A 72,089-nucleotide genomic window follows, 5' to 3' on the forward strand; every position below is an offset into this window, starting at 1 on the left:
AGACGCTCATCTGGTTTGGCATCTGTAAGCGATCTACACACACATTCCCCACTATGACCCATCCTAGGTCGTACTTCTGGGCATGTGGGGTGCCAGGAAGTCCAACAATCACCTCGTGGCAAACTAGCAGATCGGTAGCATCTATCCCTAGCAGAAGCAAGATCTGTGCATCTGGATCCAGGACAGGAAGGTGATCTGCTATTGATTGTAGGTGAGGATGGTGGAGCCCTATGTCAAGTGTTGGAATCTGGTCGCGATCATCTGGTATGGTGTTGCATTCCAACACTGGAGGTAGAGAGAACTGGATACTGCCGTCAAGAGATTCAATTTGGAACCCGGTGGCTCTCCTCCCCGCTGTGCGCTGGACCCCAGCGCACGTTCTGAGGGTGTATGGCAGTTCATCCCCTGATATGTTGAAGAGCTCAAAGAATATTGGGTCGACCAGGGACTGGGTACTGTGGCTATCTAGGATGATGTACATCTTGATGGCTTGTTCAGGTTGGCCAGCAGGAAAGACTTTGGCGAGACATATCTGATGGCAGGACCGGTTGTTGCTCCCAACGCCACACACTTGAGTGCAGTGGGCCAAAACAGGCTTCTCCCCTTGGGAGGCAGGGTTGTCAGGCACAACTGGTTGTGTTGGCGTGGCATCCGTGTGCATGGCAGTCGAATGTGTGTCACTGCTGAACTCGTGGCATTTTATATGGGTCTTGCAATCAGTTGATGCATGTTCTCGAGATTGGCAACAACGGGAACACATCTTGAGCTCTGAAATCATAAACTTCCTCACTGTCAGTGGCAGCTTTCTGAAAAGTGAGCACCTATTCACAGAGTGTCAATCCAGGTGGAGTGGACAGAAATACGTAGGTCATGCTGTCAACTTCTGTGCTGATGGCTGCGCTGGCAACTTTGATGTTGAAGGTTTACTTACGGTGGCTTCAGCTGGAGTCATGGAGACCCCTGTCTTTAGCACTGAAGCAGTTGTCTTGGCTCTGGAGTCCCGTGAAGGCTTGTGCCTGGTATCCCGTGAAGACACAGTCCTGATGTCCCGAAAATGAGTCTTCTCATCACGAAGCTCATTGGGATGCGCGTAATATCCGCATTGGGAATCATTACGTGTCTCCGTCAGCAAGGCGATGAAACTCACGAGGTACGAGAAAGGAGGGTATGCTCCATGATGTGCACATTTGTAGGAGCTCACCATGTCACCCCACTTATCTTGAAGTGGGCGTGACAGTTTCTCTGTGATGCTCCTCTGTGTGTAGTACTGATCGAGGCAAGCCAACCCTGGTATTGCTGGGTTCTTCTTAGAAGCTTGCAACTCAGTAAGAAGATCGGCTAAGTCCCAAAGTTTACAGGGTTCATTGTAGGGTATCCTGGGAAACTTATTCAGGTGCCTCATGAGTGAGGTCTCAAGCTCCGATGAGTCACCATAACATTTGTTGAGCCGGTCCCACGCTTGCGGCAAGGCTGTTTTGGGGTCCGAAACATTAGCTGCATGAATGCGGTCCACCTGGGCTGCAGGCTCAGGTCCCAGCCACGCAGCTAGAAGTGTGAGTTCCTCATTTGCACGTAGTCCCATGTCTTTAGTAGCATTACAGAACTTCGATTTCCAAAGTAAGTAGTCCTCTGGGTGGTCTAAAAACTTCTGCATGCCTCTTTCAGTGAGGTCCCGCTTTGTCCACCGAGGTGCATACACAGGCATAAGAACAGGAGCAGTGGGCTGCAAGGCTGGGCTGCCAGGAGCAGATGGCTGAGGCAACGGGGGCTCAGCAATAGCGGCTGGAGCCTGGGGCGGAACGCCTGAATCCAGGGTTTGCAGAGGCTCCACAAGCACAGGCAAGGTCTGGGCCGGCATGGAAGGCATAGGCTGGGTAGGCTCAGCTGGTTTGAACTCTGGAGCTGTAGGGTCAAGCACTAGTGTGGCGAGGCCTTTTGTGAAGGCTCTTTGTTCTTCTACATAGGTCAGTACCCGTAGGGTTGGATCCAGCTCCTCCAGCTGTGGTAGGCTGTGATCTGAATCCGAATCCCGGAGGCCATCCTCTAGGGCCTTCGCATTGGTGCGTAACTCTGCTGCTTCTGCTTCCTTTCGGAGTGTCCGTAGCTGAACATCCCTGTCGGCAGCTTCCTTCCGTAGCTGAACTTCCCTGTTGGCAGCTTCCTTCATCAGTTCTTCTTCCTTCTTGGCAAATTCAGCCCCCTTGGTTGCCGCAGCAGCTTCTGCCTTTGCTTTGGCCACCTCCAAGGCAAGCAAGGAGGTGTTAGACCGATGAGAACCGCTACTGCGTTCCGAGGCTGATTTACTGTGCTTGAACGATGAAGTTGGGGAGGACGGATGGCTGGACTTGCATGAAGAACCGGCTTTCGAACGTGGTTCACCACTGGTGGAATCAAGAAGTTTCGCAGTCTCTTCCTCGATGCGCCTATCCAAATTGCACATGGCGTCATCAATGAGATTTTCCTGAGCGTCATTCACCTCTTGAAGGTGTCGCTGTTCAGCCAATGCTTGATCTGTGTCCTGCTGATCCAAGATGCTACGCAGACGTTCCATATGAGCCTTCCAGTGCACAAACTCGCTAGCCAGAAGTCTTCTAAAATCGTGCAGATCGTCCGCATCAGCCGCCTTATCCAGTTTGTCCAGATACTCTTGTATCTGTATCCAATGTTTTTCAGACTCCTTTAGCCTTTCTTCTTTCTTGGCGGATAACAAATCTCGCATCTTGAGTGTCAGTGTTCTTTTCTGTGGTGGACGTGTGGACTCAGCTTCATCATTGCCATTGGAGGGCATAGTGGGTGCGTTGGCAGGATCAGTGATATCCCTTTCACCTGCCGGATTTCCCACAGGAGTTTCCATTGCGGAAAAAAAAAGTTTGAAGCTGCAGTACTACTTCAGACCACTAGGATGGCACTGTTGCAGTTGCACTGTTGTGGTGGTGCAAGCATAGAATGTTTTGTTAGCCTGGTGTTTTTCAGAACTGGAAACCATGCTCTGTTCATTCTTAAGGTTTCTTCTTTCCTGTTGAAGTTTTGCTTATGCTTGTGAATTTCAATGGCTTCCCTGTGCAGTCTGACAAAGTAGTTGGAAGTGTTGTCCAGTATTTTGGTGTCCTGGAATAAGATACTGTGCCCTGTTTGCGTTAGGCTATGTTCAGCCACTGCTGATTTTTCAGGCTAACAAAACATTCTATCCCCGACAATAGCCCTGCAGAGAAGATTAGCACATCAAGTACCAATCCATATGCAAAAGAACCTCCTCAGGATACAGTGAAGCCTCCCGCCATTAGCATTCCACACCCTGGGAAACTCTTACAGGATGACTCAGCTCAACCCCACCCCTCCTGAGTAGATACAAATGACCTACATCTTTTCCACACTGTGACACTGAGAGATCTCTGTCTTTTGGTGCTACACCTCTGAAGATGCCAGCCACAGCTGCTGGCGAAACGTCAGGAACTACAATGCCAAGACCACGGCAATACAGCCCGGAAAACCCACAACAGCCATCGTTCTCCGGCCGTGAAAGCCTTCGACAATACATCAAAGGAGAAGCCTTATGCAGCCAGGAGGAGAGAGAGCTAAGATTTTGCTCTTTCCCATCTTCATGCAGACATGCACACGTGTAACTTTTGATCTTTGAAGGAGCAAAACATGCTGTAGCTATGAATTCACTATTGTGATCTTTGAAGGAGCAAGACATGCCATGAATTTACTATTCTGGAAGCAGCTGGGAAAGATGCTGGCTTCCAGAAATCTCTAACGCACTGCCCCTTTCAACCCAGATCTTAAAGGAATCCTTACTTACAGTTAGAGCCAGTGAACGACACATGGTTCAATCAGAAGCAACATACATCTTTATTAGTCCAGATTTATTTGTAGACTAGCAATAAATTCATGATAGCTGTTGTATCCTTGCTTGAGGAGGTAAGATCCGAACAAAGGGAGGAAGAGGACCATCAACTTTTAACACCTTCACAGGAAGCCCACAATAAACTTCTATATTGGAGGGGGGGGACTACAATTCCCATGAGTGCCAATTGTTAAAGGGACAGCACATAGTTCTGACTACACAGATACTGAGGCTTTCTAAGCTGTGGTTTACAGTACAGTTTCCTATACAGAGATTGAATGCTGTCATTCACAGTCAGATAAAGTACTGGACCCTGCTACATATCAAAAAGTGTTTAGTCAGTATTTAAAGAAACAGCACTTCCACAACCCATTCAATATAAATTAAATTTAAATATTATACAGTAAATATTGATGAATTAAAATAGTAAAGCCAGCTTGTACTACTAGTCTATTGAGCAAAATGATATGCAACCTTGGTTCAAATGCTCCTATGGTGTAGTTGAATCAACAGTAACTTACACCGTTCTTGCGAAGTAGGCGCACAATTCCGTGCCTGTTGCCAGTAACTCAAGTTCCTTCCTTATTTGATGATTATTGTTTTTGTTCCAGGTGTTTTACATGTCTGCATCTATAGTGGAGACAGTGGATATTCCAAAGCAACTCATAAGTGAGATACCTCTTTGGTAATCACAACTAGATTTTTGCTGAACATGGAGGTTTAATTTCCAATTGTCTTCACTCTTCACTAAATTATATAATCTTTTAAAACAAAATAATGGCAGTGCCCATTACAAAGTTAATAACATTGCATGTGAAGAAGCACCTCCTTAGTTTCTCTGAACTTGTGGCCTGCTGGTATCATTAGCTTTACAGTGCATGAAATCCTATGCAGTTACTCCAGTCTAAGCCCACTGAAATCAATGGCCTTAGACTAGAATAACTCTTCATAGGATTGCGCTGCTAGTGCTTAAGAGAGTAAGTTCTATTCATTTACTTGCAGTATATCGTAATGATATTAAGTCTCTATCAGGGTGGCCCTCTGTTGCCTCCCCTCACAATAAAAAGTCCTTATGTTAAATCAAGTCATCTAACAACTGATCCCTTTCTTTGCTTATTTCGGTTGCTCATCTTTGCACTTACTAAGAATGGCAGAAGGTTATGAATTCATAAGCACAATGTTGTCCAAGATAAAAGAACTCCTTTAAATCCAGATAACCAATCTATTGACAAAAATGCTCCTTTATCTGTGGGATGAGAAGGAAATGGTAGCATGCATCTTGGTTGCGATTACACAAACTGATAGAAGGGCTAGAAGAAGCAACTACTGTGTTTAGTGTTAGATTTGATGGTCTCTGTGATATTTCTAGGATACCATCTAATTCAATACTGCAGTCTTTTATTATATATTCATCAGCCATGATGGTTCAGAAGAAAAAGCACAAATAAGGTTATGTCCAGTCAGCATGTGATAGGATCAGTTGCTCCTTTGAGCCAGAGATGACAGAACCAAGTTCATTGTATATTCACCGGCTTCCTAGAATGCTCAGAACGGATGTATTTTGTCTCGCAATGAGGCCACCAAGCGTCTGATTTCTGACGGAAAGTGAAGTCGATGATAGAGACAGCAGCCACACCGGGAACTTCTGAGCATGCTCTGTCCTTCTAGGTTCATAATTTGTTGATTTCCCCCCACCCCTGGAATTACTGTTTTTCCTATGTGTTCTCACTATCTAATGTTTGATCACGTACAATCCTTAGTTCCCTTTTTTAAAAGAGGATGCTTCTTTTTCATAGAAAGGGAAAATCCATTCTAAATGAACGCCAAGTAAGGGCAAAGAAGGGCTTCAGTTGTTCCTACTGAGCATGCTCAAGGAAGAAGCGAGCACGCTCAGTAAAGGAAAACCGGGTGCTGAGAGGATCCAGACGTTGGCTTCTGGTATTGCCAGGCAGGGCATTTTCGCGTTAGAAAGGCGCTTTCCCGCCCGTTGTCGCGGGAGCTGACAGAAGGGCGGAAATGGAGGAAAGCGGGGTAACGTTGCTAATTGTCTCTTTGGAAAGGTGGCTGGAAGTGGTTTTCTGAGGGGAGAGAAACTAGTCGCTGGATGGGAGCGAGCGTGGAGGTGGGGTGGGGGAGTCGGGCAGTGCTCAATTTCTGGAACCAGCGATGGTGTTGTTCCTCAGACCTGCCTACAACCACTTTTATTTCGTTTTGGAAAACAAGCCCCCGAAGTCCCAGAACTGTTTGGGAGTGCTCAGTACTCCCTGCACAACACGCACGTATGGGTTCAATCACAGAATTTGTTTTCAACATCCGGCTGCGATGCTGGAGTCTGAAGAATAATGAATGGGGTGGCTTTAAGCATGTGCAAAGTTCTTTTGTAGTAAGCAGCCATAAAGACATTTCCTCTCTCTTCTCGAGATCTGATATTAGAATAAAAGGGCTTCTGGGGATGTGTGAGCTCCAGGAGTTCTTATTTTAGAAACAGCTCACTGCATGTGCCCAAGGTATTCGTTTTAGTACATCCCATTTTCTGACGGGGGTTGGGGAGACCTGCTTTCCATTCTTTTATTATGCTCACTGGTGACCTTGAACCATTCACTTTCTTCTAAGTTAACATACCTAATAAAGATAAACAGTGAGGGGAGAATTGTCCTGAGCTCGTTTACAGATGGAGGGGATAAAAATACTTTTAAACCTTAGCCCTGTCCTTGACACTACAAATGGGGCTAAGCCTCTTTGCTCCAATTAAATAGGAATGAACCATCCAGTGTCTTGAGAGATGATCAGAGAATCCAAGCATCATACCAGTGGAATGAGAGAGGCAGTAACAACTAGCTGCTCTGCAGCACTCTTACCTGTTAAAGGTGCTTGGATCTGACTCCAGATGTTCACTAGAGCCAGTTGCAATATTATGCTGAAACATTTTTTTTTTGCATAGTGGGCTGTCATTCTTCAGGATTTGATCTGAAACAGGATTCAATTATCAACCTTATTTTCAGTGCAAAGCCCCCTCAGCCCTTTCAGAGGTAAAAGTGCTGTGAGTTTCTGCAGTGTGCTTTCCCCCTTACAAACAAGTAAATGGCAGCCGCCACGTGAATCTTGAAGGTAGAAAGTCTAGGTTAGAGGTTTCAGAAGCTTAGCCTTCCAACATATATGCTTAGTAATTAATAGATGATTCTTAGTGTAGTTTCCTCTGTACTACACCATTCTTCTTAAAGCCATTTTGGAAGCCAGTGTTTGGCTGACACCAACCCCCCCCCCAATGCAATTTCTATTTATTCAAAATAATTAAAGGCATATTATTAGGGATGTATGACAATAGAGTTCTGGCAATTGTTTTTTTCAGCTGGGGTGTTCTAAAATGAGATACAATAAGGTAATATCCTGTAATTTGTATGCTGTGATGATTCAAAATAAAATATCTTAAACAAAAGCCAAGTGATGCTCACACACTGGTGGCTGATGGCAGACTTCTCCCCTTGCATCTTGCTGATTTTCAAATTGTTTATAACGATTGTGTTTCACTGGACCAGATAGCTGCCTTAGAAATGAAACCTTGATTGGAGTTTAGTTTAAAATATAGCTTGGGGTGATAGCTGAGGTACTGTTGCTAGTGACTGATGGTGCAAATTTTGCTCGGGATAATTGTGCATTATGAAGTTTGTAATGTATGATCTAACTCTTGTATTATTGAACCAAGACATACAACTTTAATCATTTATATAAATCAGGAGGAGTCCAGTGGCACTTTAAGGACTAATGAAGTTTATTCCAGCTTTAGCTTTTGTGAGTCAGAGCTTCTTTAATCAGATGCATTGGAGTAAAAATCTATCAAGCTGTGCATCTGATTAAGTGAGCTCTGACTCATGAAAGCTTATATTTGAATAAATTATTTAGTCTTTAAGGAGCTATTGGACACCTATTTTATTCTGTTGCTACAGACAGGGAGGTTACCCATCTGAGATTAACTATTGAGTTATAAATTATATGTAGTAAACAAATACATTAACTTTTCATTTATTTACAGTATTCTCAATGCTTTTCACCATATTTGTAAATCAAAGAACAGCATTTTAGTAGAGTAGTAATGTATTAATTCAACAACAGTACATTAAGAAAGTAATTGTGTTCATGTTATTAAACAATTTGATTCATTGAATTAAAATTTACTGTTTAATGATAAAGCAGCTATTTGGCATATAGTGAGTTTTTATGACAAAAATGTAGGGAGGTGACCTTCCACATGTCTGTCTGTCATTCAGAAGAGGAAAAGGTTTTGTCAGATTTTGTATGGAAATAATAATCTGCTCATTGTCATACTTTCTTGTATAATTTGTGAGGTAAGCTTTTTTAGTTTTGTTACCAAAATATCTCACTTTGTTGGTCCCCCTCCTTCCAAAGTATTCTATGCAAATGGTGATTTGGATCTGCTTAGTTTTTTATGTTTGAGTAATATTATGTCATATTACGTACGTAAAAAATTTCTAGTTGAAAAATTGAAAAATATTACATACGTAAAAAATTTCTAGTTGAAAAATTGAAGGGAAACATTGGGGGGAACAAATCCTGTGAAATATTTTCTCTTTTGGAATACATAAAATGCTTTTTAAAACATACTCAGAAAGATTTTTTGTAAGACAATGTACAGCATTAGAAGATAATTCCTATCTATACTGTCATAGATCCAGAGGAGTTAGCCATGTTAGTCTGTAGTAGCAAAATAGAAAAGAGTCCAGTAGCACCTTTAAGACTAATCAACTTTATTGTATCATAAGCTTTCGAGAACCACAGTTCTCGTCGTCAGATGCATGGAGGGTATGAAGAAACTGGTCAGATATATAGGTGGAGAGGGGAGGGGGGAGTAGATGCAATCAGTAGCTTCTGATAATGGGATCAGTTTGTTTCTGATAATGGAACAAGTTACTTCTGATAATGAGATAACCATTTATAGTCCCTATTCAATCCAAACCTGATTGAGTCAAATTTACATATGAATTCCAAATCAGCAGCTTCCCCTTGGATTCTGTTTTTGAAAGGTTTCTGTTGAACTACAGTGACCTTTAAGTCCTTGATGGAATGTCCTGATAGATTGAAGTGTTCTCCCACTGGTTTCTGGATATTGCCATTTTTAATGTCAGATTTGTGTCCGGGTTGGCTGGTTTGTCCAAAGTACAGAGTGATTCTCAAAACCTTATGCTACAGTAAAGTTGGTTAGTCTTAAAGGTGCTACTGGACTCTTTTCTATTTTATCTATACTGTGGATGTATACAACATATTGTCAATATGTTGTTTAAAGGGAATAATGTTGGCAACAATTAGTATCCTATAATGTGTTTGATAATACATGATTAACTGTTCAGTGTTTTCATGTTTGATATTTAAATATGCTGATAGTACTATTGTGACAGCAGTGGGGGCGGGACTGAGGCTAGCATCAACTATCTATTGTATTTATGGCCTTGGGTGGCAGTAGAAGGATTTGAAATCCAATTTTCTAGATCAAGTAAGCTAGTGTAGTTTGGTGGTCAGTGAGACCTCAACCCTTACTGAGCTGTGAAATTCATCAGATGACCTTGGGCCAGCCAGTCTCTCTCAACCCAAAGTTCTTCACAGTATTGTTGTGAGAATAAAATAGGAGAACCATGTATGTCGTCCTGATCTGCTTGCAAGCAAGCTTCCATGACCGAATGGGGATTTGAACTTAAGTCTCCCATATCCTAACCCAACACACTGACTACTCATCATACTGTCTGTCTGCTGACTAAACATTAAGTGATACAAGCAACAAGCTCACAGAGCACCGTGATCGACTAACTAGGACCTACAGAAAATCAAACAAGTGAATCTAGTCTCAAAATATACGTACTGAGATACAATTCAAAGGTCCAAATAAACACCGGTAATGTACAAGGCAAAATGCTCAAAAACAACAGTAGCTGCCAATTAGCGCTTCCATAATATACAAGAGGCAGTCCCTGAATCAACAAAAGCACCAAGAGCTGACACCAGCAAGGAACTGTGACAACTAAATAATTCAATAAATATAAATTTAAGAATCATGGAATGTGTAGTTTAGTCCATTTTCATAAGCAATGAAAGTAATAACAGTCAACAAATAAATGAATCAATTCATACAACAAGGTAATACAACAATATGTACATGCGAAACCGTATTTCTTCAACCAAGTCTCTCAGTGGTGCTGGCAGTCTCTGATATAAAGTCAATACGTAAAATATTTATCAATCATGCTACGTTCCTGTCTGTGCACTGAAATGTATGCATGAAATTTTTTTTGCTTCTATGAGAGTCAGAGAAAAACATATTGTAGTGGTTTGTGCACTGTCCCCTGAGGAAGTGCATGCATGAAACAAGCTGAGTTTACCGGTTGCTTGTAGGGCCGGGGGGGGGCCTTGGGGGTCCTCCATTCTTCTCTGCACTCCACCTTGTGACATCACAACGTCCAGCCTCTCTCTCTCTCCGTTGGGAGCTTCTTCATCTCTCTCCGCTCGTTGTTTGGAACTCTCACCGCTCCCGCCTGTTGGCGGAGGTCCTCAGGGTGTAGCATGATTGATAAATATTTTACGTATTGACTTTATATCAGAGACTGCCAGCACCACTGAGAGACTTGGTTGAGGAAATTAGCGCTTCTAGGCACAAGGGTCAACAAGAAATTCACCGTAAAGTGCAAATTGCAGAAGGTAATGAATAACCGTTATACAAATTTTAATAATATTTTAAAGTGACCGTGCCTAGAGCAGCAAAACATTTATGAACCAATCAAAAGGAGATGTTCATCAAAAACAGTCTTCATTGCAAGGAAAGTCCCATCTGTCGCAGTTACTTCTTGATGGATTTCTTGATGGATTTCTTCAGCTTCCATTCAATGGGACTTTCCTTGCAATGAAGACTGTTTTTGATGAACATCTCCTTTTGATTGGTTCATAAATGTTTTGCTGCTCTAGGCACGGTCACTTTAAAATATTAAAATTTGTATAACAGTGATTCATTACCTTCTGCAATTTGCACTTTACGGTGAATTTCTTGTTGACCCTTGTGCCTAGAAGCGCTAATTGGCAGCTACTGTTGTTTTTGAGCATTTTGCCTTGTACATTACCAGTGTTTATTTGGACCTTTGAATTGTATTTCAGTACATATATCTTGAGACTAGATTCACTTGTTTGATTTTTTGTAGGTCCTAGTTAGTCGATCACGGTGCTCTGTGAGCTTGTTGCTTGTATTGTTTTTCCGTGATTCTCTCTCCTTTGGTGTCTAAACATTACGTGATGCATTTTATGTTGTTGAAGCCTTAATATAGGTTTAGGTTTGATAGGAAGGTTAAGTATTGCATATATTTCATCATTCCCCCCAAAGATTTGGGAGTTTTCCCCTAGAAAACAACCAGGTGCTTTCCATGGCTTCTGAATTTCTGGGAAGTTTACATCTCTATTCTGCTCTATGTCATGACATGAACTACTTCTGAAACTATCCTCTATTTCAGTAGTAAATTGTCATTAAATATTGGTCAGGGTTGGGAGGGGGTGCAGCCACTGTTAGAAAATCATGTCTGAAGTCCCTTTGGCTCACAAACTAGTGGTTTAGTTAGTTTGGATCTTGTTCAGTATGTCTTAAAAAGTACCATATAGAATTTAATCATTCTTTGATATATGCTTTCTGTGGTGTCTGGTTCTTGCAGGAATCTTATAAATAATTTTATGCAATTTAAAAGCTGTTTTGATAATGTTATTAATTGTGTGTAGTTCTGAAACTATACATGGTAGAGGTATTTGTTAATTAGCTGATGTTATATTGATACTTTTAGGAATTGAGAGTCATGCAGTTTCTTACTCCAGGGGAAGCAGAAAAACTGTACTCAGTTATTAAATCTTGTGATTCAAGTTTTAAGAAAGATCATCCAGGGACAGAAACAACCAACCAACATGGGAAGTATTTGAGTTGTCCAAATGAAGAAGTGGACACTTCAGATAACTATGTAAGATACATTAGAAGTTCAGATAGTATTAATGTGAACTTCAACTGCTTAAATAGCTTTTGCTCATCAGGAGAGAGACAGTGAGAGAGAGAGACAGTTGCATGGGTAGGTAGGGACACAGACCCATTAATTTCAATTTTGTAAAATTGCGTGATTATAGCAAGCACATTCATATTTACAGATTAAATGCCTTGTAAGTCAGCATAGGGAATAAATAGTGATTTTCTGTGTTCTGCGAACATGGTTATTCATGGTTATTTGGGAACTTAGCAGGTTTTCTTCAATGAAAAGGTTACTAATGGCAGACAAGCATCCTTGAAAGAGTGCTTGTATTCCTCTAATTTTTGGCTGCAGTGTGCCATTTGAATGCACACCAAGGTGTATCCCCAGTTGCAGTCCCAGGGGCAAGGAGCCAGGCAGAAGGCAAAGGATAACAAAATCACTCACTACCACACATGGCTGGAATGAAACGTGGACACACCTTTCTTGATTACAACTATTGGAACATCCAAGCATTAGACTATCTGCCTGCTGTCCGATGACCTCCCCCCGCAACCTGGCTGCTGGGAGACCACTGGGAGATGGCAGGCAATATGATCCCACCTGGGCACAAGCCATTTTGTAGATTCCCTGCTATTTGGAAATGAAGCTGAACAGTGGCCCTGAGCTGGGCACTTCCCTGAAAGGCTTCTTCCAAGATCTCTTAAGGGGACCTCCAAAATGGGGTGAGACAGCACATAGGCCTTGTCACCCCCCAAATAGATCCAACCCAATGCCCCAAACCATCCACCAAAAGTTGTGACAACGAAGCAACCAGAAAACCAACAGACTGTTCTACACCCATTTGCTAGAAATGAAGGAAAAAAGTGGTAGTGGGGGGGACTCAACCCAGAGAAGTGAGTAGGGATGAGAGGGTCAAGCTAGCACTACAAAAGTATAACAAAGCTACATATATTTATTATACAGTGTACATAAAAACAACAAATAAATTTTTTAAAAGATAAGTCTGAATATCAGACTGCATACGCAATTGTGTATTTCATACACAAAGATGGATTGCCCAGTGACCAATAACAATTACATCCAAATAAATAGTATCTCATAGAAACTTGATGGGCTACCTAAAAACAAATGGACCATAGGCGTTTCAGCCCCTAAAAGGCCTTCCTCAGTGGTCAATGTATTATTGTGATAAGCCACACACATCCAGGAGTAAATAAATCCAATAATAGTTATACTAAAATTAAAAATTAAAAGCCAAGTGTTGCTGTCTGCAACTATCAGAGAGAGGAAGAGAAAAAAGTATTATATATTCAAAACTGCCTCATGATCCTTGGTGTGAAGACACTTGGCGGACCAGAAGTAAAACTTCCTCCCTCTGGCCTGCCCGGGCAGCCCCACTCCCCAGCCTGTGGTTAGGCACATAACTGCAGCCACAGGAACTAGCCCAGAATCCAGAATGCAGCTGGAGAAGCCTACCTCAGAGGCTTCCTGCAAACTGCTGCAGCACAAGGATGACTGGCAGGAAAAAGGAGGGAAGAAGGGGGTACACCCAGCTCCTTCCAGCCTCCATGCCAGGTGGCAAATTAGCCCCTTGGTTAGTCCAGGGGCCCTGCTTACACCTCGTCTGCTCTGCACCCTACATAAACCCTAGGGTGTGTCTGCAGTGCTCTGGGTTTCCATGACTGATACTCAGAAATTTCTTGTTGGATAGATTGATGTAGAAAGGTTTCCTGAATGTACAAAGTTTGGAAACCACTGATTTGATGTAATCCAACGAGTTGTTATACTAACCGTATGTGAGGGTGTGTATCAAGGTTTGTGCCAATGCAACACCATAAAAAAAAAGGTCGCATAGAAAAAGGTTAAGGAAGTCTGTAAATTACTTACAAGCCAGTGATTCAAGCAATTCAAATTAAGTTACTAAAATTGCTGTTTGAATGTTTTATAAATGTAATTACAGTGTCCAGATTCTCTTCTATCCCCTCCCCCCGCTTTGACTGTGTGATATATGAAGCAAACGTAATAGGTACTAGTATTTAAGTCATCAGTCAACTTCTCCTAGGTACTTAGCTAGTAAAAAAAGCCGATTAAGAGTACATAATTGCTGAAAAACTTAAAGACTGTATCTGTAGAGAAAGATGAAAAGGATGAAAATATGAGAACCTGTGAAGTGTAGCTTTGCAATTTTGAATTGCATAATTTTGATGCAGAGTCTGCTTATAAGGATTCTGAGGGAGAATAAAAAGTTAATGAATTCAATATTTTATAAGCTTCCAGAATGCATAGAGAAAGAACCTTTGAAGGAGAACTGGAGTTCATACAACACACTTGTAAATCAACACAGGACCAAAATGAAAGAGCTATTACCGTGCCTTAAAGGGAAGTCTCAGGATAACTCTCTAGAAGAAAGCATGAGTGAAAGTGAAACAAAATGGTATGCCTGAAGTTTTGAGGGATGGGGGAGGGGAAAATTAGCATAAACTAGTTGGCATTTTGCTCTTGAATGATTTGTGTTTTGTTAATATGCATAGCCATGAATAATAGTGTTCATTTATCTCAAGGCATTGGAACTATTTTAAAAGACAGTTTAACTTTTAAATTGATCTTAATTTTTTTTTAAAAAAAGAGAGGTACACAAACAAGGAGAAGCATGCAATTTATCTCTTCCATTTTATCTACACAACAGCCTTGTGTGGTAGGTTAGGCTGAGAGAGAGTTATTGGCCCAGGATCACCTATTGAGCTTTGTGGTCGAGTGGGAATTTGAGCCTGGGTCTCCATCAACCTAGCTGATACTCTGTATTCCATGCTGGCATAACCTGGCGTATGAAAAATGTTCATGAGCACTATATGTGTTCCTTTCTATCCACTATATTCACAAGCATATTTTGTGCCAGATATTTCTAATATGTGAAGCTGTCTAAGTGACAGTGTGGTCTAAATTAGAGATGGGAACAAACCGGGAAAATGGTGGTTTGTGAAAAGCCATGAAACACCATGAATTTGTCCAGTTCACAAACTGGTTCATTCAGTTCATGGTCCATTACTTCTGGGCTGGCAGCCACAGCACTTTTCTTAATGTTTCAAAAGTTTCAAACTTCCTGCCCCATCGCTTCTTTCACCTGATGGGAGGGGGAGGAGGGGGTTCAGTGAAAAAAGCAGGGTAGGAAATTTGAAAGCAATGCTTCCCTTGCCACTTGAAAGTGGCAAGAAAAGTGTTGCTTTCAAATCCCTGCCGCTTTTCAGCTGATGGGACGGGAATCCCTCATCAACTGAAAAAAGCTGCTGGCTTTTGAAAGCAGCTCCCATCAGCTGAAAAAGCTGCTTTGAAATGCCAGAAGTTTTTCCAGTACTTCCTCCTCCTTCCCTCAGCTACCAGCGTTTGAAAGCAGCAACAGTTTTCTTGCCACACAAGAAAAATGGTGCTGCTTTCAAACCCCAGTAGCTTTTTCAGCTGAGGGGAGAGGGAGAAGGGACTGGACAAGAAAAATGGTGCTGCTTTCAAACCCCGGCAGCTTTTTTCAGGTGACAGCTGAAAAGGGGGGGGGGCATTTGAAAGCAGCAATACTTTACTTACTGGGCAAGAAAAATGTTGCTGCTTTCAAACTCAGAAGCTTTTTTCAGCTGACAGAAGGGGGAATTCCCCTCCCGTCAGTTGAGAAGCCACTGGCATTTGAAAACAACACTGCTTTGAGCTTCGGTGTGCTCCTTAAAGATTTCTGTATCTTTATAGAGCATACCAAAGCGTTTAAACACCCCGCTCAGAACCCGAAGGAGTGCACACCTCTAGTGACAAACCGAAAAACGAATGAAACAAACCAGTCTAAAGTACTTCACTGTTTGTCAGAAATGAGCTCTGATGAACTGTCGTTTCACAAACCACGAACTGGCTCAGTTCATGATGAACTTTAGTTCATGAATCGGTTTGTGCCCATCTTTAGTTTAAATTCTTAGAATTTATTCATGCAAGACACACTGAACCAATGTGGTGGCAGAACATGTGCTTTGCTTGCAGAAACTCCCATTTTCACATCCCAACATCTTCAATTGATGATGAGTAGCAGACATGAGATGCTGGGAAACTTGCCAGTTGGAGTAGACCACACTGGGTGAAAAGGTGTGACTGTTTAGAGGCAGCTTCATATATTCATATTCCTCAGCTCAAAGTAAAGAGCCATTATAAAATTCTGAAAGAATAATTAACCCTTCAAGTATCTTTTTTATCAACAGGTTGTGGGAAGGAGTTATTAATGAAAAAGCCACTTTTCGGAAAAAGCTCCAAGAAGCAGAGCTGGCTATTGGCTCAGCTGAAATGTTTTTGCCATCATTTAAAGAAGCTCTTGATAGAATTACAAAAGTAAGTTGAATTATGTAACTTGAATAAACACATGTAATGTCAATATTGATAGCTGTTTAAATGCAAAGATGCTCGTGTGTTGTAGTATACGAGATCTTAAACTGTATCCTTAATATTTCTTTGTATGATATTGTAGACTTTAGCTGCAATTTAGCTTCCACCTATATGTACTAAATTAATGTGTCTTCTATGGGTAAGAATACAATTAAGCATACAGTATTCTCAGTTTTAAATCTTTAAAATGGTACATTTCTTCTTACAAAACATAATTTATAGAATCTTGCCTCTTGCAACTTTATGAGTAGCTTATTTCAATGCACACAGCTAATACAACTGCTGGAAAACATTTCACAGTTTATTCAATAATGGCTTAGTTGAGATATTGCATGAAGCCATGGCATATTTTAATTGTAATTAATTGTTGAAACCAGGATTGAGCTCACAAATGATCAATCAATCCTGGTTTGTCTTGGAAAATCTTGATTGTGTCACCATCATCTTTTCATGAGCTTTCCATGCAAACTCTTGGCTGCCATCCCAGCAGTCATTGCAACACCAGTGGAAGAGCAAAGCTTTGCTGCATAAATGTTGTTTATCATTGTGATAGCAGATGCCAGAAGCTGAACTCTCTCAGTACATAAAGCAATGACTGGTTCATGCCGCCTTAGTTGCCTAGCTTTTCATATTAACTCTTCTTTACTTCAGATTATAAGAACCTGACTACATACTTACTCAAAAGATTCATCCCAGAATTAGCTACCTTATTCCATGTTCTGCAGCTGGAGTTTACCTTTCACTCTGCCAGTGGCAAAACATGGGTCCAAACTATACAATATTTCAAACTAACTGGGTCCAGACTTGACTCACTTTCCCTGCAGCTGCAAAGAGTGGTGTTTTAAAAGAGTGCAGGGGGCTAGGCTGACTTGAGACCATGGCTGACTTGAGACCACTGAATCAAGTTTCTTTTGGTTAGTGCATGTAAGGATGAAGAATTGTAGCATTCCCTCGCTTTAAATTAAGGGTATTTTTGTAGCATAGGTAGTATGAGAAACAGCAAGCCTGGATTCCTCACTTACGTCATGCAAAACACAATTAAGATTAACTGTGATGAATAATCCACTTTCAGGTCATAGTTTTAGGTGAGTAAACTATCATTACTTAGAAAGACAGGATTCAGATAGACAACTAAATGTTTACTTAAATGATGGCTTTGTGTTATGATGTCTGATGTGTTTTGTGTCTTTTGATCTGTGCATTTCAGTGTGGGTGTAATAGCTATCCTACCTCCAGCCCTGCATCCCCTTCTTGTTTATGTTTATTTGAACATAAAAATGTTATTTTGCTGGTTGTACACTTAGATTTGTGGGATGACATAGGGACTCAAGTGCTATAGGCTGCCTTTAGTGTACATGTATGTCAAGCCTGATTAAACTGCACTGAGATAATTTCCAAGAAGGGTAATAGGCTGCCAGACATACCCTTACATGAAAATGCAGTCTATCTGTACCTTCTCTGTCATGTAATATGACTAGATTGGGATAAACTAAATGTTATGGGCAATATTCCTCACCAGAAGTAGTGCCCTGATACAGGCTGTTCCTGTTGGGGGCATGAAATTTTGTCCCACAGCTGAAAGAGCAGGAAGTGGGTTATAGGCAGGCCAAGACAGAATTTACACATGTCTCTCCCCTCACCGCTCCCTGCTTGCTCCACTCCGCCCTGCTTTCTCCCCTCACATTGTTGAAAAGTGCTGAGTCACGAGGATCTTGCCAAGCCGTCCTACAACCTAGCAGTTCCCCTTCCACCCCAACAGCTGAGAGGCAGCTTACAGGTGAGCGATCCTGTAGCTGTTAAAGAATAAAAGCCCTGTTAAAGAGCTGAAGGAAAAAACTGAACTTAGCTCGGTGTTTCCTGCCCCACCCCAATTGACTGTGGGCAGGGCTTTCACACGGAGGCTCTGCTTGCACCCATAGCACAATTTCTCCTTTAAGTTAGAGCAAAAGTTCCACAATAAGGCAGAAACATGCTGTATTCCACCCCAGATGGAAAAAGCCATTAAGAAAAGCCTGCTGGGTATCTTTAACTTTATATATGACATTGCCCAAACTGTGTGCTTCATTGTAGCAAAAAAATTCATACGTGATTTGCATTTCTGTATATTTATGTGACTTATAGAGTTTGGTTTCAAAATGTTTTAGCTTTAAAAGTGTCACTGACTTGGTGAATAATGGTGCATGCAAAATGATTTAACTGTAACTTAATATTTTGTCAGGGTTGTTATGTTTCTGCATCAGATATGATAAAGATTTCTATGCAAGCGGATTTACTGGTAGAGGAGTTACAGGCTCTCAAAAATATGAAGGGATGGTTACGTCAGCTCCTTAAAACAAGCAAGGAAAAAGAAGTAAGAGGACGCACAGAAATCTCTGTTCCTTGTGAAACTTTCTGATTGACCTTGAGCTATTCGTTATCTTCCCATGTAACCTAACTCACAGGCTGCTTGTGAGGGTGACATGGAGGAAAGGGAAACTATATACAAATGCCCTGAGCTCCTTAGAGGAAGGGCAGAATAAAAATGTGATAAAAGAAACCATGACCAAGAATAGCACTGAATAACGCTGATTCTTTGAATATTCTACTTCTAGTCAAAAAAGAACACCCACAGAATAGTGTAAGAGGCTAGTGTATGAACTAGCCTGCTTCTTTTTGGATCAAGTGAAAACTCAAAATTTGTTCCCCTGTTTCTTTCCCCCCCTCTCCACTGTCCTATGCTGTGAAAGCTTATAAATAGATTGTCTTGCATATGAGAGCTCTAGCTTCCTTCTCTTAGTGGCAGACTGCAGGCCTTCCTCACAAATACATATGGCAAATAATTGAGCAGAACAGGCAAAGGCATTTTTTTCTGTAGTGGCCCTGATTGCCAAGAAGGGCTCCAGGCTGCTGTGGGAAGCAGCAAGCTGGAACCCTCCCACCTCCACCTTCAGAATCCCTGGGGAGGATTCTCCAAAGACAGATCCATAGACAAAAGTCATGCAGATACTGTGTCTATCAGTGGGCTGGAGCATCGGAAGGAAGTCTGGCCTAGCACTTGACACACTGTGTTGCAACTCTTGTACTTGTGAATTTGTTTAATAGGCATTATTAAACTTCTAGAAAAAAGCGATAACTCTTTTGTATTCTTACACTGTGTAATGTTCAGAGTCCAGCTCCTAAAGACCCTTGGTTTAACCCTATTTTCCACTAGCATAAGGCCTCCCCCCCCCCCCAGTGCAGACTTTCACTTTCCCTATCGTGCTGTTCCTGAGAGTCACTGTTTCCTAGAAGCAAAATTTCAGGGAATAAAGTAAGCTGCAGCAAGAAGTAGGAAGTAGGAATGTTCTAAGTGGATATTGGATCTTACTTCCTGCTGCTGTTATCATTTTAGCAAAAATAACGTATAGAAAAGACGTGCCATTCTGTAGATTAAACAAAAATTAAGGAAGCCGTTACTGAAAAAAAAATCTGTTAACAGGATGACCATGGTTGGTCTTCCCTTGTTCATGAGGTCTGTGCACTAAGAAGACTTCATTTTTGATATTTAATTGGCATTTGTCAAGGAAGAAGGGAGAATTTTTTTCTCTTTGCCTATAACAATAAATCAATAGTATGCTTATTTAGAACATTTAATGGGGAGTATTAATGTCATAGAACGTATGTTTATTTATTACATTGTGTACAATGTTAAGTGATATTCAATTAGATTTGTCACATTTCTGATTTTGTAGTTAACCAGTAAACAGGTTGAAGACTTAACACAGAAGTTAACTGAAAGTGAAAGTGAAGCTATAGTAAGTTCCGTTTTCTTGCAAGTTTTTTATTTGCTTTAATCCTCTAAGTAGGGCCTTGTGATGCTCCCCCTGCCCCACCCCCCACATGGTTTTTGAGACTAGTCATATTCTTGGACTTTCTTGGGATTCCAGTTATATTGTATTAAAGTTGTCTGTACAAAGAAGGGTCTCGTCAAAGATATAAATAAGAGTTGTTATTAAAGGAGGAAGAGTAGGGCTACTGGTCTGTGCCTGCCTACCATAATACTAAGGTAAATTCAGTGAACCAGCGTGATACAAAGGGGAGAAAAGACCCAACAGAGAGGAGAAAATTCTTTATAAGGAATCTCAAGAGAATATTTATTTATTGCCATCTTTACAGTTACATACAAATATTTACAGCTAATTACAGAAAACTGCAAAGTTAAGATCAAGCTGTGACAATATGTGGTACCTGGTACATGCATCAACTTCTACATCAAAATACCACTAGGCTGAGTTCTTAAAATTTCCAAAGCACAGCAAATACATCCATTCTTGTTTTAGACTATAGGAATTTGAGATGCAAGGAAGAGCTTGTGTACTAAGGGCTTAGATCCAGTGATCTGTAGGTGCGACTGGATTCCACCTGCCCCCTGGTAATCCTTCCTAATTTTGGAATGGGTCACTGGACTGGAATGGGGAGGATACTCTATGACGGAAGTGAAATCATCCTCTCTTTGCTCTTCTGTCAGCACTGCTCTGATGGAATTTTGCCCTCTTCCTCCTCCTAAATGTAATACTGAGGCCCACCTACAATTAACTTGATCTCAGCTTTCTACAACTGCTTTTGAGAGATTCTAAAGATCCTGAAAACTGAGTACAGGCTTGTATTCTTAAGTATGCTTTCCAAGTTTTATTATATATGTGTTGGCTGTTCGTGTGCTTGTCAACATCTGAACTAGGTATACATTGTAAAAAAAAAAAATCCTATTCTGTTCATGTATATTTACATATGCCCTTTAATTTTTCTTTTGAAAAATTGTTTGATTTTTTTTCTTTGAAGGATCTTAAAAATGAAATTCTTCAAAAAGAGAGGTTAATTTTAGAGCTTTCTACTCAACTTCAACAAGAGAAAGTAAGTTAAGTGTTACGTTCAAATGGGTAACTTGAATTTCAGCTGCTGTATCCTTGTAACATCAAACAAGTTGCAGAATAGGAATGCTCATTTTTTTTTGGGTGGGCGCGGTGGCTGTAGCTGCTCAGAGAGAACTGCGTCCGAGGCCCAGGGGGGGGAAGAAGAAAATTTAATATGGGTTGTATTTTGTATTTTGCAAGGTCAACCACTCCATCATTACTTTATGAAGGTTTAAATTTTTAACTATGGCAGTATGAAGGGAAAACATTGTAGTGTAGTGTTTATTGTTTGTATGTAACCCCCCCTTTTCCAGCCCTCCTTCCCCTTTTCTTTCTTCTTTCCCTTTTTCCCCTTTCCTAGTACTTTTGTAGTTTTTTTGTAGGTTTCTGTTTTAGATATTAAAAATAAAAACATTTTCAAAAAAAAAAAAGGAATGCTCATTTTAGATCCAGCCGTGTAGATTTTACAGTTTATTTTGTGCTTTCTTCTTTCTTTATATTTTAGGCTGATGTACTAAAAGCATCACATCAGGCAGAATTGGTACAAGTAGTACAAAATCACCTGCAATGCCAAATAGAGAAAAAGGAGGCAGAGAATAACCAACTGAGAACAAAAATTCAGGTCAACTTCAAATTAAAGCTTTTTGTTGCATGGTCTTTAAATGATTTCCTCAGGTCAATGAAGTTGTTAATTGGTGTTTCTCATAAGGAAAGCTAAAAAATCTAATAGAAGTAGGTGCTTGGAGTCTGTTCATATTAGTATACTTTTGGGTCGAATCCCACATGCCGGTATTGTAGTGTTATGAGGGTGACATCTTGTGATAGTAAATGGAATAACAGCCATATTTTCTGCTTGAGAATTATTACCTTTTATCAGCAAATACAAACTTTTTTAGTTAACGCCTTTTTTTCTGAGTCACCAAATTGAACATTTCCCACCAGCCATGTATTGTAGCTTTCCAGGTGCTTATTTGATAGTCCGAGGTAGGCAGCAAAAACATTCAATTCCCCAAATTTCTGGCAAGCTAACTTACATGGATGTTGCCTGTGCAGGTCTGCACTAGACTGGGTTGTTGGTAATCATGTTAACTCAAAAAAAGTGTAAGTATTGCAAAACATGAATTGTGGAACTGAGTTTTTAAACTGGATGCAAAGCATTTATACTGATCAGCATGCTGTTCCCCAAATGAGAAAATTGAAATAGCAAAAGGAACAACTGGGGGTGGGGCGGGGTCAGCAATATTACCACTTCTGTTTATTATGGCATTGGAAATATTGATCCAGAGGAGTTAGCCGTGTTAGTCTGTAGTAGCAAAAATAGAAAAGAGTCCAGTAGCACCTTTAAGACTAACCAACTTTACTGTAGCGTAAGCTTTCGAGAATCACAGTTCTCTTCTTCAGATGCATGGAGGGTAAGAAGAAACTGGTCAGATATATAGGGGGAGAGGGGAGGGGGAGTAGATGCAATCAGTAGGTTCTGATAATGGGATCAGTTTGTTTCTGATAATGAAATCAGTTGTTTCTGATAATGAGATAACCATTCATAGTCTCTATTCAATCCAAGCCTGACAGAGTCAAATTCTGCTAGCCGATTCAGTTAAGTGTAGTTAAGTTACTTGTAGTTTAGTTACTTACAACCATGAATCGGCTAGCAGAGTCACCAACACAGGTACCAGACCCTGCAACAAACCCAGATGCCAGCTCTGCCCTCATATCTACCCAGGAAATACAATTACAGGACCCAATGGCATCAACTACACTGTCTCTGGCTCTTACAACTGCTCATCCTCCAATGTGATATATGCCCTCATGTGCCAACAATGTCCATCTGCTCTGTACATTGCTCTGTACAGCCAACCTCTGCGCAAAAGAAGAAAGATTTAAAATATTACAGGATGGGAACAAAATAGAAGTGTGTTGGCGGTACCAAATATTAAACAATATCATCAATGGGCTGCACGTTTGGATATCAGAATGGATCATTAGTCCAAACAGAAGAACTGTAAAACTGGAGATACTTGGCACCAAATTATTTATGGATCAAGAAATCATTAAAACCTATTCAGAGACAAGATGGGACCCATAATTTGAGGGATAGACTATTAAGAATATGGTTTCAATGTAGAAATAGATTAAGTCTGCCAACTTCTCCATTGACATCACCAATAGATACCTGTTATAATAATGTTTCTTATTATAATAACAAAACAGATTATGTAAATTTTGAATATATGATGAATGGATAGAGAACTAATTTGGTGTAGTGGTTGAGTGTCAGAACTGTAATCTGGAGAACTGGGTTTGATTCTCCCCTCTTCCTCTTGAAGCCAGTTGGGTGAATTTGGGTCAGTCACAGCTTCTAGGAGCTCTCTCAGCCCCACCCACCTCACAGGGTGATTGTGGTAGAGATAATAATAACATACTTTGTTTACCGCTCTGAGTGGGTGCTAAATTGTCCTGAAGGGCAGTATATAAAGCAATTTAAAGCACATGAAGAGATGCAGAAGATATTGAAGAGTCACTTTGTGTTGGACCCAAAAATATGTTATTAAATATTTCCCCAAGTAATATGACAAAAACACATACCAAACTTTTAAAATATATTGTGACAGCAGCAAGAGTAGTAACAAAATGGAAGGCAGAATCTTGTCCAGATTTGATAGGATGGACAAATGAACTATATGAATATATGTCAATGGTAAATTTAACTTACTATATACACAGTAGACTAATCCTAGAATTTCAGAAAAAAGTAGTTTTTTTATTATGTAGCTGAAAATTGAGAAAAACTAAGAACAATTATCAAGACAATTAGTTATCAAATTTGCAATTTAATATAATATATTCTAATATAAGTAAATAAGGAGATGGAGGGAAAATATTTTGTAGATTATATATTCTGTTATTTATAGTTATCCTTGATTTATATAACTATGTTATAGATTTTTTTCAATATCTTTTTTTACAATTACTATGTCTCTCTTATTATTTGTTTTTCAAATAATACATATTATAAACCATGATACAAAAGAAAGAAGTATTGAATTGTTATACTTATTTCTCCATCCTCATTCCCCCTCCCCCACATTTGCTTTATTGCTTAAAGCTGACATGCAAATAATTACATTTACCAAATATGCTTCATTAAAGCAAGTAGATCCTCAGCTTGGCTATCCCACAGCATTATTGTTAGTAGTGTTTCTTTTCCTTTGGGGGGAGGGGGAGGGGAGATCATCCTATTCTCCATGTGGAAAACCATTATGTTAACTGGCTTCTGTTTTGGGATATCACTGTCATAATCAATATTGTTCATGTCCATGTAGGCGATACTGTAATCCTGGGACTGTTACAGGACATTAATCCTCACTGATTCATTACAGTGTTGCTGTTGTAAAAGTTCCTTGGCACAAGTGTAACAATTCAGCATTTCTGTGCCATTCTTGTGCTTCAACTGAGCTATGCTGATAGATCTGGGAGCTGCATGAACCTCCTCTAGTAACCTTATGTTAACCCTTTGGTCTCATTTGTCCATAGAAGCTGCTAGAATGAGTCATAATTAATCAGTTACATGTGAAGATAAAGAGTGAGTGGAATTTTCCTAGATATAGGATCATATTTCAGCTGCAGAGATGATGACCTTAACTTGTCTTGTTGAAGCCCTGGTTGACCTGCTGTGTCGGGTTATGTTTCAGTACTAAATAGACTCTGGATAAGTCCCTCAAACCATTCAAGAGACAACTTTAGCTGTAAATTTAAGTTGCCTTGGTGAAGTAATTGAGAAAGATGTGAAACATCTTACATTTTCACTGGATCAAGTTTGAGCAACTGCTTCTTTTGGTCTGGTTAACCCAGTATGGGGTAAATAAGAGGCCTCTGTTTACAGCCTTCCCTTCAGAATGTATAAATTTATTGTCTTAATTCTTTTGCAGGTTATAGAAAAGAAAATTAATGAATGGAAGCAACAGGTTGGAGAACAGAAACAGCAGATTTTTGCTGAAAAGGAAAGAAGAAAGGAGAGGAAGGCTGCACTGATAAAAGCAGCTAGTGTTCAGAAACAAAGAGCTGAACATTTGGAAGCTGCTGTGGAAAACTTAATTTCCAAAATTAAGGAAAAGGTGAGGGGTTGACTAGGAGACTGTTGTTTCAAAATAACAATGGTATCCATTAATCCTTGTGACTAAAGCCAATAGCTAAATAGAAATAACAGCTTCATTTTATGGACAGATTTTGATCTCTTTGACCATTCATTAATAATAATAACAGTTACAACATTCGTTTTATATACCGCCATTCAGGACAATTTGTAATGCCTGCTCTGAGTGGTTTACAAGATGTGTTATTATTATCCTCCCAACAATCATCCTGTGAGGTAAGTGGGGCTGAGAGAGCTCTGAAGAGCTGTGAGTGACCCAAAGTCACCCAGCTGGCTTCAAGCAGAGGAGTGGAGAATCAAACCTGGTTCACCAGATTAGAGCTGAACATTTGGTGCTCTTAACCACTACACCAAAGTGTGTGAAAGTAAATAATATCTTTCTCTTTCAGTGGGAGAAGGCATCTAAATTGGTTAGGTCATGTCTCCTCTTGCTCCAGACAGGGCTATGCAAATTTGTGTATGCCTTCTAGGGACAGAGCGAGGGGATTCCTCCAGTTTGAGTAGCCCTGCCGCTCCAGGAGGATGTTAGAGCCTAGCTCTAACTACTTAGAGAACAAAACATGGGAAGAAGTTATCCATTTGTCCGGCCAGCCTGTGATGGAAAGTATTCCCCTCCCCAAAAAGACCCAGCTGACTGATCAGGAGTTTCACAGGCCTCAATTCTTGATCAGATCTATCTTGCCCTTGCCAACAACAGCAACATGACCAGAGGCATTGATGGGATAAGAAAAAGGCAAGTCAGAGGCTGCCAGGCCAAGCGAAAGTTCCTTCACACCAGGCATTATCAGCCACATCAGTAGTGAGTTGATATCCTCTCTGATGGCTCAAGCTCCCCTTGGCCCCTTCCTGGCAGGTCAAGACCCCAGAACTGGGTCCTTTCTGGTAAACTTCCTCCCCTTTTGGCAAGCTCAAACGGCCATTCCAGGGGCGCCGGCTACAATGGGAGTGGCAAATATGACAGGCGCGCCATTTTTTCCTGCCCTTTATGGACCGCTTCCTATGGAGTTGATGATGCAAGCTTGGAAATCAGCTTGGATAAATCCCTCACATGTTGCGGGTCTTAGCATAAACCCTTATCACCCTGAAGTCGAAGGGAGAACTGGGTCTAATCAGGAGAGAGTAGGGGGCAGGAGATCACCAACGGGCAAATATTCAGAGACTACAAAATAACCTCTGAGCACGTAACCCCTCTCTATCCACCATTGCGGAGTATTCAGATGCTTTTACCTCTTTGTCTCCTGAAAGAGTGCAGCCCAGACGTAAACGTTTCAAAGCACCATTACTGATGAATAAAAATGCTAAGAAGACCAGATCAGAGAGAACTAGGTCTCCATCCTCTCCTCACCCTGCAAAGGTTTGCAGGTGCGCTCAGACAGAGAGCTCTCACTCTCTAAGACAGGACTCCAAGGACATCATATCCATTAATCCCTCAGCTATCGTGATATATGATGAGGACAGAGAGTGGTCGGAGGCGGAATCAGACATGAAGGATAATTTTGCCAGGCCATTCCAACCAGAATTTTTGCAGAGGCTGTTTAAAAAGGTGGTAACCATTTTAAATTACCCCACCCAAGGGGAAACACAAGTAGCCTCTGCCCTGCCCACCCCGGATTCTAGGGGGTTTAAGAATTCAACCAAAAAGATGATAGGCTGCCACTTTCCTGAGAGCTTCGACAAAGTCATATGTTCAGAACTGTCCGTACCAGGCAATAGGTCTACTCTGCATAGAGGTTTTACACCTTACCTGATGGAATCATGGAGGATCATAAAGTTCCCCTGGTCGACGCTCCTGTAGTGGCACGACACTTGAGCACAGTGGACAGAAATAATATATTAAAGGACCCAGTAGACAAAAAGAACACGTCGGTCCTCAAAAATTCACACGAGGCAGCTTCATTGGCAAGAAGAGCTTTGGTGGTTCTGTCCAGTTTCACTTGTGAAGTAGTAATCTGGATAGATGACCTACTACAGCAACCTGAACCAGATTCTTTCACTCTAAAAAGGTTTCTGCTAAAGATCAAAAGAGCCGCCAAGTTTGCTTCGAATGCCTCTCTGTACAGCATCCAGTTTTGTGCCAGAGCTCAAGCAGCAAATGTGGTTGTAAGGAGAAACCTCTGGCTAAAACACTGGAAGGTAGACACCTTATCTAAGAGCCAAGCTACAAGAGCTGAATTACACGAGGAGGAGCATGTGAAGGGAGTCACAATGTTAGCTGGGAAGCTGAATTTTAAGAGATCGAAAGCCTTTGTTAATTTCCCTTCTCTGTAGAGCCAGGGAGATGCTGCTCAGAGGGGCTGTTAATTTCCTCTTTGCCTCCAGAAGGCTCTCTCGCTTTCACTCCCCTTTTAAAAGGTAAAGAAGAAATAAACAAACCTTCTGAGCAGCTATCTTCCTGGCTCTGTAGAGAGGGGAAATTGACAAAGCCTTCTGATCTCTTTTAAAACTCACCTTCCCAGCTAACATTGCGACTCCCTTCATGTGCTCCTCCTTGTGTAATTTGGCTCTTGTAGCTTACCCCTAACCTCTCCACAGAAATATTCAGGCTGACTGCTCTTCAGAGAAAGAGCATGTGACAAATTCCTGGTTGAAACGAAAGAGAAAAGAAAAGCTATGCCATCTATGTCTTCTAATAAGAAGAAGGACTATAAAGCTAAATCTTTTCAGTCCTTTCATCCCTATAGGCCACCAAACAGAGCCAGAAATAACAGGGAATTGAGAACTGGACAACAGTTCAATTACCAGTCTAGATTCCAAAGGAGGCACTTCCTGAATGCAAAACACTGGGACAGAAATCTGCTAAACCAAAACCTCTCCGCATGACTCCAGGATTGGGAGACGACTTTCACTCTTTGCCAACAAATGGGAAAAGACCACCACAGATCAATGGGTCTTATCCATGGTGGAAGTCAGATACAAGATTCAATTTACAATACTTCCCCCACACTACTTCATTTCATCACCTGTATCCAAGATATCAACAAAGCAAACTTGATGCAAAAGATAATCCAACACCTGGTAGACATTGGAGCTATAGAGCCTATCCGCCTCCAACAATATTTCCAAGGGGCATATTTTATGCTCTTTAGAGTCCCCAAGAAATCAGGGGAGGGCTATATTAAATTTAAAAGACCTCAGTATCTGGATGACGCAACAAAAATTCCAAATAGAATCCCTGCAATCCATTTTACAGTCGCTACAATAGGGAGTCTTCCTAATGTCCTTGGACCTCAAGGATGCCTACCTGCACATTCTCGTTCACCCATCATCCAGGAAGTATCTTCTGTTTACCTTCAGGGAACAACACTGTCAGTACAAGGCTCTCCTCTTCGGTCTGTCCTCATCACCAAGGGTATTTACAAAGGTGCTAATTACCTTTGTGGCAGCCTTGAGACAACGGGATACACACGTACTCCTATTTAGACAATATCCTAATACGGGCACTGGACAGGGAGAGGAGCAGCTCACACACGCAGACAGTAGTTCGCTTTCTTCAAGACCGTGGGTTTCTGATAAACACTGAAAAGCGTCAGATGCTGCCATCACAGAGCACAATATATCTGGGAGCCAAGATAGACACATTAATAGCAAAGGTTTACCTGCCATTGGAAAGGCAGACAAAAATAAAATACTTAATAAAGATCTTACTATGTCAAAACAGAACAGATGTGATGACACTAACACAACTTTTGGGTCTGTTCCTATCAACGATAAACTTAGTGACATGGGCAGAATTCCATGCAAGAACACTACAGTGGACCCTAATCTCTTATCAAAGGGACATAAAGGATAAAAGATACCGAATCATAGTGCTGACTACTGCGTTAAAGAACTCTCTAAAATGATGGACATAACTGACCTATCTAGCACAGGGAATTCCCTTTTGCCAGACCCAACAAATCATAATGACAACAGATGCCAGCCTTAAGGGATGAAAGCCCACTGCCTAGGCAAGGTAGTTCAAGGGAAGTGGTCCCCAACAGAGAGACAGAACAGTATAAACTGGTTGGAGCTCAGAGCAATAAAATTGGCATTACTAGCCTTTCAAAAACAGATTCAAAGGAAGTTTGTGCTGTTAAGGGCGGACAACATAACGGCAAAAGCGCACGTAAACCGTCAAGGGGGAACAAGAGCTCTTCCTCTGCAGTAGGAAGCAATCTAGATTTTCAAATGGGCAGAGAAACATCTATGGGGTCTAAGGGCTCAACATATTCAAGGAACGTTAAACACGTGGGCCAACTGGTTGAGCCAGCAAGATGTGGACCAGGCAGAGTGGTCTCTGAACGACCAGAATGTTACAAGACACCAGTGACGGACCTGTTCACATCAGCCCAGAAAAGCAAGTATCAAGGTTCCTGTCCAGGTTCAACAGTATGGAGGAAGAAGGAATAGATGACATCTACCAGACCTGGCCAAAGGGCCAACTTTATGCCTTTCTCCCATTACTGATCATTACCAGAATGTTGGCCAAGATAAGACAGGAAAAAGCAGACATCAATCTGTTAACCATGTTCTGAACTGATACAGGTATCAATCATGAAACCATGGAGGCTTCTGATCAGACACAATCTACTATCCCAGGGCTCAGTTTATCATCCAGAGTCCAGACTCTTCCTGGATAAAATTGACGGTATGGAGCGTGAACAGAATAAACTAGAATTAGAAGGTTTAACTAGAGAAATCACAGACATAATGTTTCAGGCCAGATGACCAGCCACTAGAAAAATATACAACTACACATGGGCAGCCTTCTGTACTTGGGCTGCTAGTCAGAATAAGAACCCATGGAACCTGTCTAGACAGGATATAATTATTTTTCTACATAAGGGTTGAAAAAAAGGTGCAAGACCTAATACGCTAAAGAGATGGGTGGCGACTATTGCCGCTGTACTTAGCACCAGGGGATTTGGTAACCTAGCATCTGACAAGTACATCAGACATTACATAAAAGGAATGGTACAACTAGCACCCCCAGTGCAACACAGATTCCCAGCATGGAGTCTGTCCAGGGTTTTGCAGGCCCTCACAAAAACACCTTTTGAGCCTTTACTATCTATAGACCTAAAACGTATGTCATAGAAAGTAGCCTTCCTAGTTGCTATTACCTCGGCAAGGAGGGTGTCAAAGTTAAGGGGCACTTTCCATACAAAAGGAGCTTTGAACCTTCCACAAAGAATCGGTGGTTCTTAGAACTGATTATTTCATTCCAAAGGTACTCTCACCTTATCACATTAACCAGCGATTGGCGCTTCCCTCATTCTGCCCTAAGCATAAGCATCCTAGGGAGGTTTTATGGCATAAGTTAGATGTCAGGAGTACACTTTGTATATATATAAAAAGAACAGTCACTTTCAGACAATCTGACTTACTTTTTGTTTCCCATAGAGCATTAAATCTAGGCAAAAAGGTTTCAAAATCAACCACAGCATTTTGGATAAGAACGTGCATTCGCAAGGCATATGAAGTACAAGGCCTCAGAGCACCCACAAATGTAACAGCTCATTCCAGCAGGGTAGCAGCTACATCTGCCGCTTTTTCTACCAGGCCTCTATCAGAGATTTGTAGAGCGGCAATGTGGTCGTCCTTTACCACATTTGACAAGCACTTATAGAATAGGTCAACAAAATTCTGAAGAAGCTGCATTTGGGAGACAGGTGCTCCAAAGGGTGCTGGAACAGTAATACAGTTTTTCCCCACCTGATCTAAGCTTGATTACATAACCAGTTTGGACACCTTTCCCCACTGAAAGAGAACAAACACTATACTTACCTGAAGGTTTCTTCAGTGGAGCAAAGGCATCCAATTCTCCCACCCAAGTTCAGGATATTAACTAGTTGCAGTTAGAAAATAGTATTAATGTTAAGACTATAACTCTGTTTGTTAAGGTGTTCTGTGTTTAAAAAAAATAATAAAGTTGGAAAGATCATCCTGAGCTAGGCTATTTCATGTCTGGAGGGTCCTCTCTATCCCTGGAAGGCATACACAAATTTGCATAGCCCTGCCTGGAGCGAGAAGAGACGTGACCTAACCAGTTTGAATGCCTTTGTCCCTCTGAAGAGAAGAAACCTTCAGGTAAGTCCCAATGTTTTGTTCACATAAATTTATGAAGTAGCTTCCTGATATCTGTGTTTCAGTTTACCAGTGTGTGTGTGGTGGCTAAGAAGGAAAGTGTATGAAAAAGTGAGCTGCTTTTATTCAAATGATTTGACTAATCAAATCTAACGTGTGGTATTGTTTGAAATAGTGTGTATTTGTTTTTGGAAGACACGTATCTAAACATCCTGTTGACAGTCTACATAGTTGACAGTTCCCATAGTGGATTTATTATGTCTTGGTGATGCCAATCAGGTGCTCTATACCTGTGGGAAGGGAACTATATTCAAGCAGCGACTTCTAACTCCAGTTACATGCTTGGCAGACAGCAAAGGAGATATAATTTGGTGTATCTCCTGTGACCAAAGGATTGTGGAAACGTCCTTCTCCCCCCAATACAAGTCTGTACAAAAGTTTAAAATATTTTATTCAGAGATTTAAAATTCTACTGCGCTGGGAAGTTTATGACTGCTTAGGTCTCAATTGGTTTACAGCTGTTTAGACTTTTGTGTATGCTTATATTGAGACTAAAATTTGAGTTTACATTATTCCATCATTGCAGTGTCCTTCAATATGTGTTTGAATGAAAGTACCTCCTGTATTTAGGGAACTGAAAAGATTTAAACTTAAGTTATTGTATGACATGATCTGTATGTTATACATTCTTCAGGAAATCCAATTGTCTGAGGCACTTACAACTTCTAATGTCTGGAAGAGTCATCATCAGACAGTGATAGATGAAAAAAACAGGTTAGAAGTTCAAGTTGAAACTTTGAAAAAGTAAGTTTGTATGTTATGGTTCTTTGCAAATAATCTCTTCTTTAAAAATTAAAGCAGCCTTACTAATAGGTTTCTTACTTTCCTGGATTTTCACTCTTCAAATTTCAGGCAGACTTCAGAATTTAGTTCAGAATATAAGGCTCCTAAGGGAATTGTTGAGTTTCTGAATGACTGCTTAGGTTGGCAGTGCTTGGTGAACATACAGCCTCTATGTCTGTTAGCTCTTTTTCTTCCAAACGGGAAAACAGGAGGAGCAGAAGGCGAGCCCAGTACAAGCATTTGACATGTTGAGCTCTTAAGGAGCTGCTGTAGAATTTATTTAGTATACTTTTTTGGCAGTAGATAGAGGCCCCTGTTTCCTTTTTTTTTAAAGTTCTTACCCTGGAAACTAAAACAGAATATATCCACTGGTATTTTGGGGTAGTTATAATATGCAAAGGTGCTTCAGGAACTAACAACAAAATGGCTGACTATTCTTTCTGTCTAAATTGCCAGTTATTTCTGGAACATCCTTAAGTCCTTATTACAGTTTATTAGGATTTTCTTAAATATTTTTGAGCTGAATGTTGCTGTTGGATAGACCAGGGGGCCCCAAACTTTTTGAGTCTGTTGGTATCTTTGGAATTTTGGGAAAAAATGGTGAGCATTGAGCACCACCTCAAAATGACTGCTGCAGGAGGCAGAGCCAAATGCGGTACCTCCGTCTTCACATCTCCTGGGAAGAAGGAAAACCTGGAGGGGGAATGGAATCATACACTGACTAAGGAATGTTCAGGTGCTTACCATTCTTCCTCATCCTCCGTTGTAAAACCCTTTCATTTGAATAAAGACAGCATGATGAGCTCCATGTTGAGAAATCCTAGGTTAGACTCTTGCTATTCATGACCAGTGGGATGCCCACAAGCTAGCTAGTACAACCTTTTATAGCTTGCAATAGGGTACTGATGTAAAATTCCTAATACCTTAACCACGTTTTAGAGAGTGGAAGCGGGTTTATGTACTTCCTTCTCCCATGCAGATCCCCCTGATTTCTTATGTCAGAGTTAACGGTGCTGCAGTGTTATTAAATAAAATGAACTATGATTAATTTTTTTACCTTGTTAGTCAGATTAGAATTGATATCACTGCGGGTGCAATGAAACACCATGGTTAACACTGTCAAGGGAATAGGGAGGAAAATTTGTATGGGAGAGGAAAGTAGATTTGAGAGTGGTTATGCAAGTCTGAAGTTCCTAAATGGCAAGCTGATGTAATTTTCGGAACAGTCCACTTCTGGTTGCTACAGAAGAGACACCAGCATTGCTGAGGCACACACAGTCATTTTACTTTTGCTATTTCATATAATTTCCTTTAACATTGTTAAACTGGAAAATTTGATTTCAGTTTTTCCATATGGTAAATATGGAGATGCTTTTCTGAAATAGTTTCAGAAACTCAAATGCAGAAGTAGGTTAACGTACAAGTAAGTAGAGTAGGCTAGTCGTATTCTTAGAACTGATTGTTACAGAAGCTGTGCTTGAAATGTTAAAGGCAGATGGAAGACCATTTGATGGAACTACGAGGAATAAAAGATAATGGGAGGAAGTCCAAGGGAGAGATTCTTGGAAAGCTTAATTCTGTCCTCTCTGAAAATGAAAATATTTCTCTTGAAAATACAAAATTAAAGGTAAGGTCATCTTCATTTGTAAAAAGTATAGTCATCCTGTTTGTGTTAGGAGTTCCTCTGTTGGGGAACTTCTTGATCCTATCTTACCTGTAAATTTCAAGTTGTACATAGATATTGTTGCAGCAGCTTTCTGCATGCTTGTACTTGAAAGAGATCTATTTACTTAGAGGACATATATTCAATTTCCTTTATTTTTCATTCAACAATTTCATCTCAGTTCTGTTTGCTTATTAAGTAGTTCTCACTGAATTCATTGAGGCTGACTTGCAAGTAAGTCTGCATACAGCTACAGCTCTAGTCCTGCAGTCTGCATGAAAGAACTTATTATTGATGGTTCTTATAATTAATTTCTAAGATTTTTTAAAAAAATAATTGTTTTTTTAAAAAATAATTGTAGACCAGGGATATACATATTTAATAAACACTTAGTAATAATTTCAGTTTTACATATTTGTCACGCCAGCCAAACCCAATCTTTTCATTGCCTAATGAAATCTTCTCAGAGGTATTTATTCAAGCTGTCTTCTACATGTAGGCATCCTCTGCTGCTTTGGAAGTGAATATTTTGTCTGCAGAAGCTGAACTCTTGGACTTGCATGAAGAAGCAAAACAGCAAGAGAATCTGGTTAACCAATATAAGGCTGAGGTGAGCCATTCAGCTGGAATAGTCTTTTGGGCCGTGTTCAGACAAAATGTTTCTGACCTCTCCTCTATGCAAGATGGGGAGGTGGTACAGCTCCTTTCTTCCCTACCCACCTGGTTCATCTGTCTTCCTCCCAACATCAGGTGATGCCTTCATGTGAGCATATGGTATGAACAGAGCATATATGTGTAAAACCTGGTGTGCTTCGGCCTAGATTTTGTGATCAGTGTCCGGCTTTTATCTGAGATATCCCTTGCACTGTTCCAGATAGATGGGATTTGGACTGTATGCATGCAGCTGTATTCAAATGCAGCCATATTGATATGATTTCCACAGACCAGGAAGGCATCATAAAATGATTCTTACTTGTATTTTATAGGTAGCTAGTAATTGAGATTATTGAAGGGTAAGTGTTGTAAGATGTTGTCTGGTCATTATTTGTAGGGCTGGCCCTATGTGTATATGTGTATGAGTTGTATTGCTGGTGTAGAGTAGCAGTGCTTACAGAGTGTGGTTGCCCAATGAACAGTAGGATGTGTTTCTAACACCTCCTGGGACAAGCTAGTTGCTAGGCAACTGCTGTGAACTGTTTCTCTTAGCAGAATCTTAATCATGATTCATAACTAACTGAGGGTGGCTTGTGTGAATCAGGATTAATATCCCTTTTCCATATTGACTCAGTGGGATAACAAAAAACACTCAGCTGTTGGTTTCAGCACATGAGCCCCAATGAGGAACAAAACCGACAGCTGCAGAAAGCCTCTTCTGAGGCAAAACTTCTCATTTAATGCTGTGCCACAATGAAGATGTGGCAACTGCAATTAATTGTGAATTGCATATATGATTTTTTCTGACATTGGCTTCCTGGATGGATGGCTCTCTAACAAGCACTATTCTCCAAGGGAGGAGGCATACTTACCTAAGCAGCAAGTAACACCTGTGAGCCCTCTTTCTGTCACTGTAAGAGTATTGTGATGCCAGTTTCTCATTCATTCATTCATTTGCTTGTGATTCCTTGCCAGGAATCTCTGCTTCTTTATGGCCCTGTCTGTCCATTTCTGTGAAGTATGAATCTGGGGTAGTTGGGTGGAGAACTTCTTCCACAAATGAAGCCCAGCCATCAACACACCTCTATAGACTCCAACAGTTTGCATGCTGAATAGTTAGTGAAATGATGCTGTATAAACAGATTTCTCTGGTCATATTTTGGCTTCAGTAGACAATAATTAGGTTTATGGACTTCAAACATCTCAAAATTCTGTGGCTCAATATCAGAAAATATTATGAACTGGTATGTATCTGCTCATACATACAGTTAGTAACTAAAAAACCATGAGTAATACAGAAATATATATTTGTGTAAATGCATCCCTGCAAAGATATATCGGTTCATAATGCAACAGGTTGTTGGATACATTGTTGCTGCACATGAATAGTTGTGTTATTTCTAGCACTAATTAAGTACCAGAGTGAATGACAGTGAAAACAAATGTTTGCTCAGATTCTATCAATCAAAGACAGTAACTGTAGCAAAAGTTAGTGGCGGTACCATGCTTTTGCTTGCTTGTGAATTTTGACAGTAGATTTTTTAATGAAATAAAATGAGCATATCCTGTGTGCATAAAAGGTACTTATGGGGCCTATAGGTGTGGTAATGCTTTCTCTTCATTGGATTGATTGGTTTTGTAAACACAGTGAAGGGGAAATACTGTAGACATCTAAAATGTGTGGTAATTTTCATGTACGTTAATCTCTGGTTTCTGAGTAATAGCTGTCTGCTGGCAGGGGGTAGGTGGGTGACGCTAGCCTTTTGTGGAGAATTATTGAAAGTATTAATCCATTCTAGTTCTTGCACAGAAATGTTTCAGGACTGACTTGCTGGAGTGTCTTTCAAAATGTACATAGTTCTTGAAAACTTGAGAGTTTTGAATGCAGAGAACCACAAATGGATTAGATGTCTGCTACACCTCCTTCCCACTGCAGCTCCCTATACTCATACTCAGGAACATGAGAAGAGCTCTGCTGGATCAGACCAGTGTTCCATCTTGTCCAGCATCCTGTTTCATACAGTGACCATCCAGGTGCCCAGTAGAGCCAAACCAACAGGGCACAGAGGCCATGGCCTTCTGCTTCTGCCGCCTAGCACTGGTGTTCAGAGGCTTGCTGCCTCTGTAGTCACCATGTAGTCACTTCAATCACCATGGCTAGTTGCCATTGATAGACTTCTCTTCCATGAATCTACAAAAAAATTGTTATGATTGGGCATACAGAGGTCTCTCTCCCTACCTTGCTGCCTGAGAGTCACTCCTCTCCCTCCCTCCTTTTCCTCAAACTGCCAAAAACCAAGGAGAAAAAAGCTGCCACAAACTTCAGGAGTGCATGGCTTCTGCTGCTAGGTGTGCTGGGATACTGGTTCTGTTGGGCTTTCTCCGTTCTTTCTGGGAGGCTTTGGGCCAGTGGTTGCTCTTGTGTGTTTGGTTAAGGTTTCTTTGTCCAGATAAAAGCACAGGATCCACCCTACCCCCATAGGATATAGTGGATGGTCAGTGGGGGGACCTTATCCTGGGGCCTTTAGAATTGGACCTCTTAACCCAATCTTCTTGAAACTCCATGGGTTTTCAGAGGATGGCCACCCTCACTCCATTGCTATTTTGGTGTCATTTCCTCCAAAAATGTCTTCTCCAGAAAGATTCCCCCAAAGTGGGGTTTCATAGTTATCTGGGAAGCCAGTACTGGTGATTCCGAGAACCCTGAATTTGATTGGGATTCCCAAATATACCTGAAAAATACTGATAAGATATAACGAATTGCACACCCCTAATTGAGACCCCTAATCTGTGTCTGTCTACTGCTCCTGAGTATAGAACAGGTAGCAATTCTCAGAACGCTACCTTTGAGGTAGCCTTTAGACTTCTGTCTAGGGACCTATATTTTTCCGTCAGGATCACACAACTACATTTTCCAATATCACTGGTGCCAAATTGCACCATGACCTCTGACTCTTCCATCTGTACTTGCTAGCAGCCTATCTAAACAGTGCACGATGCTTGCAACCTTTGTACCAATCAGGCAAGTCACCGTGTGGTCAAAACACCCATCTCAGACCCTGTACTTTAAATTCTTAGTAATTAGATCTCCCACTGCCAGAAGCCCACCTCCCCCCAAACCCAGACAGCTATCCATGATATGAGAGGACATCAGTTTATCGTGCAAGGGAAGGGCTCCCTTCTAAGGAATTATTTCCACCCTCCTCAACCTGATGCCCTCCAACTATGAGACTCTCAATCTCTATGACAGCACAGGAGTAGGACAGTTCTAGCAGGTCCCTAAGGGTCTCATCCACGTACTTTTCTGCCTCAGCGTCTTCAAGTTGTCAACCCTAGTCTCAAGGGAACAAACCTGTTTCCTGAAACTGATGAGTTCCACGCATCAAACACCCCCCAAATCTCCATTTCATAGGCAGATAATTGTGCATTTGATTCTCTTGGCAAAATGCTGGATGCCCCCTGGTGGCATTCTAACTTCATAGTGGCTTTGTTTGTTCAATGATGTTAAAAGTACGAAAGGGTCCTTCTTGCCTGAATCTATACAGAATCCTGTACCAAGAAAGTTAATGTGTTGTAGTCCAACTTTTTCACTTGGTGCTCCCTCTGACCCCACCTTTGCACACACTTTTTGTAATTCTATGGTTCCAAGCCAATACTGAGTATGTCTTTTCAAAACTAGAATTAAAATGATTTGAAATATAAAATTCAAGCATTTATGGTAAAAACAAACATTAACATTCAAAAAGAAATAGCATTATGATGTTTATATAAAATGTTTTTCTAGGTGCAGAAATTAGAAACAGAGGGTGAAGAATTGAAAGCCAGATATGAAAAGGTCATACATGAACACAGAAAGTTAATGGAAGTCAAAGATTTAGAAATGGATACGGTAAGAGTGCAGTGTATTCTTTGTGCAATCAGTATTATACAGTAGCTTGAATTTATTGGGCTGTGCAAAGTGAATGTAAACACTAACAGTCCTTTTTTCCTATATTTACTCCCCTACCCCCATTTCACAGATGAGGGGCCAGACGGAGGCTCACTTGAAGGAGTTAGAACATATCCGTGATTTACAGAAAGCAGCTGAAGGGAAACTGCAGAAGTGTCAAGAAAGCCTGCTGTCATGCCAAAAGAGCTGTGTAGATAAATCCAAAGCCTTTAGGGAACTACAGGTTCAGGTGCTTGGGGAACAATAGTTGTTGGATAAAACATCTAAAAACATGTGGAAGAAAGTCTTAAGAAACCAGGGTTTCCTTTCATGTCTTGATTATTTAAGTATTGTAAAGGAGGGGGGAAAGTGTTTGCCAGCTGAGGGTCTCATGCCATCTTATTCATTCATTCTTTCATTCATTCATTCATTTGATTTATACCCTGCCCTCCCCACGAATGGGCTCAGGGCGGCTCACAACATCCATAAAATACAATAAATTAATCATAAAACTATAAAATCAGTAACAATCTTAAGACAAGCATTAAAATAGTCTAGGCACCTTATCCATAGGCTTCTTAAATAAACAGTTGGGACTCCGTATATAGGCTATACATATGGGCGTAATGCATGGCCGAGGGCAGTCCCAGAAAAAGTGGTGGTCTTAGGTGGAAGAGAGGGGACACCTGCTGATCCTCAACCAAAGGCCCGGTGGAACATCTCCATTTTACAGGCCCTGCAGAACTGTAATAGGTCCCACAGGCCCAGATCTTCAGAAGGATAGCATTCCACCAGGCTGGGGCCAGGGCAGAGAAAGCCCTGGCCCTGGTTGAGGCCAGATGGATGTCCTTTGGGCCGGGGACCAGCAGGAGTTGCTTGTCTGCAGAGCGCAACACCCTGCAGGGGATATAATGGGAGAGGAGGTCCTGCAGTTATGCAGGTCCCAGTCCATGAAGGGCTTTAAACACCAAGATTAACACCTTGAACTGGATCCAGAACTCCACTGGGTGCAGGTGCAGCTGGCACAGCAGAGGATAAATGTGCACTCAGATTGGCATTCCAGTAAGGATGTGTGCCACTGCGTTCTGGACCAGCTGTAACTTCTGGGTCAGGCCCAAGGACAGCCCAGCATAGAGTGAGCTGCAGTAGTCTAGCCTGGGGGTGACTGTTGCATGGGTTATTGTAGCCAGGTCCCAGGGCGAAAGATAGGGCGCCAGTTGCCTGGCCTGTTGAAGATGAAAAAAGGCGGACCTGGCAATGGCCGTGACCTGGGCCTCCATTGAAAGACTCTCATTTATAGCCATCTGTCTGGTGTACCAATCACCCAGCGCACCAGCAGATGCCTTGCCTGGCCTGTTGGAGGTGGTGGCTAGCTGGGCCTTGGATTACCCTGGGCTTTTGATCTTGGGAGACTTCAGCGTCCATGCCGATGCTGCTGCCTCTTCACAGGCCATGGACCCGGTAGCCTCCATAGTGGCATTAGGACTCTCCCAGTTTGTATCAACACCCACACACCAAACCGGACACGTGCTGGACTTGATCTTTGGGGTGCGGATACAGGTGGATCTGGATGAACCATAGCAGTGCCATAGTCAGACCACCTCGTCCTGAGGGCTCATCTGGGCGCTGTGACCCCCCTTGCTTGGGCGACGAGCTGATTTATGCTCGCTCATGGAGTCAAATGGATCCAATTGGATTCCAGAACGCTCTACGGGATCCGATGCCCCCTGGCAGCTTGTTGGATGAGCTGATAGAGGACTGGAATGCCTGTCTCTCTGAAGCTATTGACACAATTGCTCCCTGTCGCCCTCTCCACCCCCGAACTAGAGTAGCTCCTTGGTATGCTGAGGAGCTATGGCAGATGAAATGAGAGCTGAGACAGCTATAGCGAGTGTGGTGGTGACTCCGTGATGAAGTGACAAGAAATCTTATGGGACATTTATGAAGGCCTATGAGATGACAGTGAAAGCTGCAAAGAGAGACTACTATGCAGTTTCCATTGCATCTGCTAGTTCTCACCTGGCACAACTTTCCAAAGTGATTCATTCTTTAATGTGCTTTACACATGGAACAAATAAAAATGTAAATTAGGTAATATACTGAGGCTTTTGGAGACCATTTTGCAGATAAGGTCTTGTCATTCTGCCAGGACCTGTCCACAACGGTTGATTCAGTATGTGAACTGGAGGCCTCTTAGTCGTCCTCAGGGTTGATACTAGATCAATTCAGGCCACTCTCCCAGGAGGAGGTAAACAGGGTCCTGCGTGCTGTGAAATCTACCACATGCCCACTGGACCCATACCCGTCATGGCTGGTTCAAACTGCCAATGCTGGGATTCAGGTCCCATTAGCTGACATCATTAATCTTTCCTTGAGTTCTGGGATTTTCCCAGACATGTTGAAGGAGGCTATGGTGCGACCCTTATTAAAGAAACCATCACTGGATCCTGCTGATCCAGCCAGTTACCGCCCAGTTTCAAATCTTCCATTCCTGGGTAAGGTAATTGAGAAGGTGGTAGTGAAACAGCTGCAGGTATACCTGGATGATGACTCTATCCTGGATCCATTTCAGTCTGGCTTCAGCCCCAGCCATGGTACAGAGATGGCTCTGGTCGACCTCACAGATGATCTGTGGTGACCTCTGAATCGGGGGTGGGTGGGGAAGTTGGCACTTTTGATACTTCTAGATCTTACAGCAGTGTTCAACACGGTCTATCACAGTCATCTGATCCACCGCCTCGCCAACGTGGGGATTTGTGGGACAGCCCTGCAATGGCTGAACTCCTTCCTTCATGATTGGGGACAGAGGGTGGCACTCGGGGAACAGCTGTCCACTCTCCATTCTTTAGTATGTGGCGTCCCTCAGGAGGCGATTCTTTCCCCAATGTTATTTAACATCTATATGTGCCCCCTCACCCAGGTAGTTCGCAACTTTGAGCTGGGTTGTCTCCAGTATGCAGATGACATCCAGCTGTTGATGGATGGCCAGTCTGATCCCACTCCAGATTCCTTGGCTAAGGGTCTTGAGACTGTGACAGCTTGGTTACATCAGAGTCTCCTGAAATTGAATCCCCTGAGGACGGAGGTTCTGTGTCTGGGTCATGGGACGATGGAGTTGGGGACCCGGCTCCCAACCCTTGACAAGGTACAACTGAAACCTTTGTTGACGGTGAGGAGCCTGGGCATGACCTTGGATGCCATGATTTGCCTGCTGTCTGCCCCTAATAGAATAAATGTTCCTTCTGTACAGGATTTGGTGCTCTGAATAAAACTGATCTATTCAATTGCTTTTAAAGGCTGTGAAATTATTATTGTGGTGTGTATTTGAACTTCTGCTAATTAACCTTGGCTATCAGATATTGTACTTCTGAAGCATTAGATGTCTTCAGATAACCAGCTCCTTCACCCTGTTTAAATGTTAAAGATATATATCTCCCTCCCTGAAAAGATATTATGAACTATGCAGTTCCTGTTGGGTATTGTTACATTAAAAGAAGCTCAAACTCTAGATCTTCATATTTTTATTGAAAGTATTGCATTTCTTTAATAGGACAATGCAATGCTGCTTACAGAAAAAGCCCCAAAATTATAGGAAATGATGAAAATTACCGGGAAATGATGTTTTTCTGTTTCAGACTACAGTTCTCTGTAAACTTAGTCAGCTATGGCTGAGTTCAGACTTCTCCGGTTTGTTTGTGATGCCCTAACATGTTCCCTCCCACCTCCCTTTGTATCTGGAATAAGATTAAAGGCTTTCTGGCTTGAGAAACCTTCAGTCAAAATCCAGTGTATCCAAATGTCAGTGAGCAAATTGCTGTCTGTTTCCTCCTCACAAACTGGAATTTTAGCCAGGATTAAACTCTTGTTTTAGCATCCCAGTTCATTAGGAGAAAATATCATCCAAGTTGCCTAGGTCCCTGAACTTGGATGTGATGCCAAATTGGACCTTGAAGGCTTCAAAACCAGAACATCTTCAATCACACTTCACGTGCAAGGAAAGATGGGGTGGAGTACTGGGAGGTGAACGCATCATGTGCCTGAGACACCAAGGGACCTTTCTACTCAGGCCTGGGTGTGTGCTGTTGGGGAGGTATTCACATAGCAATGTTCTCCCACATAAGTGAATGTTCATTTGGAGTGTGTGTGATGTACAGGAACATCCTTGCATATTCTTTTCAGCACAGCTACTTGCTTTGCATGGCTGGTTAGAAGATTGCTTTGCATGAGTACAGCAGGGAGGGCTGGCTCCAAAGCGAGTTTCAGTGAGTCTCTGCAACTTACCTTTGCCAAGGCAGGAGCATCATGGATCTGGAGGCAATGAGAGGTACAAACCACACCTGTCATTGTCTCTCAGGTGCCATCTCCCTGCCTGTTGGATTGCATGGGCAGTGAACAGGTCCTGGCATGCAAACACAGCAAGAGGGCTCACTCTTGGCATGAACAAACAAGTTTCATTGTAACAGCTGAAGGAAGGAAGTTCCACTAAATATAGTGCATCTTAATCCTCCCTAAATATGCATAGGATTGGGCTGCATACCTCGCATTGCATTTAAGTTTAATGAACCAGTCTTTAAGTTCAATGAACCATGATTGGGAATTAACACTAGTTGCTCAGTTCACATAGGAAGTTATCTGCATGGGTAAAAGGAGGGGCTTGCACTACTCCACTATACTTTTCCAGCACTGGCCTATAGTAATACATGAATCGGAGCCAGACAGGCTTTAAAAGGGAACTGGTGTAGCTCAAGGCAGCTTTCATGAAAGTTACAATTTCCAAAGGGCTCTAGTTGGGGAGGTGCCATGGCTCAGTGACAGAGCATCTTCTTGGCATGCAGAAGGTCACAGGTTCAATCCCTGGCATTTACAGAATCAGGTAGTAGGTGATGTGAAAGACCTCTGCCTGAGACCCTGGGAAACTGCTGCCAGTTAGATAATGGCCTGGATCAGTATAAGGAAGCCGCATGTGTTCATGTGTAGTGATAAGTAATAAGTATGCATGAGAACAGACACCTACTCATTAAATACTGCTATTTCAAAAGGTACACTTTGTCCAACTTTTCTTGAACATGACTGGACCAGAAGTAAAAAAGCAAGTGTATTAAAAAAAACTCCCCCATTCCCTTAATTTGTTTGTTTTAACAATCTATATAACTTTTTAAATATCCTGTAAGAGGTAGGAACTGAGTTTTTAAAAGTCTGTTAAAGTTTGCAAGGCCTTTTTATATATGTAGCAAAGCTTCCAGAAATGATCCAGAGGGTAGCATTTATAAATTAAGATGTCAGATGATCAGCTTTGCAAGTGCTTAATTTTATATGCCATAAAAGTTTGATCTTGTATACTTCTATTGTAGCTATAATTTTGCATGTAAAAGAGTAACTCAGAGATCTAGTTCATTTATTCATCAGTGGCCAAATCCTGCCATATCATGGTGGAAAAGCAGTGCAGATCACCTCCCATATGAATCTTTTCTCCATGTGATCAGCCAGACAGACCAAATGTAGTTTGTCTTGATGATGGGTTAGTCTTGCTGATGCTGCTGTGAAAGTCTGCATAGGACTAGGTTTGCTAGAATTCAGTGTTCTCTGTGCTATTTTGTTAGATATATTAGAACTACTGTTTTCACAGGTCGACAACGATGATGATTTCTTGAAACACCATTCCTTGGAAGATGAAAATTACACCATGCAGATGAAGTATGAAGAAGCTCAAAGGTAAACATGATCTCCTCCCGCCCACCCCGCTCCACCATTCAGAATTTCCTTTTCCCTCTTCTTCAGTAGCAATCTTACATATATGTTTCTATTGGACTTAAAAGAAAATTAGAAGAAATGGAATTACAAAACAAAAGACTTGAAAATCAGCTGGTGAACCAAGAAGAGAATCTTCAGAAAACTGAATTGCAGTTCAAACAAAAGCTCTCATGTTGTGATGCTTTGACCAGACAACTGGAAGCTGCTTTGGAAGATGGACGTAAAAAGGTAAATACAACCTTGAGTGATTCAAATTTGATTTAGATAAATAGTATTCAGTCTGCCAATTTGATATGGTCATGTGTCTATGGCCTTATGGATTGAGTCTCTGTTTTCTACTTTGCATACTTCTCTTGATAATGGGAAACAGCAATGTTATTTTCTAAAGTGAAGGATTCCTTGATGCAATCCTGTGTAAAAGTGATACCTTTTCTCTTGGAAACACTTTCCCGCAAGTACTGATTACTCCTTACTGAGGGAAAGGTCCTCTATGTATGCTTCAAACTTTGTTTACTTGATCATTACTTTATATATGTGGAGGTGAGGGAGAGACTGGCATTGAAAATTGGTTCCAGTGCTAGTTCTGGCTCTGATTAAGCACCAGGAAGGAGTGCCTTGAACTGATAAATACCTTAGGCAGGTGTCATACGTTGATTGATGGTGTGATGGCGGCTTGAAAATACAAATGTATAGGGACTTGCTCCATATGAGAAACTGTTAGAATAAAATTGTCTTGCAGTTGTATGGTTAAAATTACCTGAACTGCATTGGGACAGTTTTAGATAAACAGCTAAAATGAATTAAAACTCCTCTATATAGGTTTATATCACTATCATTTAGAAGTCATGAGAAGACATGTTTTCTCCTTCTCTCTTAATACTAGAACTGTCACCCAATTAAACTGATAAGCAGCAGATTCAGGAAAGTCAGAGGAATGCTGCTTCATACAACACATACTTAGTTTGTGGAATTCACTGCCATAAGGTTTGATACCTACCTGCTTAGGTAGCATTAAGAGGGAACTGGGCAGATTTCACAGATATGTCTAGCAAAAGCCACTTGCCATGATGACTAAAAGGAACCACCATGTTCAGAGGCAATGTATAGCAGAAGAAGACTGTTGTTTCCATGCCACGTTTGTGGGCTTCCTAGAGGCAATTAGCTGACCACTGCAGATTAGCTGTACCCTTGGTGTGATCCAGCAGGGCTCTTATGACATTATTGGAAATGTTGCCTCGCACCAAGAAGTTATGTGCATGTCCAGGGTTTGGAAGAGGAGTCGCCAAAGTTACTTTGAGAGGAAACCTATGTCGAATGCATTACAGTAGTCTTGATGTTACCGTGGTGTGAATCTAGGTGGCCAGACAAGCTGTGTCAAGATAGAGGGCCATCTTCAAGTCTAGACTGAAGTTTGTAGAACGCATTTTTTGTTTGTAGAAGATATTCTATAGAGCAATGTCAGATCAAATATAACCCCTATGCTCTTATTTGAGTCTGCAGGGATCAACTGAACCCCATCAAAAACGGGGAGCACAGTGTTCTTCAAGATCTCCTCCTTGCCAACCAGCATCACTTTGTCTTGTCTGGGTTCAGTTTTTCATAGAATAGAATCATAGGGTTGGAAGGGACCTCTAGGGTCATCTAATCCAACCCCCTGTACCATGCAGGAAATTCCCAACTATTCCCCCCCACCCCGACTGCCCCAGTGACCCCCGTTCCATGACCAGATGATGGCAAAACACCTCCAGGATCCCTAGCCAAACTGGCCTGTGGAAAATTGCTACCTGACCCTAAGGTGGTGATCGGCATTACCCTGGGCATGTAAGAAGGCCACAAGAACTAAGCACTGATGTAACCCATTTTGCCCTCCCCCTCATGATCTGCTCAGGTTCACAGAATCAGCATTGCTATCAGATGACCATATAAGCCTCTGCTTAAAAACCTCCAAAGAAGGAGTGTCTTCTCCAAAGGAGTGTCATAGGTCTGACTTGTTCTATGGTATTCAGTAGGGACAGATTACTAGTAGAGTGTTTTGTTAATGCTTGGTAATATACACAAAATATCTGAACTAAACATAGTAAAATAATACTATTATACCATTACATTTATCCACTACTTCTGTTTGAGTGAGTGTTTGATCTAGATTTGATCTCTTTTTGTTACAGCTAGCCGAAGAGGTAGAAAAAATTTCATCCAAAGAGCAGGCCCTTCAGTTGAAAATGTTGTATCTAGAAAATCAACTAAGACAGAAAAAAGAAGAACATAAACAACTAGCTAGGACACTGAATATTGTGAGTAGACATTGGGTATGTGTGGGAGTGGCTTTGCGATTACTGGACATCTAACCAATGGATATTCAACCTATAGCCTGTAAGCCTCACATGCCTTCCCTTTTTTTTGACTGATAGCCAGATTAAGATATATGTATATGGCACAATACACTCAGTGTGAATTCTAGTAAATAATACCTATATGCAGTTCAAGACGCTGAAGAATGCTCATATTATCATATGCTTTTGATTTGTTAAATGTCTGGGAAAGCACAGTTTAAATCAGAAGTCTCCTAAGACAACTTTCCATGATTGTGTACCTAACCATTGTTTTCCACTAATATGTTTTTAGGGTTTTGGCTTCTTATCCTTTAGGATTGCATCTAATTCTGTTTCCACTGCTTCCCAAGTGATCTGTAACTTTCCCCATAAAGCTTAAATTATTTAAGTTTTAACCATTTCCAAGCACTCCACCTAAGGGGAAACCTAAACATAGGAATAAAGAGTGCCTGCTTTTAGACAGGAATTGTTTTTGTGTTTATTCTTCAACAGAATTTCCTTCTTCCTTTCTTGTGTCATATTTTTATTTATTTATTTATTTATTTATTTATTTATTTATTTATTTATTTATTTATTGTATTAGATTTTTAGTCCGCCCCCCCCACCAGACTGGCTCAAGGCGGAGTACAACATTTCAATTTCCATAAATAACACTTAAAAACAGATAAAACACTATATAAATAACATTCAAACAACTTGATACAATAAATACAATACAGCTTCTCTTTAGATGGTGACAATAAAATACTACATTTCAGGGCCTGTCTCATATATAGGTTCATATATAGGGTGGTGGACAGATCTTTAGTGTGGTGGGTGGGGGCCCAACCATATGCCTGGCGGAACGTCTCTGTCTTATATATATTATGTGTATATGTCATGTGTGTGTTATATTTTAAGCATTCTCCACTTCAATATTACTTAGGCTGACATTTAAAATAAATATTAAACTGATAATATTCACACGTAAGTACAGTGTCATTGAGTTAATACAGAATATAACAACATTCGATTTATATACCTCCTTTCAGGATGACTTAACACCCACTCAGAACGGTTTACAAAGTGTGTGTTTTTTTATCCCTACAACAAAACACTAATTCCCTTCATGCAGTTGGTTTTCTATATACCTGCACTTACTCACAAATTGGGAATATATTATGAAAAGGGGAAAATACAGAACATACTGTTCTGTTCCTGGTGAGCTGATGTTGCTAGAAATGGGAATGAATTGTAAATACTTACTAACAAGACCCAGGACTCCTTAGTACATGAATGTTACAGGGCATCACAGTTTAAAAACAAGCCCCTAGGAAGTAATTTATTTGATCACTTTTAACCAGAAAATATTGCGTATAAAATATAACCAGCACTTAACAAATTTTATGACAGCTTTGACACTTATTTTAACCACATGTATTTTAAAGATTATGTTCTAATAAAGATAAAAGTAAATCTTAAGAATGTGTATATTTTATGGGGATGGTGAATTATGAATGGTGCTAATAAAACCACTGTCTATCACTTTGTTTTAACAAGCACCTTTAGTACTAAAACTGTAATTTAAATTGCTTACAGGTGCAGCTGTAAAAATCTGCAGGAGTTCTGATATTGCAGTGGTATGAAGATGCCAGAGTTCAGAATGAAATTAGCAAAAATTAGGTTGTTCCCATGGGAGACCTCGCTATGGCAGTCTATAGCTTTGGTTTCAATTATGAAGATATTAAAAAACAAGACCATTTACCTTTCTAAAGAAGTTAGTCCCTTGCTTGAAAAAAACTAAGTACTATGGAATTATTTAAGGAAAATTTTCACCTATCAGGTTTTTGAATGCCTTGATGTTTATATTTACTATTAATGGATTGAAACCGTGCCATCAAAGGAGAGGTATCACCTCCTAAGCCCATCAACTGGAACAGACTTAGAAGAGTGCAATTGTGCTTAAGATGGCACTGAAAGAATATTGAATGGAAGTCCAGTAGAAGCTAGCACTGCAACCTGAAGTTCTGTGCCAGATTCCCTAAAGCACTATAATGGGTAACATCTTTAGCAGTTCTTGTGCTTCCACTTGTGCATAAAGTTGCATGTCCTCCCTGAGCAAATGAAAGAACAACTTTGGGTTTAGTTTAAATTTTCTTATTTAATTCTTTTAACAACCCTTCAATGTTACATATAAAAGAATCATTCTGGGAACAGAAGGGTCTTTCTTCCTGCTGAAAGGATGGGAACCTTTGGATCTAATGCAATGATTCTTTGTTTTTTCAGAGTGAAAAACATCATGAAGTATGCTTGAAGGAACTAGAACACAGTCTTCAAAAATCTGAAAACCAGAACCAAAGCATCCAGAATTATGTACAATTTTTGAAAACCACTTATGTAACAATGTTTGGCTAATGTTTTTGTTCCTTTCAAAAACATTAGCACATGGTGGATTCACATATATGCTTACCTCATCAGAGCTCCTTTTTAAAAAACCTGTTACTTTCTTCAACATGGATACAAACCTCTGAAGTTTGTAATTGGCAGTACACCACTGAGAAACCGCTTCTGCAGTTGTATAAAAAAGTGGCTATTTCTCATTTTGGATTTGACAGATTCAGGCTAGGTGATCTCTGTGGATGATGATATGAATATTGGAACGATGGCAGTATTGTCCTTGTGTACACAAACCCATATAGGACTTCTCTGTAGGCTCTGAACTGCCCACCCCCCAGCTTGAGTGAGGATGGTCACTTATTCAGAAGCATCAGGATTAGGGGCAATAAGGAAGCAGGAACGTGGCACAAGCTTGGAAAGTGAGTTATTTGTCAGTCACTGTACCTCTCTGATGAACATACTTCTGCTTCAATACGAGTTTTAGCTACTTAATTCACACACCTGAATTAAGTGTAGTAGTATGAATCAACAGCCCAGTTTAATACAGATTGTATTGATGATAGATTAAGGATAAACAAATGAAAGCTCATCTTATTTTCACAGATCTCTCTATAAATAATTAAAATCAGATGTAATATTACTAATAATAGCAGGTTTTAAAATTTATATATTTTAAATCATAGAAGGCTTTTAGATTTATGACTGAGTTGATCTTGTTTAAGTTAGCATTAGCACATTTTAAGAACCAAATTGTGTTCAGTATAAAGAAAGTCATTGATCAGAAAATTGCTCTCGTATACACACATATATGTAAAAAAAGTAGCATGGAGAGAATTTCCATAAAAAGTTTCATCGTCCCTAAACAAAAGGGTTTTTTAACCTAGGGAAATTGGTGTCCAGTAAAAACTTTCTTATTACATTTTTTCATGTTGCAGATTTCTTGCTTTTTGATATTCTTAACTAAAATAGTTTCTAAAGTACTGTATGTGACATTAGTGGTACTAAGAAAATGTTTCAGTTATGTTTGTTTGTTTGTTTGTTTGTTTGTTTGTTTGTTTGTTGAGCCTGTCAAATCAACACTGACTTAAATTTATTTTTTATAACATTTTAAAATCTTTTCCTGTGTTATTTCATAACCCCACAACTGAGACCAATTTACCCCCATTACCTCACAAAGTGTCAGAATTCCTGAGATGTGGGAGAGAAACAGTATCTTGATCACATGCAAACAGCTCAGTACAGGCAGGGGAGAGGCTTCAGTGAAGAGCAGACATTCTAACTTTCCTCCTAAATAGCTTTGCCTGTCCTCTCCTCAGACAAAGAGGGATATGCTGCATGCAGGGCCGGAGCCAGAGGCTTTGGCGCCCGCGGCAGCGTGTGCACGCGGGCGCGCCACGGACTGCGTGATGACGTCATTGCAGACGTCATCACGTGCCGCAGGGGGGCTGGGCGGCATGTGGAGGACCGCCGAGCGCAGAAGCTGCGAGCTGCTGCTGGAGCGGCGCGCGGAGGCTGCTCCGTGCGCCGCCCCAGCAGCAGCTCACGGCTTCTACGCCCGGCTGGGGCGGAGGAGCACGCAGCGGAGCCAGCCAGCCCCGTGCTGCCGCCGCCACATGCCCCAGCCGAGCGCAAAAGCTGCAAGCCGGGGCTGGGGCGGCGCACGGAGGCTGCTCTGTGCGCCACCCCAGCAGCAGCTCACGGCTTCTGCGCCCGGCTGGGGCGGAGGAGCACGCAGCGGAGCCAGCCAGCCCCGTGCTGCCGTCGCCACATGCCCCAGCCGAGCGCAAAAGCTGCAAGCCGGGGCTGGGGCGGCGCACGGAGGCTGCTCCGTGCGCCACCCCAGCAGCAGCTCACGGCTTCTGCGCCCGGCTGGGGCGGAGGAGCACGCAGCGGAGCCAGCCAGCCCCGTGCTTCCACCGCCGCCGCCCCCACACGCCCCAGCCGGGAGCAGAAGCTGCGAGCCGCTGCTGGGGCGGTGCGTGGAGGCTGCGCCCGGCTGGGAAGTGTGGCGGCGGCAGCGGGGCTCGAGCGGCGCACAGAGGCTGCGCCCGGCTGGGGTGTGTGGCAGCGGTGGTGGCAGCAAGGGGCTGGCTGACTGGCTGCAGCAGTAGCTGCAGCCAAGTCATGCCAGCTTCGCTGCGCGCGTCTCCACCCCCCAACACCCCTTCCAGCGCCCCTCCAGTGCCCGCGCGCCCGAGGCCACCGCCTACCTGGCCTCCATGCGCGCGCCGGCCCTGGCTGCATGTGTAAAGAGGCAGCTGCCAAGGACAGAAGGCAGCCATATGGAGAATTATGTGAGGTAACACTAGGCCTGGAAGCAGGCAGGGAGAAGCTTACTGAAGCAAGCTACAAAGAAGACCCCAAGCAGGATAACTCCAGGTTTCTTTTTTTTTGTGTATGGAGTAATCTTTTGTTGGCATTTGCCCTTTATTTATATTTTAAACATAGCATATGGGAAAGGCAAATGTTTTTGGTACAAGGCCCCTAATAGCCTCTTCCCCTGCCCTTCAGAATAAAGAACAATAGGGTATCATTCAGTGTTCCTTTCTACCATATGGACTGTTGTGTTTGCTCCCTTTATGAGACTCATATTATACTACCTCCTTGCCTTTCTTAGTATTCTCTTAGCTTTTTCACTGCCACCGAAGGCTCTTGCCTTAGTTATCTGTCAGTTTTATGTGCGATACAGGAAGGCTTAGTTATATTTGATTGAATGACAAAGAGTGGTCAATGCATGGTGGTTTGAAACCAGGCCTACTAGTTTCAATAAGACTACTAGCTTCCTAATTGCAAGATAAGTACAGGTTTTCTTTATATTTTTCTAAACAGGCCTAACCATCAAGGCTTAATTCCCTCAAGCACCACTTAGGCTAATACTGTCCACAAGAAAGAACACAGAGACTTCTCTCAGACAACAGCATCTCACTGCCTCTGTCTCTCACCATCTCCATCCTTCAAAACTACACTCTAAGCAGTTCACTCTGTCCATAGGGTACAGCTACTGCCCATAGGTATAGGTTTTCCCACCCACCCCACCTTGCTTATGTGGCTGGCAGGAGATGGCAGGCATGGGGATAGGGAGAAGCATGTGTGCATGCTCCTGTGCGCCCCATACGCAGAGGAATTCAAGTGCACATTGAAATGGAGGTGAGTGAAAACCGCTCCTTTAGAGGCAGTTTCCCCCCAGTTTCTCTTCAGAACGCATACAGGCACAGTGACTCTTCTTTGTGTTGGAAAATGTGCGCAACAGAGAAAGGAGGAGTCCCTCTTCCGCCTCTATTGCACTCATTTTCCAATGGGCTGATGTGTGCATGTATGCGCGCTGAAACAAGCTGAGTGAAAACTGCTTCCAAAGGGCCGGTTTTCACTCACCGCCATTTCAATGCACACTGGGATTTCCTCTGTGAAGGGGAAGCACAGGAGGTTTGTATTCACTGTCCCCTGGCCCCCTGCACGCCTGCTTGGGACCCCTGGCAACTCTAAGCTACCATGCAATCACAACAAACTTCACTCACCTATCCAGCCTCTTTCTTCTCTGAGACCTACTTTTTAAACTCTATACAGCCCGGAAAATCCACAACAACCATCGTTCTCCTGCCATGAAAGCCTTCGACAATACATCTAGCAAACATACATTCAAAACCCCACATTAATTAGCAGAAATAAAACACAAAAATATTTACACAGGAAAACATTACATGGGCCAAGTCACAGTTGTCCTGTAAATTACATTCTGCCTACCTCAGGAGTGTTGGTCTGCCTTTTTAGGTAGGTTTGGGGGGGGGGTAATAAACAAACACTCTTATGCTCTATGGTGTGAGAGCTGTTTTCTGATGGCAGAATCTCTTGCACTGCTGTCCTTTGAGATTGTACCATGGAGAAAAGGTTCCCATTCTTGTGTGTGTGGGTACATAAGCAGAATCATATGGATGGGCCCAATTGCATGGGTATCTCTTATCAGTTCATTGGCTTGGTTGGTGGTGATAGGGAAGGATCCACCAAACAGTCTCCATGGTGGTTACATTATTTACATGAGTGGGACAACAACATGGGAAAGTGGCTCTCACCCTACTAAGAAAATGTTACCAGTTTGGGTCACACTCAGAATTTAATGCATAATCATGAAACATCTAAATTCAGAGCTGAAGGTAAACCTGTTTATATGTTAAATGTTAATTTACTGTTCTGTCCATCAAGCAGAATTCTAGAAAACAGCTATGTTCCTTTATTGCAGCCAAAACAACAACAAAAATCTTATGTAATCTTAAAAAGTAACAAATTTATTGTTGCAGAAGCATTTATGAGACAGAGTCCACTTGATTGATTGACTGATTAACTGATTGATTGGATTTATATCCCACCCTCCCCACAAGCAGGCTCAGAGCGAGTTACAACATCTAGACATCAATAAAAACAACAATAATACATAAATATATAACAACTTTAAATAAGCTATAAAATAAAATATAAAATAGTAAATAGAAAACAGCAGTTCCAAAATGCAGCTTCCAGAAAAACAGCAATCACCTAGACTATTGTGAGGTCAGGCATGGCAGATCCATGAAGATTAAGACACAACAGACCAAGATGTCCAAGCAAGATGTCCAAGTGAGGAATTGACCAAGTAATTCGCTAGCTCCTTAACTAACCATAGGCATGGTGGAACATCTCTGTTTTACAGGCCTAGTAGAATTGCCAAAAAGTCCCACAGGGCTTGAGTCTCCACCAAGAGAGTGTTCCACCAGGCTGAGGTCAGAGCTGAAAAGGCTCTGGCCCTGATTGAGGCCAAGCCAACATCCTTGGGGCTAGGAATCACCAGCATATGTTGGATGGCTGAGCATAATGCTCTACAAGGGACATAAGGGGAGAGGCGGTCCCACAGATATGTAGGTCCCAGTCCATTAAGGACTTTAAAGCTTAAAACCTTGAACCTGATCCAGAATTCAAGCGGAATGCAGTGCAGCTGGCACAATACAGGTTGTATATGATCCCTAAATGGGGTCGCCATAGGGACATGTGCCGCTGCATTCTGGACCAGTTACAGTTTCCAGATTAGTCTTAAGGGTAGCCCTGCGTAGAGCAAGTTACAGTAATCTACTCTGGAGCTGTCTGTTGCATGGATAACTGTAGCTAGATCATGGGTGGAGAGATGTGGCAAGCTGCCTGGCCTGCCAAAGGTAGAAAAATGTAGACCTGGCAACTAATGCGACCTACACTAGTGGCCAAAATTGTGGAAACCTTTTGGGGAAAAGGCATTTTTGAGGTTTGATGGCTCATAACACCACTTTTTTTGGGGGGGGGGTAATACCATAAAATTATATATCAATGGAAAGATAATTTAATCAAGAATGTAATGCAACAAGGTTTGTTCAATTATCTGTATTCTATCAAATGTTATAGCCAAATAACCAGGAAAAGGAAGCACAACTTGCTTAGGTTGATATGAAGTAGCTTTCCTTCATTTGAATGTAGCCATTCAACATAATACAATTAAAGAAATGGCACAAAGAGTTGACTGGTCACCCAGAAAGTGATGTAAAATAGTACTATTATAAGTGAACAAGGCTACAGTTATGAAGAAATTAGAAGAAAAATTGGTGGAAACTTAACCAAAGGTGCCATTTCTAAATTTTTGAAGAGGTATAAGGCAACTCAGTCACTACAAAACCAGACTGGTAAAGGCAGGAAAGGTGCACATAAGCAAGGGATGATAGAAGAATTGAGAGACTGAGCCTAGGTGACAGAAGAAAATCATCGGGGTGTATACAGAACAAAATGGTGCAATTCAATGTGAAGTTGAGTACCAGGACTGTTCAGTGCAGACTAGAGGAATTTGGTTTTAATGCTAGAATTCCACGAAAAAAACCATTGTTATCTCTCAAACAAAGGTTGAAAAGATTAAACTGGGCTAAAACCCATGTTAACTGGACAGCGGAACAATGGGACAGTGTTATTTGGAGTGATGAGACCCAAATCTCCCTGTTTGATAGTGATGGCATAAAATAAGTGAGAAGAAGAATCAGAGAAGATTTGCATCCTGATCACATTACATCTACCGTGAAACACCCAGTTAGTGTTATGATATGGGGTTGTATGACATCAAAAGATGTGGGCAGAATTTGCATGATAAATGGCAATATAAATGCCCCAAAATACATAAATGAAATACTTGAGCCCAAACTGAAGCCTTCCACACGTGATCTTTTCCAAGATAATGAAGCATTTATATTTCAACAAGATTCAGCTCCATGTCATGTTGCTGCTGTGTGCAAAAAGTGGTTTCAAGATAATCATATTCCACTGTTGGAATGGCCCGGGAATAGCCCAGACCTTAACCCCATCGAAAATCTATGGATCCAACTAAAGAAACTGGTTAGTGAGAAACAACCCAGCAATAAAATGCAATTAATAGAAACAATAACTCAATCGTGGTTTCACATTATAACAGCTGCAGAACTAAAAAACTTGGTCCACTCCATGGGAAGGCATTGTAAGGCCGTAATTAAAGCAAAACGTTACCCAACTAAGTATTAACTGACATGGTGAGAATTGTTGTATAACTCATGTTTTCTATGTGTTTCAATTTTCTTCTTTATAACTACTGTTCTAAAAAAATTTCCTTCATAAAAGTTATTGCATTACATTCTTGATTAAATTATCTTTCCATTGATATATAATTTTATGGTATTACTCCAAAAAAAAGTGGTGTTATGAGCCATCAAACCTCAAAAATACACTTTTTCCAAAAGGTTTCCACAATTTTGACCACTAGTGTAGGCCTCCATAAATAAGGAGACATCTAGCATCACACCCAGACTCCTCACCACTGCCGCAGGCATCAAAGGCACCCTATCAAGGGCTAGGAGCTGAATGCCCAAACTCAGACTGGACCCACAGTCCAGATAGAGGACCTCCATCTTCGTGGGGTTCAGCTTCAGTAGACTCCATTTCATCAATGCAATCACAGTGTCCAAAGCCCTAGCCAAAACTTCCAGGGCAGTACATGCAGTAGTACACATTCTCTTGCTGCAAAGAGAAGCCAGAAAGCCCAGCAATCAAAGTGTGCTACATTACCATGTGGAACAGAAGTAGGGGGGCTTGTTGCAGGGACTGGTTCTGGGGATGGCATCTTGCTTAATAGTCTGTTGTTACTATTGTGTGGGGTAACTGTGGAGATTGAGTGGGGCCGTGCATGGGTAAGGATGGACCTCTCCCATCCCCACTCTAAGATAAAAGAAATGGCTGCAGATTCTTGATGATGCACTGGAGAGCTTGAGATGGGAGCTGCAGGTAACAACTTTTCTTTCCCTATAACTTAACAACCTACAAGCCATACATTGAAATATTTTATAATTTATAACTGCGTAGATAAATATGGCTTGATTACATGTACATTTTTTAAAATATTGCCTGATATTAAAATCTTTAATTTCTGTTGTTCAAAAATGTTTTGTAGATGTTCAGTCCAGGGAATAATATATTGGTTATGAAGCAAATTATAAAAGGGAGCAGCGAAAAAGGATATGGGCAATTGAATTAACTTGATCCTTACAATAAGTGCAATAATATTTCTCAGGAAATTCTACTAAAACGGCCCTTCATCTCAGCAGAAGGTAACACACTGCATCTAAGTAACATGAAAGGGAGTCGATATTTTGGAACTGTTAAATAAAAGTTTCCAACCAGGAGTCAGCTGTTACTAGTTGCAGTAAAGATGGTAGATGAATGGAGTGGTGGTCTGAACTTGATGGCATGGTACCATGCTATTGTTGAAATTTGAAGTTTGCTGGAGCTTATCAAGAGGATCCAGTGGTTCATTGACCCATATTGGGGCAGGATAGAGCAAATTGGGAAGAATGGTGGCTTTATATAACTTTAGCAAAAGGGAATAAGTTGACTATCTTTGGTATAGAAGGATTTCTTATGAATGGTTGGTTAATGTCATTGGGTCTTTCTTATGACAGATTTTATATGGCAGTTCCAGGATAAGACATAAACATCATACTGAGATATTTGAACTGTCTTCTTTGATAGTTTCTCCATAAATTTCCTAGAGATGTTCCTTCAAATACCTTAACTTAAGGAATCTCAAGATCTTTCTTTTTTGACAAAATTAATTGACAAAACTCTCGAGTGCAAAAGACACACAAATCATTCATGAGTTTCTTCAAGTTAATCAAGGTTCGGCTGAGGAGAACAAAGTCATCAACATATAAGAACATTGGTAGTGGTTGGTTTGCTAAGTATGGTACATGAGTATTATTTTGCAGATTAGGGAAGAAGTTATTTATGTATAAATTAAATAAGTGTAGAGCTAAGACACGTGTAGGTAATAAGTAGTGTTGTTCTGTTATTTTCTTTGCTGGGCCAGTCCTATAAAGAATGACTCCTGGGTAGAGATGGACATGAACCTGAAAACAACTGAACCATGTGGTTCGTGGTTCGTCAAATTTCATGAACCACTAACTTTCACAAACCTGCCCCTGGTTCGTGAACTGGCTCGTTTGGTTTGTGAAAACGGCACATCTGGGTCAGAAAACCATCACTTCTGGGACAGCAAAAGTTCACTTCTGGGCCAGCAGACGTTCACTTCCGGGTCCGCAGAAGGTCTGCAGGAAGTTCATCCCCTGTTGCCTAGGAAACTGATTGATTGGCACCAGGCTGTCTGCAGTGACGAACCAAAAAATGAACCAAATGAACTAGCCTAAAGTTCATGGTGGTTCATTAGAAATGGGATCTGATTAACCGTGGTTCACAAACCGGCCTGGTTCGTGCTTAATTTTGGTTCGTATTTCAGTTTGTGCCCATCTCTACTCCTGGGCCTCACATAGCCCTCCTTGATCTGTCTTTCCTTCCTTGTGTTAGTCTTCTCTTGAAGGACTACAACACTGTAGTATATGTTAGGACAGACAGTAGATTGTGTAGTGGACAGAAGCTGAAGACATGGACAAGTACAGCAATTAGCCAAATTCTTGTATAAAGGGGCTTTTATACGTTCATCAAATAATTTACTGGTAGTGACCAGAAAATGGATCTGCTGTGTGGGCTGGGCCAGATTCAGGTTGATAGTTGAGCTGAAGTCTTTGAAGAATTTTCAAGGGCCTTCCTTATTATACACCCAGGTAAAATGATGATATAATTATCTCAACTTGTGGTTTTAAAAAAAACCTTTAAACAGACTCCTAAAACATATGGAAAACTTGAAATTCTCCAGTTAAAGTGTGGTATGCTTGTTGAGAAGCAGTATTGGGGTGGGGGTTATGTGAGGGCAGTTACTACTCATCAAAGTGCAATGTGTGCTTGTTTCAGTTGTCCTTTGAGACACAGGGTTTAGATGTGAAAAGTCAGGGAAATTTCAGTTAATCTGGTTTAATTTTATCTATATATTTTGCTTTGGAAGAGGTCATTGAGTGTGTAACCCAACTGATAGTTTTGGAATTGGTCTTTCGCCAGTCTTCAGCATTCTTCTTAAAGTTTCATCCTTATCTTTGTTGTATTCTTTTATCACTTCCAAATGGTTCAGATAGTTGTTAAATATATTGAAAAAACTTTATTGTCAAGTTGCACATGGAATTTGTGCTCTGCTTGTGAAACAGAACATCCACCTCAACAAGGTAACACAAGGAAGGTTTTTATTACTGTGTATCAGTATCGTCTTTCATAACTTATACCTTGGAAAGTACCTTTTTCTTCCTCAATTAACAAGTGAAGTGAAGAAACTGTATTTTTTTTTAATATATATTTTTATTTTTAAAAAAACAAAGTGATAGTATAGAAGGTACAGAAAAGAAAGGAGGGATTATATAAAATAGTTGTATGGGCAAGACACATAAAATAGAGAGTATATCTTCCCAACATCCTCTTCATTACATTTTTTAAGATTACAATAATACTTGCTTATGTTGGGATCCATTTATATTCAACATTTAGGTTTCAAATTTATATTCAACATTTGTATTCAAAATTTATATTCAACATTCAACATTTTAAGTTTAAAATTTCATAGCTAATCTGCTTTGCAGCTACATTATTAGTTTCAACATTATTGCATATTCAATATTACATACTTCTGTCACTTCTACCTAGCCAGTATAACTTTTAACAAATAAATGATAATATATCAAAATACAAAAGGAAAGCCTCATAATCTCATAATATCTTATAATAAAAAACTATAATAAGGGATGCTTTTACTCAAAAGACTATTTCTGTGTAGATTTGTATTCAAGATGTTAGATTTAAAACTTATTCTCATTCTACTTCTACACTGCAGTACATTTGTAAATACTATTTTATATATAATTTTTATTTAAAAACTTTCTTATTCTAGATTTGTCTCTTGCTTGAATGATACACATTCCATCTCGCCTCGAAAAGCTGTATTTTTTTCATGAGAAATGCAATTATTGTGTCATACAAGAATAGAAGTCTTGGGAACATTCATGAACATATAAAGCTAGGTGGCAGTGTTGACACAGAATCATGGTATGTTGTAATGTGATTCTGTAGCTGTGAATGAAGGGGAAGGAAAACGAACAGTAGGAGTTGTTACTTCATAATTCTCACACACACACACACACACAACACACACACGTCACTGTCAAACATAGCAATATTATACCCTTTTGTTGTCTTATTGAGAAACTGATCCTGTAGTCTTTATTCAAGACAAAGTACATCTTTAAAATTTTGAAAGTTTCCTAGATAAAGTACTTAAGAGTAAAGAATCTCTGTAAAACAATTTGATGATTTCACCTAGCATGGAGTTCAATTAGGTTGATGAAATGAATATTGTGCATTTCTTTGTAGCTGTAATAAGGTAACGATGCAGTGTATTGAAAACAGGTGACACTTTCCTTCCTTTTCTTGGTGATATTTTGTTCTTTCAAGGTATGTTTATATACATACACATCACAATGTAACTTGGAAGCACAGTTTTCCTGTAGTCAGTGGTGACCCTGCAGATGTGTTGTCTCAACACTACTTCGTGCTGGGAGTAAAATCAGTGGGCTTAGAGAAGGCCACTGCAAGTTTCTTCTATCTCTTGTTTGTCTTGCATATATTGAAATAAAATAATGAAATAATGTGTATGAGTGCATGCACATTTTTTAAGCAGAGAGTTTTGTTATTGATGTTATGCCTTCCCTCTTCCACACAATATCCTGATAGCAGCTTATTAGTTTTGTGTAGTCGCCCACAACATCTACCTCAACAAAATATACCTGCCCTGTTGATTGATCTGGAAGATTCTTTTTTAATGTAATTTTATTTATATGGTCTTAGAGTGTCGTCTGAATTCAGAACGAATGAAGCTATTCAAGAAGAGCAAGAGAGACTGCTATAAATGTGTGTGGGCTTAAGAAATATTGCAGTAATTTAAGGAGAATGTGGTACTGGAGGTATTTGGCACCCTCTAGAATATATATCCCTCATCTTCTGTCTCCATATTCTAGCTAATGAAATATATGTTTTTAGATATGCATCTGCAATCATAAATGCTATAAACTTTATTTTTTTAAAAAAAAAATGAAAAATAAGCCTGAAATCATTGTGCCTGTATGCTTAGTAGATTCTGCAGCACAATGACAGCCTTACAGTACGGTCCTAAGCAGCGCTAAATCCGTCTAAGATCACTGACTTCTCCTGACATAGAGTGCTTAGGATTGCACACTTAATATATCCTTGGTCCACTTATCAGTGGTAATTTTCTTTTACATATTATCTAGAACTGGATGAATCTAGGTTGTCTCCCTTTTTAAAATGACAGAATTCTGATGTCATTTGGAAATCAACAGACCAACAGAGCTGTAAAAAGTCAACAACCAAAACTCTGGATTAGGAGAAAAAACAGTTAGCACTCTATCACTGCTCATTTCTCTCTACTTGAGTAGAAGACAGTTTGACGCTGAAGAATGCTCCTATTATCATATGCTTTTGATTTATTAAATGTCTGGAAAAGTACAGTTTAAAGCAGAAGCAGAAGTCTCTTAAGGCAACTTGGGGCCCCTCTCTTCTTTAATCCTGTTTGCCAAATAGACTATTATGAGAGTTTCAGGGCTGATACAAAACTTTTATCTGCTTTCTATCCGTAGCATGATGATGCTTACCTTAAGTGGTGACTCCAGCCAGATAATAGAAACTTAACGATTTCTCTTTGTAAATTGGATGCTTTGAAGAATTTTTTGCAAGATACACTAACCAGCACTGAGTTCCTTGTTGAGAGTCTCCATAGATGATTTGTTCAAGACATTCAATTTTTCTTGATTAATTCAGTAAAATCCTGAACTTACCTGGAACCAAGATCTGGATGTTTGTTCTATTATTAAGTTGGAATGATAATGTAATGCAGCTTTTAATAAGTTTATACTTTAAAAATAGTAATGTTTAAGCTGCACACTAGTTTTTGCATAAGACTCTAGGTTCAGTAATGTACTAGGTTGGATACTAATAACCATGAGTGATGTAACAGATCTTTCTGCCTCCCTATTCCTGCCACCCATGCCATCTTCGCAGCTTAGGGGACCATTGGGAATAGCGTATGGGTCTATTGAAGTGCCCTTCTGTTTGTGGAAAGGTGGTTTAGTGTGGCTGCTCTAGAACTACGTTCACTGCACTCATCTCAAAATTTTCTTTCTAGGGCCAAGCATGGGGGGAAATCATGTTAGTGTTTTTTTTCCCAGCAGAAACTGGCCATGCATAACACTGATTAGGTGATATGTATGGTGCCATGAACATACCTCCCTCGCTGTCCCCATTCTGGAGCAGTTTTGCAACTCCTATTAAGTTGTATTTAAACAAAAGATGAACCATGGGAAATGGCTCATCTTGATGAGTAATCATTGGTGTGTACATATATAACATGCAAGGTGAAGGCAGGAGGAAATTTTTTTCCACAGGAGAAAAGTGGAAGTTCTTGACTCCTGCTCTGAAGTTATATTTTTTTAATGCAACTTTCATGGAAAGCAATGTTGATTTATCGGGATAAAAGGGGGTTACTGCATATCTATTTGCCATACACACATTGAAAACAAGCTGTTATCCAATTTTAAGGTCCTGTCTATTTAATATATTTTTGCCCTAGGTAGTGACTTCTCACCTCCGCAGTATTAAGGACTAAGGTCCCAGTTGCATTGATAGTTTCCTTATTTATTTATTGAACTATTTCTACCCCACCCCGCCCCCCACACTTTTCTCTGAAGACTCCAGGTGGCTTACACAGCATAACCAGGTTGCAATTAAAAAAAATAATAACATCAAACTCTACAGTTAGAAAATTAAACCAGCAGTTATTATCCACAATCCTCTACATCCTCTGCCAACAAAATCAGTCTGTCATTACCCTCCAACAAAGGCTCTCTGAAATAGTCTTAGATGCCCTACAAAAAATAGCCAGTGGTGGAACACTTCACACCTTTATAGACAGGTCATTCCACAACATTAGACCTGTTACTGAAAATGCTTCTGCTTGAACTGACATAGAACATGCTAGCCTGAGGAGAGCTTTGATAAGGAGGCAATCATCCAAGGAATGTAGTTGGTGAACAAGAATAACGGGACACAGAGTTAGTTAAATATGTTGACTCCAGGCCATTAAATGCTTTAAGGGTGAGAGCCTGTTTGGACCTGGAAGCGATGCAGATGCTGAAGCATTGGTATTCTATGTTCCCAGTGACTACTTCCTGAAGCGACCTGGCTGTTGCATTTTGTACCTGGTCATCTGGGTAGGTCCACAGTAGTCCATCCTGGAGGTTATGGTTGTCAGACTGTGGCTTATTAAAAGTTGCAATCCAGGCTATCTCTTGCAATTAGACACGAGTCCATTGGTTCCAAAAGAGTTTACTGAATATAAATAACCATTATAATCCACTGGCCAAGATTCAATATTCCGGCTGGTACACGTACATTGTTACGAATGAAAGCAAGAGTTCAGATACAGAATAGCATAGCCCAGCAAATCCCATCCTCCCCCCCTAGTTCCCAAAACATGCAGCTTGAAGCTGAGAGAAAGCAACTTTCCCAAGGCTGTAGTCAAAACAGTGGCCTTCAGCGAGATAAGTGTTGCTGGACAGCTTGGCACCTGAAAGAGAAGAGCTTATAACACTGACAGCATTAAAATGGAATCTCTCTGGTTAGAATACACGTGACAGACCTGACAATGGTACCATGGATGAGAGCAGTTAGGTCAGCAGTATCAAGATAAGAAGATAGACTAAATGTCCGGCCGTCAAAGCCTTCGACAATACATCAGACTAAATGTAATTTGGCTATTTTTAAAAAGATACAACTAGCAACAATGCCAACCTGCTTTCAGTTAACAAAGATCTTCCTGATCTGTAAAAGAAAGTTGGATCCCCTCCAATAATGGTAGATCAATTCCTGCCAACAACTTTGTCTTTCTGCAACAGCATCTCCTTCATCTTCTATGGATTCAGTTTCAGCATGTTCAAACTTCACCTCTTGACCACAGCCTCAAGACACTAACCTAGTATAGACACAACAGCTTCTGGAAGCTTTAGATAAAAGAATTGTTTTATTATTATTAGAGCTAGATACTTTGTGGGTATTGTTGAGTTGTGACAGGCAAGAGTCATGTAACTGGAGGTATAGTTGGAGTAACAGGTATTTATTTTATTTACATTTATAGAGTAAACAGGCTTTGGGTTAGCTCGGGTACGCTTTATGAGCAAAAAGAACATGGAGATCACTGTGGCAGGAGTTGTACAAAGAGAAAAAAAGGTTTATTTATGTACAGATTGTTTTCAAAGAACACTTCAGGAGCACAGGTCTTCAAACAAGTCATGGAAAAGTCTGGCTGAGGCACTTCAGCTAGTTTGGACTTCAGGTTATGATTTAAATTTCCTTTAGTGCTTGTGTTTACAACCAGTCTTTCACTTGCTAGCCAACAGGCTGGAGATTTTCATACATACAGGTCTCTGCTCACAACAGCCTGCCCTTTTCCATGAGTCAGACTAAACAGTACCAGGTCTGCCCTCACCAGAGACAAGCTTCACAGCTAGATACTTTGCCCTCTCCCAAAGGGAGAGCTAAACCAGTCTCCCACACTAACAGGCAGAGAAACCCCTGATATTATCTGCTCTTTTTCTCAGGTAGACAGCAACTAACTTGTTCTGCGTTTCCTGCCAATATTCCACTCCCCCCCTCCCGCCACAAAAGGTGATTGAATGTTAGAGAGCACGCCCATAGGCTCAGGTGCAAAACAGCCTATTACCTTTTATCTTGTAATGGACAGGGAACAGGACAGCCTCCTGTCCATTATAGTTCTGTATTGGGTTGGCTTTGTTTCTGAAATTTCACCACCTGTGCTGAACCTTTGACTATTCAAATCTTCCATGTAGATCAAGGGAGGGCAGACTTTGTTTTTTGGAGCTGTTTTGTTTTTTTCAGGAGCCTTTGGAACCACCAATCAAAAGGGTTGTTTGGTGGATGGAGCCATATGGCACAGCCACTTTGTCCCTTGTGGGGGGAAAACTCAGCATTTCAGAGTGGGTCTGCAGTATTCAGGTGGAGAAAATCTTTCCTTTGATGTTTTCCTAAAGCAAACAACCACCATCTCATATTGTAACTTACTCTTAGGCAACCCCCTAGGGTTGCCAGCTCCCCTTACCTTAAAAGCAGAAGACAGGGAGGCGCTAGGCAGGAGGGGAGCTCTGTTCAAGCTTCCTCTCGCATGCACGGAGTGCTCTGGAAGCCCCAATGACATCACTTCTGGATGAAAACCAGAAGCTACAGGTTCTCAGCAGGGCCAAAATCGGCCCCACACATAGCATTTTTTAACGAAGCTGAAGTTGGTTTCCAGTTCCCAGTTCCTTATTCGCAGTTCCTTATTCCTTATTCGTTATTCGCAAAGCCAAAGAAAAATATTGTGAGAAAACTGAAAAGCTCTAAACTCCAAAATGAAGTTTGCAGAGGCACATATTATACACCTCCATATTCAGAAGACTCAGCACTCTAAGTGGACCTATACTGGGTCATCCTACAAAACCCAGATCTTGAGTAAACAGCTTCAAAATAGAATGCCCCCAAAACAATTCAATAAAAAGAAAGGGGCGGCAGCTGCAGAAAAAAAATTGGATCACCCCAAATCACACACCCCTGAACTCCAGAGATTGTCCCCTATAAGAGGACATGTGCTGGTGCTGATCCAGTCTCTGGATCGGGACCTAAGGCTTCCTATGTGGCCTGCCTGGAAAAAACTTGTATTAGGCATTGCTGTGAATAAGGAAGTAGGGAACTATAAGCCCCCTGAAACCCCAAATAATCTTTGGATCACCCCAAATCACCCAGCCCTGAACTTCAGAGACTGTCCCCTTCAAGAGGACATGTGCAGGTGCTGATCCAGTCTCTAGTTCTGGACCTAAGACCTCGAACGTGGCCTGCCTCCAAGAACCTTGTATTTGACATGGCTTTGAATAAGGAAGTGGAGAAAATATAAGCCCCCTTCACCCCAGAATAATCTTTGGATCACCCCAAATCACACACCCCTGCACTCCAGAGACTGTCCCCTACAAGAGGACACGTGCTGGTTCTGATCCAGTCTCTAGCTCCAGAGTTGAGGCCTACTATTCCACCTTTCTCTCAGAACCTTGTACTTTATATTGCTGTGAATAAGGAACTCAGAAATATAACAGCCCTCGGCACCCCCAAATAATCTTTGAATCACCAGAAATCAAACAGACCTGGGTTCCAGAGACTGTTCCTCACAACAGGACATGTGCTGGTGCTGATCCAGTCTCTAGTTCTGGACCTAAGGCCTTGAATGTGGCCTGTCTCCAAGCACCCAGTATTAGATATGGCGTTGAATAACGAAGCTGAAGTTGGTTACTTATTCCCAGTTCCTTATTCGCACTTCCTTATTCCTTATTCGTTATTCGCAAAGCCAAAGGAAAATATTATGGGAAAACTGAAAAGTAAAATATTGTGGGAAAACTGAAAAGCTCTACACTCCAAAATGAAGCTTGCAGGAGCACATATTATACACCTTCATATTCACAAGACTCAGCACTCCAAGTGGACCGATACTGGGTCATCCTACAAAACCCAGATCTTGAGTAAACAGCTTCAAAATAGGATGCCCCCAGAACAATTCAATAAGAAGAGAGGGGCAGCAGCTGCAGCAGGAAAAAACTTTGGATCACCCCATATCACACAGATCTGAACTCCAGAGACTGTCCCCCACAAGAGGACATGTGCTGGTGCTGATCCAGTCTCTGGTTCTGGACCTAAGGCCTCGCATGTGGCCTGCCACCAAGCACCCAGTATTAGACATTTTTTGAATAAGGAAATGGTGAAAATATAAGCCTCCTGCAACCCCAAATAATATGACTGTCCCCCACAGGAGGACATGTGCTGGTGCTGATCCAGTCTCTGGTTCTGAACCTCAGGCCTCACATGTGTTGCCAAGTAGGCCCCCTCTCCTGCTTTAAGGCCTGCCATGAACTGTGTTAAAGTTTCCTGCATCGCTGTTCTACTGCTGCACAAAGATTGCTCTGCACGTGTGTGCTCCAGTACACGTGTCAGTTTCCTGCCTGCTTGTTAGTTATCCTGCTGCTACAATAGACTGTATAGTTTCCTGGCTCCATGTTTGGATAACTGCACTGATGGACTCTCTTTCTGGGCAGCCCTGCCTAGACCTATGTCTGTGCCTCCCAGTGTGTGTTTGGACTGTGCTACACGTGTGTCCCGTGCCTGCCTTGCCATCTGCCACGGACAGTGCCTGTTCCATGCTTTGGACTGTGTTTTATGTGCTGTTACCCCTGCCTCCATGGAAGCCTGTCTCCTCCGGGCCCAAGCCGCTGCTAGCAGCTAGGCACCAGCCGGGGAAACCTCCAGCGAGCCTGGCCAGGCACCCCCTGTCTAGGTCCCGCCTGGAGCCTCCCGCGGGCCGGTCGCCAAGCTTGCCCTCGCTACCGGGAAGCCTGCTATCCAGCCCCAGCTATGCCCAGCCGGCATCCATGTTTTCAGGCAGCCAGAAGACCTAGGGAAGAGACTGCTTTGAGAAGCCATTTCGGCGAAGCGGGCACACCACATCCGCAGTGAGAGTACCGCTGCCCGCTCTGCATATCCTAGGAGCCGCCCCGGAGAAGGAACTAAGTGCCGACCATCCCAAGCACTTAGAGAATGCATCTCAAAGAAACCTCCGCATTCCAGAGCTGATGACATCAGGACAAGCCCTATCCGCTGGAACATCCATTCAGTCCACTCGGATTTCCCCCTCCCTCCTTTGTCCCCTCTTCCTGAGGTGTCACTTATCGCAATCAGATTACCAAAGTGGCTCATCCAAGCCATTCAGTAGTCCATTAAAGTCTTTGTTTTAATCTGTGAGAACCACCAAGTACAGCACCAGCCCCAGGGTACGTTTTGGGGTATTTAAGCTGGTCTCTCAGACCACTCGGTGCCTCGGCCATTCCTGTCGGCCATTTCTGTCCAGAACCCCTTGCTGTCTGTCCGTGGTTCCATTGCTGGCATTGGGCCACCCCCACTGTTGTGTCTCTGCTTCGCTTCAGGATTGTGAGTATTTCCCTTACCATCATTGGGAACCTGCTAATGTGAAAGTCTCTCTATTTCTTATTCTGTATTTCCTAGACCTGGTGTGTTTCCTTGTGTGTTTGTGCGAGTTTAGGCTTACGCCACACTATTAGTAAATGCACGTGTTTGAACCTATTTGTAGTCTGCCTCTTTGTTACTAGAGTGTCTGGAATCGGGACCTCCGTAAACATAGGTTAAGATCCGCGCTAATTTTAGTTACAGACTGCTAAAGCTAATTTCCCCATTTAAAAGAGCAGTTCTGGTAACAGTTTACTGGTGGAGAATGCGGGCATAACCCGGTTCGTGTGAATCCACGTGAGTCGACACGCGTGTTTTCAGCGAACTGCCGTAGAGGAAAATTTTCCAGACCTCAGTGTAAATAGCGCAATTTAGCTCAGGGAATTAAAAGTGTGAGTGTGTGTGGCTCTAGCGAGCAATTCTATCTTGTGGGTTGGCTTTTCCCCATTTCCTCCTTCAGCTAGCTTTGGACTACTCGCCTTATTTTGTGCACTGCGAGGCTTTACGGCCATTATAACCGGTGTATCTGTGGGCGAGGACCTCTGAACTGGTGAAGTTCCTGGCCACCTTCCGGGCCGCCTAAATGCGTCTATGTGGGTGGGATCCCAGAAGTAGGCTATATATATATATATATATATATATATATATATATATATATATATATATATATATATATATATATATATATATATATATATATATACATCCTGAAGCAGCACATATAAACTTCTCTTCCGCCCTCCCCCGTCTCTCCTAAGTCCGTCCAAACCCCATTCCTGCCAGCACTTAGGCATCAATCCCCGCTCCGGAGGAAACATGAAGGGATCGATAGTCCGTTTGTTCAGTTAGCTTTGGGAATCTAAAGTCAGGTTCCTGAAGCCCCACGGCAGCCGGCCGCACCGTGCTTGAGAGTTTTAAGGAAGACTCTTGGGCGCACCGTGATTGAGAGTTAGTAGGACTCTTGGGCACATTTTTGCTTGGGAGTTGTTTGAACTCTTGAGCGCTTTTTTGCTTGGGAGTACCGTAGTTTTACTCCTGGGCACTTTTGCTTGGGGACGTGCAGAGGCAGTCCTTGAGTGCTTTAGTCTTTTGGTCGAGGCTTGGAGACAGTTTAACCATTTGTTTCTGAGCACGAGGCCTGGGGACACTTTGAGTTGAGTTCTTGGGCAGAGAGCTTGAGAGCATTTTCAGCTTCTGAGCAGAGGCTCGGGAGCATTTCTGGTTTTCTGAGCACATAGGCTTGGGAGACCCCTGAGCTTTGGCTTCTGAGCAGAGGCTTGGAAGCACTGAGCATTTTGGTTCTTGGGCTTAGAGAGCTTGGGAACACCTTCTGAGCCAGTAGACTGGGCAGCACCGCTGCTAGTCCGGACTTTTCCTGGTCCTGTGGCCTGTAGGCAAGCTTGTAACAGGAATAGGAATTTTTCCTTCTCCCCCGGTGGAGAAGAACTAAATGTAGGACCCTTAAATACCCTTTTGAACCTAAAAGTAGGACCCCTAAGAAACAAAACCTTGTGTAGAACCCATTAATACCCCTGGAAACTCTTTTAAAAACGCCTTAAGGACCCGAGGGAATATATCCCCTAGACAGCCCATAGAGAGGAAAAGTTGTTAAAACCCCTAAGAATCCAGTGTAAGAATCCCCGAGGACCCGAAGGAAAATAATCCCTGAACGGCCCCTAGACGGGAAGACTTATAGGGAGCTCCAATCACCCCACCCTTGGTGCCGCTGATCCACTCTTTAACCTCCCCCGAGATCAGCCCTAAACTAAAAAGAAAGATGCACCGAGCAGCCCCCACCGTGCCCCGCCTAGAGAAGTGGCTAGTTAAGAAGGGAGATTGCCCTTGGGAAGCCGGTTCCTTCAAGGGACCTGACCCGCTCCAGATAGTTAGGAGTGCCTTCCAGGATTTCTGTGACAAGGAGACACCTAGGTCTAGCAAGAAGGACAGATATGGAGCTTGGGCCCTTTTCACCGCCCTCCAGGATAGCGTGTCCCTAATTAGTAAGCTAAAGGCAGCTCAGGAAGAACAGGAACAGGAGATAGAGAAGTTAAGGAAAGAAAAGAAAGAGTATGAGGAAAAAGCAGACGAGTGGCGTTCCGAGCGTGTTAATTTCATGCTGGAGAAGCAGGGACTAGCCGCTGCTCTCCAAGATGCTCAGCACAAGGCTGAAGTGGCCACTGCTTGTGCCGAGATGGCCGAGGACGCTGTGATCAAAGGCCAGGAGAAAATTGCAAAGTTAACTCATGCTGCCCAGTTCATGGCAGAGCAGAAAGTTGCAAAGGTAGCAGCAGCGGACCACTCCGCTTGTAAGAGGGAGCTAGAGGCCCTAAAACAGCACCTGGGAATGCAGCAGGCCGTAATTTCCGCCGTGCATCCTGCAGCCCTCTTGGCCCTCCCAGAAGACAGTACTGATAGCTGGGCATCTCACTCGCCCCAGCCCGAAAAAGCCCCGCAGCCCCTCCATCCGGTAGCCGCTAAGGAAATCGTCTCCATGGACGAGGATGGCAGGAAGACAGACCGGGTCGTTAAGGAGACCCGCGATTGGAGGCCCGATGAGCTCCAAGCCATAGCAGATCGCATGGGGCCCCTAAACCGAGACACGGCAATCCAATGGTTCACCCATGTAACCACCTCTCAGCCCTCCGCCAGTGGTTCCGATGTGGCCCAGCTGGCCCGCCAATGCGCTGCCTCTGAGATAGTCTCGGCTCTGAACGCCTATATCTCTAACCGAAGGCTGGCCACCCGCAGTCAGTATGGGGCCATTAAAGAACTGTGCGCGTTCCAAGATTCGGTTTCGTTTTTGCGGCCATGTCGGACGCTCCTCTTCGCAGGTCCGAGAGGAAACGTCTGAGCAGCCTGACCGGGCGGCTGATCTGCAAAGATTAGCCCCCAGGACTCCCAGGGAGGGAGTCAGGGTCTGGGACGCTGCGGGAAGAGCCCTCTGGCAAATTGCCCGTTTGTCCCCATGGAGGCCGGCAGACGTGCGCGGCACCTTGCATGCTGCCGGGCCACGGAAAACGGCAAAGAACAGGACTAGGCGGAAGCCTGTAAGTAAGCGAATCCCTTCTGTTATTACAAGCATATGCGAAGGAGTGGTGGGATCTGAAGTTAAGAAGACTCAGATTTCTTCCCCCTCGCTGAGTTTCAGAAGGTTGGCGGTCCCCCCCCCTAAAATGGCAGCGAAAAAACAGAGTCCCGCTTTGGGCAAGTCAATTTCGGCTGCCCTGCAGGGGAAAGCAGAGTCGCTCGAGGAATTGGTGAAAAGATCGGTCATCGAAGCCATAAAACCCTTTGTTGACAAGCTGAATGAAACAGATCAAAGGGTGGGCTTAATTGAGAGCGATGTGAAAGCCATTAAGGAAGCAGTGGGGGGGACAGAGAAGTCTGCTCAGGAAAATGCATCACTCATGAGAGCAACGAACAAGGAGCTAAAGCTGGTGGAAAACCAGCTGATTGGGCTGCAAGTGGAACGAACACAGACTGTTTTGCGTCTCCAGAATGTTAAAGAGGACGAAAACGAGGATCTAAGGGAGCTTGCCTTGGAATTATTGGCATCACCCGCGAGGGCAACTAAGGAAGAGGTGAAAAGCGCCATTTTGGAAGTCCGCCGGGCTTCTTCAAAATATGCAATGAAGCGGCAGCTGCCTCGCGAGATTTTTATTGAGTTTGCATCCAGGAAGGTCCGAGACACTATCCTATTTAACTCATATAATGCGGACTTGGACTTTCTGGGAAATAAAGTCAAGATACTGAAGGACGTTCCATTTCTAGTTCGGAAAAGAAGATTTAAGTACAAAAAGCTCGCCGCTCTCCTGAGGGAACGAGGGATAAAGTATAAATGGCTATTTGGTTTAATTATAAAGATCAAGCCTACAAGATAAACTCAGAGGATCAGCTAAGGGATTTTATGGACAAAAATCAAGAATTCGGGCAAGATACCATGCAAAATGAAGAAGACTTGAAGCCTGAAGGGAGGGGGGAGGCAGTGAGCGCAGTGGCTGTAGCTGCTCAGAGAGAACTGCGTCCGAGGCCCAAGGGGGGGAGAGAAAATTTAATATGGGTTGTATTTTGTATTTTGCAAGGTCAACCACTCCATCATTACTTTATGGAGGCTTAAATTTTTAACCATGGCAGTATGAAGGGAAAACATTGTAGTGTAGTGTTTTTTGTTTGTAATGTAACCCCCCTTTTTTTCCAGCCCTCCTTCCCCTTTTCTTTCTTCTTTCCCTTTTCCCCTTTCCTAGTACTTTTGCAGTTTTTTTTTGTAGATTTCTGTTTTAGATATTAAAAATAAAATTTTCAAAAAAAAAAAAAAGAACTGTGCGCGTTCCTATGGCCCACCAAGAGTCTAAAAGCCCTGTACATTGCAGAATCTCAAAAACCCGGAGAGGACCCAGAAGCATACCTAGCCAGAAAGCAGCTTCTCGCTGAGCTAGCTGATGAAGTGGATTTAGATGCAAGCGACGTACCCGACTTTGACGAGCTAGAATTCAGGAGGGCAGTCCTAGACAGACTCAATAGCACTACCCGCCTGGCCCTGGCAGGAGTTGAATCCGGGAGCATCTCATGGGGAGAGCTGGAAGCTCGCATCAGGAGCATTGCTGGCCTGTTGCGAGAAACCGGAGCAATCTGCCATGTG

The 72,089-nt window shown here is 41.9% G+C and overlaps 1 protein-coding gene across 2 annotated transcripts; it reads left to right on the forward strand.

The window, feature by feature from the left end:
* Positions 1-5,770: 5,770 nt before the first annotated feature.
* ODF2L (outer dense fiber of sperm tails 2 like) lies at positions 5,771-49,941 on the forward strand. Of its 2 annotated transcripts, XM_054979221.1 has the most exons (18): positions 5,771-5,878; positions 14,115-14,278; positions 16,074-16,200; positions 18,473-18,604; positions 19,965-20,027; positions 21,052-21,123; positions 21,628-21,744; positions 25,052-25,237; positions 32,036-32,145; positions 33,676-33,811; positions 34,347-34,457; positions 38,286-38,390; positions 38,521-38,679; positions 41,350-41,574; positions 44,056-44,141; positions 44,246-44,408; positions 46,346-46,471; positions 48,776-49,941. In XM_054979221.1, exons 1-18 carry the CDS (start codon positions 5,864-5,866, stop codon positions 48,902-48,904), a joined length of 2,226 nt encoding a protein of 741 aa, XP_054835196.1. In that variant the 5' UTR covers positions 5,771-5,863; the 3' UTR covers positions 48,905-49,941. The 2 variants fall into 2 exon arrangements, with proteins under 2 accessions (XP_054835196.1, XP_054835197.1); XM_054979222.1 differs by lacking the exon at positions 41,350-41,574.
* Positions 49,942-72,089: the final 22,148 nt, after the last annotated feature.

Source organism: Eublepharis macularius, chromosome 5 (genome assembly GCF_028583425.1).
Source record: "Eublepharis macularius isolate TG4126 chromosome 5, MPM_Emac_v1.0, whole genome shotgun sequence".
In the NCBI taxonomy this organism is placed as follows: Eukaryota; Metazoa; Chordata; class Lepidosauria; order Squamata; family Eublepharidae; genus Eublepharis; species Eublepharis macularius.

Coding starts and splice junctions, on each gene's coding strand:
- ODF2L (XM_054979221.1), top strand. Junction 34,458..38,285: donor TTAACCAATATAAGGCTGAG/GTGAGCCATTCA, acceptor ATGTTTTTCTAG/GTGCAGAAATTAGAAACAGA. Junction 46,472..48,775: donor TAGCTAGGACACTGAATATT/GTGAGTAGACAT, acceptor TTGTTTTTTCAG/AGTGAAAAACATCATGAAGT.